The 72,089-nt window shown below is 40.1% G+C and overlaps 7 protein-coding genes across 7 annotated transcripts; 3 read left to right on the top strand and 4 right to left on the bottom strand.

Moving 5' to 3' along the window:
* Positions 1 to 12,224: 12,224 nt before the first annotated feature.
* LOC311181677 (olfactory receptor 6K3-like) lies at positions 12,225 to 13,175 on the top strand (the record flags this gene model as incomplete). Its single annotated transcript, XM_084250119.1, has 1 exon — positions 12,225 to 13,175. The coding sequence occupies one exon, from the start codon at positions 12,225 to 12,227 to the stop codon at positions 13,173 to 13,175; it is 951 nt and encodes a 316-aa protein (XP_084106245.1).
* A 7,482-nt stretch (positions 13,176 to 20,657) lies between these two features.
* On the top strand, positions 20,658 to 21,608 carry OR6K3 (olfactory receptor family 6 subfamily K member 3; the record flags this gene model as incomplete). The annotated part of the gene is made up of 1 exon (XM_084248475.1): positions 20,658 to 21,608. The coding sequence occupies one exon, from the start codon at positions 20,658 to 20,660 to the stop codon at positions 21,606 to 21,608; it is 951 nt and encodes a 316-aa protein (XP_084104601.1).
* A 9,591-nt stretch (positions 21,609 to 31,199) lies between these two features.
* Positions 31,200 to 32,159, top strand: OR6K6 (olfactory receptor family 6 subfamily K member 6; the record flags this gene model as incomplete). The annotated part of the gene is made up of 1 exon (XM_084248466.1): positions 31,200 to 32,159. The coding sequence occupies one exon, from the start codon at positions 31,200 to 31,202 to the stop codon at positions 32,157 to 32,159; it is 960 nt and encodes a 319-aa protein (XP_084104592.1).
* A 5,493-nt stretch (positions 32,160 to 37,652) lies between these two features.
* Positions 37,653 to 38,661, bottom strand: LOC311180554 (olfactory receptor 6N1; the record flags this gene model as incomplete). Its single annotated transcript, XM_084248483.1, has 1 exon — positions 37,653 to 38,661. Exon 1 carries the CDS (start codon positions 38,589 to 38,591, stop codon positions 37,653 to 37,655), a length of 939 nt encoding a protein of 312 aa, XP_084104609.1. The 5' UTR covers positions 38,592 to 38,661.
* Positions 38,662 to 47,016: 8,355 nt separating this feature from the next.
* On the bottom strand, positions 47,017 to 47,970 carry LOC311180542 (olfactory receptor 6N2-like; the record flags this gene model as incomplete). The annotated part of the gene is made up of 1 exon (XM_084248470.1): positions 47,017 to 47,970. The coding sequence occupies one exon, from the start codon at positions 47,968 to 47,970 to the stop codon at positions 47,017 to 47,019; it is 954 nt and encodes a 317-aa protein (XP_084104596.1).
* Positions 47,971 to 59,355: 11,385 nt separating this feature from the next.
* Positions 59,356 to 60,309, bottom strand: LOC311180541 (olfactory receptor 6N2-like; the record flags this gene model as incomplete). The annotated part of the gene is made up of 1 exon (XM_084248469.1): positions 59,356 to 60,309. The coding sequence occupies one exon, from the start codon at positions 60,307 to 60,309 to the stop codon at positions 59,356 to 59,358; it is 954 nt and encodes a 317-aa protein (XP_084104595.1).
* A 9,135-nt stretch (positions 60,310 to 69,444) lies between these two features.
* LOC311180544 (olfactory receptor 6N2-like) lies at positions 69,445 to 70,398 on the bottom strand (the record flags this gene model as incomplete). The annotated part of the gene is made up of 1 exon (XM_084248472.1): positions 69,445 to 70,398. The coding sequence occupies one exon, from the start codon at positions 70,396 to 70,398 to the stop codon at positions 69,445 to 69,447; it is 954 nt and encodes a 317-aa protein (XP_084104598.1).
* Between the last annotated feature and the right edge of the window lie 1,691 nt (positions 70,399 to 72,089).

Genomic DNA, 72,089 nt, shown 5'->3' with positions numbered 1-72,089 from the left:
TTCAAACTACAGAAAGACAATTTAGATATCCAAATAATCGAGGAATTGAAGAATCCACAGAAGCAGGAACCTAGGGTGACCTGAATGTAAAACTGAGACGTCATGACTGTAGGGTTGCAGAGGGGGCTGACACAATGATGATCTGGCAAACTTTTTAGAATGAAAGTGGAAGAAGTACATTTGCAGGAGGCAAACAGCCAGCATGATGGTCTTTTGTTCACTGACCAGGCCAGAGAGCATCTTGGGGATGGTGGTGGTGGTGTACCAGATCTCCAAATACACATCGCATATTCTTTTTCTCCTGGAAATATTTGGCCAATATCATTTTTCACCTCCTCCATGTATTTTGGATCCTCTCCCATACAGATGAAGCTACAGTTGGAGAGAAATGTTTTCTTCAGTTCATAGAGGCTCTGGAGCTCTGACATCAGGCCCAAACTCATTCAGCCAGAACCATTTGCCATGTCTTCTGGCAAATGGGAGAGAATACACACCACTACAGGTATCTTGGAAATTATTAACAACTTGACTTTCCCGAGTAGTTTCTTCAAGGGTATTTGAATACTTCTAGTACCAAAAACAAAACAAAGCAATCCATCCTTTTAAGATTAGTGCAGGAAATGAATTTGGCATGCAATTAGAGATGCTATTCCAGAGCTTGGCTGCCACCTCACTCACTAGTCTCTAGATCACAGGCAGATTTTGAAAAGGCAGGAAAGAGTCAAGAGGGAAATGTGTGAGAGAAAAGTGGAAAGTGAAAAAATGAAGAGAAGTTTGGGAAGAAGGGTAAGAACAAAGAAAGGAACAACCTTCTGCCTTGGTCTTTGTTTACCTTGTAGACTAGTAAATGCTTAATCTTTCTACTTTACCCCACCCAGATTCTTTATACATCCATTCCCATCTTCCTCTGGCTGTAATCTAACTAAACTGGACTTGGTCATCCTGCTCCTTTGTAATCTATGGCCTCAGTGCATATCTGGAGAATGTGTGCAGTGAGAGCAAACTGAGGGATGGAAAGCAAGAGTTGAGAATCACACCCAATATTGGGATTATTTAGTTGTAGAAGCCAAATGCCACTGATAATTTTTGCTTCATATGCTCTTTTAACATCATGTGTAGTGTACAAAAGAATACAGTGGTGGTCTTGTACTTATTATTGTTTGCATACAAAAAACACTTTGCATGCAAGTTGATGCAAGTACCATTTGATTTTTTCTCATGAAAATAACAATTTCTATGTAAATATGTAAGAATATTTCATTATTGCAAATTACATCCTTTGAACCAGAAACTTTGGAAACCAGTCCCTTTAAAATGAATTTCACATATCTACCTAAAAGATTCACATAATTATGTCAGCTTTCCCTCTATAAAAAAATGGCATTGTGATCTATCAAGGGCATAGGACTCAGAGGAATTTCAGTTCCCATTATGTGTGAAATCTTTTGTGTATTTAACATATCTTTATTGCTTTCTTGATCTCTTTATATCTCAGATTAGAAATAACAAAATTAAAAGGCAAGATAAAAATGCATCTGCTAAACTGATAGTTGTTTCCAGAAAAAAATGACTATTTGAAGATACACAAACCAAAAATAAAGTAAAATATAATAAGCAGGTTAATGTATAGAAAGCAGAGGAAGAAGTCATTGCTCAGTGCACAGTGAAGTGGATTCAAAGCCCCCGCAGGTCAGCACAATAACCGTCCCCTGACCACAGGTATTCAAGCAAGCTGGATTCAAGTTTGGAGCAAAACTCTAGGAGATATTTTCTACTTCATTTGGGCCATAATAGGAGAGGTTGCTTGATGATTGTGTGTAAATCTGTAGCAGTGTGATATCCATTGAAAAGGAAGGTTCCAGATTCCCTGGCCCATCCTAAGGAAGGGGAGAGCTGAGCTGGGAGAAGAAGCTAGAGAGGGCAGGAAGAAGGAAGCAGGATGGAGATCCAGAAAAGGACCTGGAGGAGGCACATGGAGCAGAGAGAGAGAGACAAGTGAAGAAGCTGCACTTGCTTCTCAGCCTTGGCCTTGAACCAGGGTCTTGGGAGACATGGAAGGAGACACTTGAGATAGAGATGTGGGTGGGAGTCCTGAGGGGAGGCTGACCATGGCAGCCTTTATCATGACTTGTATTTTGATTTTGCTCCACTCCTTCCAGACTTCTGCCCCTTTCCTATGGGTCTCTGCTAGAAGGTTGCTTAGATGCATGACCAGCTTTTGGGCTTTAGCAGTTATGCTTTGGAACAGTTCTATTTGGGTGGGCATTTACCCATGAAAGGATTGGTGATTTGGGGTGTTTGATTTGGAAACTATTGTTTACCTTCTCTCTGTCACCCACTAATTGTATTCAAGTTCTTTTCTGCACTAGAGTATGTTTTATCTTGATGGCAGAACCCAATTAGAGTAGGCAAGTTTGTGGGTGTCTTTCACCCTGCCCTGTAATAGTTAAACCAACTTTACAGATGAGTGTAGTGTGATATAGAGAGTTAGAGAGCTTGCCTAGCATCATACAACTAGTAGGTAAGTGTTAGAGTTGGATTTTAACCCAGAAGTTTGAAGTCAGAGTCTCTGCAACACTTTCCTGCCCAGGTTACTTGAAGTTTCTTTTTTGGCAAAGTGGTTCCTGGATTGGTACTGTTCCTTCAGTTCTGTGCTTGGTCTCATGAATTTGTGTGAAATAACCAAAATGTGAGACTGAGGATGGGAGATACAAATGGACAGCGGCCAGACCACATATAAAAATGGAACTCTCACTCTCAATCTGCAGCAAGCAGCAGAAAAAGCAACCTATTATCACCAGTTAATGTTGTCTACAAGTGAGATATGTAGGTAGGAAGTCAGACCGTGATTTTGACAAAGCAGTCTAAGAAGCTAAACAATATCTTCTGTAACAATCAGCCACAAATGTCCAGAACTTGATCAACAACTGAGAGTGTCCCTAATATTTGCCCCCACTTCCATCTTAGAACCAGCATAAAGCAAATATGTACCTTAAGGCAAATAAGGATGCCCCTCTCCTAAAGAGTCTGCCCTTAGTTTCTTTATGACAACAAACTCTGATTAGGGGATGCCTGAAACCTTTCCTTTTACCTCTAAAAATCTTAGATCTGAAACAGGAGGAGGAACAAGGAAGGGGGAGAGTAGAAAACAAAAGAGGGGGAGGGGAGCTCAGTGGGTGGTGGTCAAGGACAATGGGCACTTTGGTGGTGAGAAAACTATGGTGACCACACCTTAAGGGAGGAATCCTATATATCTTTTTATATATTAATATTTTTGTAAATTGTTTTACATTATTGTTCATATTTAAACAATATTTGCTTCCCCCCACTCCCTCAGGCGTGGTCTCCATAGAGTTTCCTTCCCCAATGCACAATGCACCTGTGCACCATCACCTCAGTCCCCTGTGCTCCTCCCTCCCTCCCTCTGATCCCTCTCCCTCCTCCTGCCCTGCAGTACGTCTCTGATTTATAATTGCCCATTTTTGCTTTGTTCTGTTTTGTACTGTTATTATTTTTTTACACTGATGTCTTATTTGGTTCCCCTATATTCTATATTGTGAAAAAAGAAACAAGGATGTTTAAAAACAAAAGTAGAAAACAAAACAAAAAATAAAAAGCTAACCTTCTTCTCTGCCCGCCTTTGAGTCTCTGGCCAAACATAAGTGATGGTGGCTGACTCCCATACTTCAGTAAGAAATCAATAATCACCTTAATTCATAAAAACAACAACTACAAAATGCTGATCTCACCCCAGCTCTTAGGGCTGATATGGCAATGAAGATGCAATTGCATAACAAAGCCCTTAAATGCTTGCACAATTAAGAATGGAAATAAGTATAGAACTGGAGGGAATTATGCTAAGCAAAATCAGTCAGAAGGAGAAAGACTAATACTGGATGGTGTCACTTATGTGTGCACAATCAAGTGCAAAATAAGACCATAAACCGCAAAATGTTGAAGAAAATGGTGCAGAAAGATAAATCACTTTCCCAAAAGGACTCATTTGTTTCACTTCACCTCCCACTATTTAGTTTCAGGTCTGTAGCATCTGGTGTATTTCTAAATGATCTCAAATCCTTGCAATGTGCAAAAAGTCCTTAACATACAAAAGAACGGACAGCATGGTTAAATAACTACACATTCGATAGATAGAGGTAATCTTCCTGAAAATAAAAGGATTATTTGAAAAGAATAATTAACAAGACAATTCTAAAATACTTACAACCCAAAATATCTCAAGATTCAGATAATGAGCATAAGTGATTAGATATCTTCAGTCTCAGGATGGTTCAATGCCAAAGTCCCACAAAGTAGAGTACAGAAATTTATTGTTTTAACACATGGATATTAAAACAACAATCATTTAGCCTCATAATCATGAGTCCGTTCAATTGCAGAGGCTGAGTTAGGTCCCCAGGCCCTTGGCTCTGGGTTATCAGTTCCAATTCTTCCATTCTCTGAACCAGGGTGTGCAAGGATAAGACATCTTGTGGAGTCTATGCTGAAGGGGAGGAGGTTGCTAAATACCCTTCCCTTTCTCTGGGTCTCTGCATTCCCGGTTATTCTTTTAAGCTCTTTAGAAGTACTAAAGGGGAAATGAGTTCCATTGAGGCCAAATCCCAGGTTAATCAATAGCAAGTGTTCTTTTCTCTCATAGGGTCAATTAGCAGAGCATTATGCACTCTCTTTCCATTAGATCTCTAAGTCAAAGGGGAATTAGACATGCAGGGAAAGTTTGTGGGTTCTGGTGAGCCTCACTACCATTGTTATTGTCACCATCAGGATTTAGCCAGATTCCATGTAGGCATGCAATGGGAAGGTACCATAAAAAGAAAAGCTTCAATAGGGCCCACTTAAACAAACAAACAAACAAACACAAGAATTGGAACAATATTGGAGATGATTTTAACATGTTGAGTATTGTGAATAAATTAATAGAAAAGAGAAAAATTGCCAGAAATTTGTCACTTGGAAAAGTGTATCAGTACTGAATAAAAGATGGGAAAAGGATTTTTTCTCCCAAACATATACAAAGTTGTTGTTTAAATTACTCTACTTGATTCTATTGAGCTCTTTATATTTCTCATTTTTGTATCAAAATTTGCTATGTATTTCCTTTTACTTTCTTCCACTCATTCTTTCTTGATTTTTAATAATTTTCTTCTCTCCTCTCTGACATAAAAAATAACTGAAAATTTTATGACCATAACAATTTATTGTCATAAATAGAATTCTTCTCCTTATGTTTTATTACCATAAAACAATATTTGTTCCAATGTAATAATAGATACCTTGCCATTCAAAAGCAATTCAATAAATCTTGGCCATGATATCACAGTAACTATGCAAAATAATTGAAATTTCATGAGACAGAATAAATACCTGAGAACAGCCATGAAATCTGGAAAATGAAGACTACTGATAGAGATTTATGATTGCTTTATAATAAACATCATGCAGTTATAATTCTCCAATTAATATATTTTTAAAGACATGCATAGGAAAATAAATTAGAAGATCAGATAGTCTAGAGATAGGGAAACAATGAAAGATTCGTTGCATGAAAAAGTGGTGTTTTATCAATGGGAAATATGATTTATTTAATATGAAATCCAAGAACAGTATATCCATCAAACCCCAACTGGTATTAGGTCCTTACTTTACACATAACCAAAAATTATTTCAAAAAGATTAAAAAACAAACAGAAGCAACAAAAATATAATTAAACAAAAAAAATTAAAACCACAAAGACAAAGATAGATCATTGACTATCAAAATTTAAAAGACAGCAACATTCCAACCCCCCTCACCACAATGGAAATATTATTGTAGTTTTTGTTTCCAGAAAAAAATTTTTTAAAAGATTTATTTACTTATGCATACAAGAGCTGGGGCACAGGCCAGAGATGTGGAGGATGAGAGGATTCACCAGAGACAGAGTGGGGAACAGAACAGGCAGACTGACTGAAATACACTGCTGAGGGGAGCAGCGTGTGAAACAGGAGAGGTCTGCTGCGCCATGTGGGTATCTCTCTGGCTGGCCTGGGATCGAACTTGTGCTGCAGATGCTGCAGATTGCTTCATTGTGCGGTGCTTAACCCCTTGCGCCACCAGGGAGGCCCTCCAGAAAAAATTTTTTAATGAAACATAACTTACGTACAAAAAGTACACTTATATTTATATCAGTGATTATATATGTGAACTTTCACACTGTGAACATGCCTGTCTAACCTCTACACAGAGTATTTTATTACCTATGTTCTGTTTTTAACCTGTTTTCAAACCTTCATTGTGATATAGATTTCTTATTGCTCATTTTAATCCCCTCCATTCCATTTGGCCCTATAAGTCTTAAGTGTTTAAAAGGCACAGATTTAGAACTGTAGGTCTCTTTGGTGAATTGAGACCTGAATCATTATGAACCATTGCTTTGCTTCCAGTAACACTTGGTTTAAATATACTTTATCCTGACATGAAAATAATTATGTTTATTTAATATTTGCCTAGCATGTTTAATGTTTTTATCTTTTCTTTTCTTTTTTTTTTAAATTTTTTTTTTAGAGGCATGCTTTATTTATTTGTTTGTTTTGTTTATACATGCACTGGGTACAGTCAGAAGTGCGGGAGGGTGAGAGAATTCACCAGAGCCAGAGCGGGGAGCAGAGCAGGCAGAAGGACCGAAGTACACCGCTGAGGGGAGCAGCGGGCGGCAGGAGAGGTCTGCGCGCCATGTGGGACCCTCCTCCGGTGGCCGGGGAGCAGCCGGGGATCGAACGGGCGCCGCAGAGGCCGCGGGCAGCTTCGCAACCCAGCGCTCAACCACTGTGCCATCGGGGAGGCCCTATCTTTTATTTTCAACATCTCTGTGATCACATATTTAAAGTATAAATTATGAGCATCAAGCCTGACAATCTGTTTTTTAATTGGAATATTTGGTTTACTTCCTTTACATGTAACAAATGTAAATATATAACATACATTACATTATATATAAATGCTCATGACTATATTACATTTAAAGTAAATATTTAGGGCCTCCCCGGTGGCGCAGCGGTTGAGCGCTGGGTTGCGAAGCTGCCCTCGGCCTCTGCGACGCCGGTTCGATCCCCGGCTGCTCCTTGGCCACCGGAGGAGGGTCCCACATGGCGCGCAGACCTCTCCTGCCGCCCGCTGCTCCCCTCAGCAGTGTCCTTCGGTCCTTCTGCCTGCTCTGCTCCCGGCTCTGGCTCTGGTGAATTCTCTCACCCTCCCGTGCTTCTGACTGTACCCAGTGCATGTATAAACAAGCAAAACAAACAAACAAATAAATAAATAAAACATGCCTCTATTAAAAAAAAATAAAGTAAATATTTAGTTACATTAAAGTAAAGTATATGCTCCACTACTATCTACTGTGTGTACTATTTTTGTCTTCTTATGGCATTTTAGGGATTGCTTGTGTTTTTATTTTTAACATTATGCTTCCCTATAGCATATTATTATGCATACATTACATTTTTTATAACATTAGTAGTTTCCTTAGATATTAAAAATACATTCCTTGATTTTTCTGAAAGTAATATAAATTGATACTTTTATCAAATTTCTGGCAATGTAAAAACCTTGGAACACTCTAACTCAATTTACGTCCTCACATATTTATGTTACCATTGTCAGTTAGTTCTCTCTATATTTCATTTCTCAGAATATATTATTATTTCTATTATTTTGTCGATTGTTACTTACATATATGCTACTTTTATATATACCCCACATATTTGTAATTCCTGATGCTTTTTTCTTTTCTCCATTTCTATTTACCATTTGGGGATAAAATTCCTACTGCTTGGAAAAATAACTTTAGTCACCCACGGACATAGACTTGATGACAAAATGCCTACAATGTTTTTACTTCATCAGTATTTTCAAAGGATATTAGTAGGAATCTCTACTCAGAATTTTTTCCTTCAGTGCTTTGAAAAGTCATACCACTAACTTCTGACTTTCACTATTTCTGTGTGAAGGTCCTTTGAGGACAATATATGTCCTAAACTCTTGAATACCAATTTTTAAGATCTTTTCTTTGTCTTTGATTTCTCAGCAGTGTAACATGTAATATACTTTTATTTGTATGCTGCCTGGGTTTCTTAATGCTACTAAGTCTATTGCTTGATGCCAATTTTGGAAAATTCTCTGCCCGGCAGCTTCAGTTATGTCTCTGTTTCATCCTCTCTCCTTTCGTTCTGCTACTACAGTAATAAATTCGGCTATCCTACTATTCCATTTACTAAATGGTACCAAAAGTAAATAAAAAAGATAATATATATAGTAAGAGTCTGTATTTGTAACATATATAACTGGCAATGGTTATTATTTGGAATATATAAAAGCTCCAACAAATTAATAAATAAATAATAAAAAGACTAGTGAGTATATACACAACAGTTCATTATATTACAGTAACTAAACCGTAGCAAAATGTTACAAAAGTTGCAAGAATGAAAATGTATTTGTTGTTGATGGGACACAGATTTTTTTAAAAATAAGTCTTTTTTTTAAGATTTATTTATTTATACAAGAACTGGGGTACAGGTCAGACACGTGGAATGGTGAGAGAATTTACCAGAGACAGAGCAGAGAGCAGAACAGGCAGACGGACTAAAGATACTGCTGAGGGGAGCAGTGGGCGAGGCAAGAGAGGTCTGCTGCGCCATGTGGGGTTCTCCCTGGCCGGCTGGGAATTGAACCCGCACTGCAGAGACTGTGGACAGCTTCAAAGCGCTGTGCTCAACCTGCAGGGCCACCTGGGAGGCCTAGAACACAGATTTTGAAACAATTTAGGAGTTTTACTCCATTTCTGATTCCTCTGGCTCTGACCCTTCCTCTCTCTCAGAGGACACTTTGTATATAAACATTTGTGTAGAAGACACTTGAAAGTAAACATTTCTGTCACTCTTGGCAGAAAGGAGAACCAAGTGTCTCCTGGCATCTGATTTCTAGCCTGACTCTAAGACCTGGCTTCCCACAGGGGTCGCAACCCAAGAAAGGGGTGCACAACAGCAGTGCTCCCTAATTAACCACAGGGGCCTGGAGTTGCCTCCCCTGGCACTGGGGGAGATCCCGCAGAAGGTAGACTGTCTCCCATCTGACTCTTCCCCCAGACACCTCGTGGCTGTGGCTATAGCCTACTGCTCACAGGGCTGCAAAGCAGGAAGATGAAGATGTTTGGGAGGCAGAAGCTGGCCCTCTAGGATTCTGGAAGAGGCAGGCATGGGATGAGAGGCGAGCTCTGTGCTTTGGGCTATGGGTGAGTGGCTTTGTTTGCTATAACTTGGGAAAGATTCTCACAGAACCAGATTTCTGTCAGAGCCATCCCCTATCAGAGCTTGCCAGGCCACCGGCTTTAGACTCCTTTCACCTCCACTGAGTTCTGGCTTAGATTCTAATCTAGGAAGCTTGTGGTTCATTTAGTGTAATCAGGAAAGGGCTTTAAGAATCAAGGACTCCAGGACAACCAGCACAGCTCGCTAGCTGAGACCCAGGGTCTCCATTCTTCCAGAAAATGCAGGAGCCCTGTTAGATCAAAGTTGTAGCCTAGAATCTGCTTTAAGTTGTCTTCCCGTGTGTATTGTCTTTCCTTCCTGAAGACTCAAGTTCCTAAAGACATGCCACTTTTTCCAAGTTTCAATTTTCTCTTCCCTCCATAATGTACAGTCCATGGAGCATAAAGTTAGTTTCCTGCTTGTCTCCCCATCACCTCTGAAGTGAGAATTTTCTGTCCTAATAGGAAAGTATGTTGGGGAAAATAAAACCAAAAGATGTTAAAATGATTTAAAAGCCTCATATATCTTCATATTATATCTCAGGTTTATAAGTTCAGATTATATATGGAATCCTACAACAGTCACAGAAAGGTCTTTTTCAATAAGAGAATTGACAATTTTACTTTACAGAAAGATTATTTCAGTAACTTTAATAGCGGGTGATTGGAGTAAAACAAGTCTGAGTACAAAAAGAAAATTAAGGCAAGAAATTATTAGAGCATGAAATATTTTTCTTGTGAATATCTGTTTTATAAGGTAGATTTTTTTAAAGGAAAACAAAGAAATTTTGTCTTTCTTATGGCTCCTGCTTCAAGATAGATTTAATATTCTGATGTATCTATGAAAAGCAAGGTCAAAAAGACATTAAAAAATCTTGGTCACTATATACCAAGTGGACTTTCTGGCTATTTAAAGTCTCTGGAATTCTAGTTTCTAAATAATTTTATCTCTTTACTAAATCTTTGATCAATTAAAAATTGTGTGATTCATTCAGGTAATGTCACTTACTTTCTCCATGTGTGTATTTAAATTAAAATTTGACAAATAATTCAATTTAGCATTACATAAAATTTTTTTTAAAGATTTTATTTATTTGTACAAGCACTGGGTACAGTCAGAAGTGCGGGAGGGTGAGAGAATTCACCAGAGCCAGAGTGGGGAGCAGAACAGGCAGACTGAGGAAGTACACTGCTGAGGGGAGCAGTGGGCGGTAGGAGAGATCTGCACGCCATGTGGGACCCTCGCCTGGTGGCCGGGGATCGAACTGGCATTGCAGAGGCTGCGGGCAGCTTCGCAAACCAGCGCTCAACCCCTGCGCCACCGGGGAGGCCCGCATTATATAAATTTAAGATGGACAACATGTTGATGTGATGGATTATTATACTGCGATATGACCACCATGACAATGCCAGCTAACTCTATCTTGTCACATATTATAGAGGTGCCATCTCCAGCAAACTCAGACAGCAAAGATACCAACGTTTATTAGCAAGTAGGCACATCAGCCACACCAAACCTGTCCTTCGAGCTCATGTAAGTCCCCACTGTGCTCTGTACGTTGGGCTGCCTGGTTAGTGGAATGAATGAACATTTCTATCAAAGACAAAATGTAACACTGGTGGAAAAACTAATCTTATGGTGAAATCACATGATGTTTTCTCTCTTAGGGAAGAAACACAGGTGAGAACAAATCATGGGATCATATTACCCTCCATGCTTTATGGGCTCTGTAGTTCATTCTGTTCTTCCATTCCTCCAACAAGTGCATTGGTATAATTCTAGCCAATTCATAATCTTGATAGCCTAATTTTTGCCAAAAATAATAATACTAATAATAATTTCAACTTTTTGTATGCCAGTGGGACATTTTTCTCAGTTGGTGATATGCTGCTCCTTCTGTTCTTTTGCAGGGACATGGTGAATTCTGGACACATCTGGTAATCATGAGTGGGATGCAGTCTGGCAGGTAGAGGCCAGAGGTGCTGCTGACATCCATGAAGCATAGGAAAACTTCCCATCTCACTCAGTACAGAATTATCTGGTCCAAAGTGCCATCAGTGTGAATACTGAGAAAACCTGCTATGTCCTATTAATAAAACCCATGGTGTAGCTAGAGATTATGGCTATTTGGAGCCCTGGCCAAACCTCCCTCTGGATGTAGACTGCTAATTGAAGTCTTTCAAATGTTGTAAAACCATTCCTTGGGTGTGATTTCTTGAACAGTATATTTTGGGTATTAACTAACCCATTTTGTGATGTAAATTAAGACAAACTTGAACACAGGTAAGTCTAACTTGTATTTAAAAGTAAATTAAATTCAGTATCACATTTGATTTTTTCTTTTTACTTTATTTTTAATAACAAGGTTGATCAAAAGGCGATTGTATCTACCCTTTAGTTTTAAGATACCAATTTAAAAGGCTTTATTCTTATCCTCAGAAGGAATCATTTTGTTACAACAAAGTCTCCAAAAGTTCATCACAAAAATTGCCTATCTACTTAAGATATTTTCAATTTTCTAGTATAATAAATATTCCAAAGAATATTCTAATATATACTATTTAATATGTTTTCCTATATATAAATATATTCCTTAGGCTACATGGTAAAAAACTAAACAATCTCCATGTTCATGATTAATGAAACAAATTGCCATTCAGAAGAATTTATGAAATTCAAATGTTGGAAGAGCAAAATTATTTGCTTACTTTATGGACAATTGTATTATAATCACTAAAGAGTTTTTGCCAATCAGGCAGGAACACTTTATAATTTGCAGAGCAACTCACATACTATAGTCTTCTAAATCAACTTAACTTCAAGACAATTAGCTATGTAAGAAGTTTGTGTATGTTATTGAATGTGCGTAGATTCCTGACTCTGCAATTGATTCCATCAGCAACAAGTGAACAGGTGAAAGCATGGATCTGAGGAATCAGACAATGGTCGCTGAGTTCTACTTTTCTGATTTCCCTCATTTTGAGAGTGGCAGCCTCCTATTCTTCATTCCTTTGCTTTTTATTTACATGTTCATTATTGCTGGAAATTTCATGATCTTCTTTGCTGTTCGGCTGGATACCCGTCTCCACAACCCCATGTACAATTTCATCAGCATCTTTTCCTTCCTGGAGATCTGGTATACCACAGTGACCATCCCCAAGATGCTCTCCAACCTGATTAGTGAGAAGAAGACCATCTCCTTCATTGGCTGCCTCCTGCAGATGTACTTCTTCCACTCACTAGGGGTAGCAGAAGGCCTGATCCTCATGGTGATGGCCATTGACAGGTATGTTGCCATTTGCAACCCCCTCCGCTACCCAACCATCATGACCCCCCGGCTGTGTGTTCAGCTCTCTGCTGGCTCCTGCATCTTTGGCTTTCTTGAGTTGCTGCCAGAGATTGTGTGGATTTCCACACTGCCCTTCTGCGGTCCCAACCAAATCCATCAACTGTTCTGTGACTTTGAGCCCGTGCTGCGTCTGGCCTGCACAGACACGTCCATGATCCTGGTGGAAGATGTCATCCATGCCATTTCCATCCTGATTTCTGTCTCTGTCATCACCCTTTCCTATCTCAGAATCATCATCGTAATCCTGAAGTTTCCCTCGGGGGAAAGTCGTCAGAAGGCCTTCTCCACCTGTGCTGCCCACATCACCATTTTCCTGCTGTTCTTTGGCAGTGTGACACTTATGTACCTGCGCTTCTCTGCCACCTTCCCCCCACTGCTGGACAAGGCCATTGCACTCATGTTTACTGTCCTGGCCCCATTTTTCAACCCCATAATCTACAGTCTGAGGAACAAGGACATGAAAGATGCCATCAAGAAAGTCTTTTGCTCCCAAACACTGCCCAATGTCTCTGGAAGCCACTGAGAGGGCACACACTCTGTTCAAAGAAATAGCTCTCTAAGTTTAAAACCCTGCAATTGGTGTCCAAAATGATTGTGCGTGCTGTATTTAATGATGGTGACTGGGTGTTCTCTCTGCCTACCTTAAGAACTAGCACTTAATCTGAGAAAGGAAACTTTCTGCGATTAACCTATCTTATATCATTTATCAATCTTAATGAATATTGACTTTACTTTGTAACTCAAAATAGAGTTTATTATCGTGTCTGAATAGATAGAGGTTACTGGTCTAAGAATTCCCCTTACCTGCTCTTTCATCCATATTCAGGATTCCCTCATATCAGGTATTGTAGGTTTTCACCTACGAAGTTGTGCTGCATGAGGTGGTTTGCTCCTAAGCCAGAGCCTGGCTTCCTCATCAGTTTGAGAGGCCTGGACCTTCTGTCCCTCATCCTTGTCGGGGGCAGTGACCATGGGGCACACAAAACCGTGGACTTCATCATGTGTGTCATGCTGTGTTATCAGCTCCTTCCTGGGTTATCTTTCACATTGTTTTAAAATTCCAGAGCAACACTTGGAAGCTTGAAGATTAGAAGATAAAATACATAGTCTTGGGCCCAAAAATCAATATCTAAATTACATAGATAAAAGCTATGCCTTGATGTGTTCACTTGTAAAAGAACTGTCACTGCTCTTACAAATGTTCTTATGATGTGTTGAAACACACCCAGGGGCCTGTTCTGAGTGGTCCTCTGCTCTGGGGTGCCCCACCTCTCCTTTCTTGAAGCTGACAAGTACCCTTCAGAAGCTTGCACACACTTTAGATGGCCCTGCCATCTTTCACAAAACCACAGTGGGAGTAAACTGCCCCCAGAAAAGGAATGCTGCCTGCTCCTTTAGAAAGTAAAAGAGGAACAGGACAACAGGCAGTGGTGTCAGGGGAGCAGAAGCCAGGAGGTGAGGCAGAGAGTGGGATGTTCTGAGCAGAAATAGCAGTGGCACAGGACCCAAGACAGGTCCCATTCAATCCCAGGCAGGCTTCAGGATTTTTGGCTGACCCCCTGGGGGAGTGAATGTGGAAGAGGAGCACCCTCAACTCCAGGCAGCCAGACCCCACCCCTCCCAGCTCAGGGGTCCAGTTCTGTTAAACTCAAATCCTCTCCCATACCGATTCAGCTTTTAAAACCCACGGGAAGATGTTTGCATAAAGGAGATTATGTGGAGGAGCCTTTGGTTATAAAATTAAATTATTTGAGGTAAACATTCAGAAATATAGCCTCTTGATTTTTGAATTCCTGCTTAATATTCTGTTTATAATCTAATAAAAATTATCATTCACCTAAAAGGTTTTGACCAATCTTTTTGTCTGATTTTATCTACTTGACGATTATACCCTTTAAACTATATTAAAAAAAGATTTGCTTGTTTTTTAAATATGTTAATCCTGAGATTCAATAAACAAAGCCTCCATAGGTTTGAAATATATCTACTGTAATTGAAAAACACCCAAATTAGCAACTTATAAATACACTTAATTTTAAAATTCATATAAATGTTTCAGAACTGTTATAAAGTAGTAAGAGTTCTATTTTTCAAATTTATTTATTTGTTTGAGGTAATACTGGTTTATTTCACTGCTACAGTGAACACTGGAGTGAATATATAAGCAAATGGCTACCAGGATCATCCAGATTCCTGGGACCGGAGGTCATGGCCCATGGCTCCTAGCAGGGATCTGGGGTCCGTTAGTTGGCAACTGGAGGCTCGGTTTCTGCCACTGTGACTGGAAGCTGGATACTGTCTGGTATTGCTATTGCAGCTGGAGGCCAAATATGTGGAAACTTTGTAGGTTGTGTTATGAATTGTTTGAATGGCAGATGGAGAGGAGCAGACATGCAAGTGGACAAAGTGGTTTCAGAGACAATTTCAATCCTCTTTGGCTACAAAACAAACCACCCTCAAAATAATTAGATTAAAAATGCTATTTATTTATCTCAGAATTATGGGTCAATTTGGGCTAAAATCAGATTGGTGGTTCTTCTAGCTCTAGATCATCCTTTTGTCCAGAGTCCGCAGCTGGCCAGAGCTACGCCAAAAGGACAGCCTCAACCGAGACTTTTGTTCTTGCTTCGATGCTTTCCCTCTTCCAGCGGGCTGGTCTGTGGGGCTCACATATGACTGGTGAGTGTGTGAAATGCAGCCTAAGTGGCAGTGCTTCTTGAGGACTTGGCTCAGATTGGACACATGACTTCTGTTGCATTTTCTGTACATGTCAAATCACAAAGAGAATGCAGAGAAGGGAAAGAGAGTTCACTTCTTGGGGGTAGAGTTGCTAAATCACGGTGCAAGGGGCGTGGGAATAGTTTGTGAGGTTTTTTTTTCTAATAGAGATTACTGGCATCCTTACCCCATGCTAAACTCTTCATGGGAAACGCTACAGTTAATCATGTATATGTGGGCTCAATGACTAGGCCAACAGTGGTCAGTGTGGAGAAGTGTGGTAAAAGTGCATCTTCAGCAAAGCAACATAGAGTTGTTGTTTATCTCACAGTCAACAATGCCTCCTCCATAGTCAACAATGTTCTTGCAATGGAAACTGCATCTTCCTTAGGGAAACTCAAAAGACTATAACAAAAGCCACTCTTCTTTCAGTGGGGATGGAAGTTTAAAAATTTCCTAATTTTTTTTTGAAGATTTATTTATTTATTTATACAAGCACTGGGTACAGTCAGAAGCATGGGAGGTGAGAGAATTCACCAGAGCCAGAGCGGAGAGCAGAACAGGCAGACTGACGAAGTACACTGCTGAGGGGAGCAGCAGGCAGCAGGAGAGGTCTGTGTGCCATGTGGGACCCTCACCTGGTGGCCGGGGATCGAACCGGCACTGCAGAGACTGCGGGCAGCTTTGCAACCCAGTGCTCAAACTCTGTGCCACTGGGGAGGCCCCCAAAAAAGTTTCCTAATCTTATTGGAAGCAATAATTCTTCCTACAAGTGTAACTTCATGTGTATTTATTCTGAGCAAGTCTATCGAAGAGGTTTCCTTAGTTTAGAAAGATTTGGAGTTCCTGACCCTACAGAGAATTCATGAGGAAAGACCATGGCTGGATGTGAGTGGGGGGAGTCTTCTGCTAATTAACCCATGGGGAAAAGGAACTGATATTTTCTCTAGTTATCAGGGGAAATCCTCCAGTAGAGCACTCTCCCCAAGAAGGTTTTAGAAACAGGTAAAAGTCTCATTGGGAAGGAACCTAGACATTATAAACCCAGGAAGGAAAGGACCCCATTGTCTGCCTGAGGTAAGAGGAACATGCATGGGATAAAGGTGTAAGATTGTCCTTTGTCAAGGGACTGGAAATTGCCTACTGGGTTAAGGAAGGGCATGTATCCAGTGCACCTTCTGTTAATTTAGATAACAATATTTGGGGACACACTTGATTGCATAAGCAGCTTGATTTACTGGAAACAGCTGAGGGGGAGGAGAGGCAATGCTAGGATTACCTATCAGTGTTAATTTTGTGTTTTATTTGCAACATGATGGGTTGAATAATTAAGAATTTTTTGCTAGTAATGATATAGTTCTCTGCTTTCACATCTTCAGAGCTTTTCTAAATTAATTTCGATCTAAGAGGATACCATTTTACATACTGATCTCTGTTCTCAGACAAATGCACATAAAGCACCTGGGAAACCACAAATAAAGGAGGTCAGACGCAGCAGAGGGTCCTATCACTGATCAGCCTACCACAATGTATTGAGTCAAGCTGAAAACAGTACTTATCCTCAGATCAGGTTATACACCCCTTGCTTCCTCAAGAGAAATTGGATCAGTTCCTTTCTCTCCTCCCAGGCTCCAACAGATAAACTTGTGGGGGGTATATTACTTTCTGTAGAGTAGAAAATTGATTTTCCTAAACCCAAATTCTACTGAAAAATTAATGCCATTCACTTAAGAGAAATAGAGATTGCAGAAACACAAAAAGATAGTAACTGATTGATTCAGATTCTTTAGAACTGTCTCAGTTCTAAGGAATTAGTAGTTGGCATCTCTATACTGATTTGTAAATGGAGATGTATAAATCTTCTTTGCCCCTTAGTTTCCTCATATGCACATTTCAGGGACTCAGAGCTTCCAGGTATGAAAGCAACAGTAGCAGGTTAAAGCAACGACAAGCTTAAAGGAAAGAAAGAGTGAGACTTTTAATCATTTGCTCTGCCAACGTTGCTAGAGAGAGTGCTGACTCCTCAGCCCTCCTGTGCTGCTCCATATCTCCCAACTGAGCAGCTACTAAGAGTCAGGTGGATCAGGGAAGACATAAGATTCCTTTCACTGGTGAAGAAGTCCTGAATAAAAGGTTTCCATGATTTCATCTTACCTTGAGCTTGTGGGGAGGATATGGAGTGGCATAAGTCAGAGCGAGGAATGAGTCTTCAAGGTTTTTCGTCTTCCCACATAAAGGAGTTTCATCTGGGGCACTGGAAGAGGACCTTGGCTGAAGGATTCAGATAGAGAGCTGGAGATGTGGGGTGAGTGTGGGCATGCAAAGAGCAGGACTGATTGAAGGGGCCCGAGTCCTTGTCTGGGAGACCCGCCTGGGAAGATTTTGGGATTGCCTCTAGGCAGGCCTGGAATTTCACCCAGGTTCTCAGTCAAGATCCACATTCTTTGGTGTGTCTGTATGTTTGAGGTAGAAGGTAAAGCTTGTAGGAACTTCTGTGTCCTCATTATTTTATTCTTATGCATTGAACACTTAAATCTGCTTCCTCTATTCAAAACTTTCACATCACTGTATCTCTTCCCTTTCTCTTTTAATCACATGTCAGCCTTAGTGTGTTTCTTTCTCCTTGGGTTTTGACAAGTCTAATATTGTTGTGACTTTCAAATCAGCCCTTGTTCCTACATTCTTTCTGGGTTTTTCCAAGTTCTTCAATTCACTTCTCCTAAGCTCTGAAGAATTTGGAAAACCCAGAAGGACTAGTCCATTCTGATGGACATCCAGAGAAATGCTACAGCTCCCCTTCTCTACTGGGTGTTGGGTTTTGCAAAAGTGATCCATCAAAATAACTGCTAAAGAATTCCCCAAAGATTTGGGGTACTGAAACATTGCATTTGCTTGGAACTGAGCTCTTTAGGCTCAAAATACTTTGATACTGTTTTTGAAGGTTTCCGCAAAGACTTGTTAATTAACCTACTGTTGAGAAACATCATTGACAATGGGGGAGTATTCTGAAGCGATAGAGAGCAACGCTTCCCTTCCCTTCTTTCCTATAAATCCCCACCAGCCCTTTATCCTTGGCAAATGACACTCTGAACCTCCAATGTCTATTTACCTTCATCTTAACTGAATCAATCTCTCTTCTAAGGATTTTACTTTGTCCCAATGAACACTGCCTGTTTTTATTCTTCCCATGTGCCTCTTGAGAAAAGTTCCAGGGGATCGCTTTTAATATTCTCTTTTTCTTTACATTGCTGCTACCAAAAGGTTGTTCTTTGGTATTTAGCTTGATGAATTTCCCTGTCATTTAGTTGGGTCCTCAAGAGGGATTATGTTCCTAGGAATGACTCATCTAACTTATAATCTTTTACTAAATTACTTTGAATTCATACTGTCAGTTTCCTTCTATGTCTAGACTTCAGACAAATGCTAAGTATTCCATTTTTAGTGTTTTAAATATTAGTATATTGCACTGTAAAATTATAGTGTTCCATTTAGCTCACTTGCTGTGTACACTCTTTAATCCCCTTGAACTATTCAGTCTCTAAATTTCCATTTATTCCATAATTATCAGTGTACTATTGTCTTCACAATCTTATTCAACCATTTATTTATTTATTTATTTATTTATTTATTAAGATTTTATTTATTTATATAAGCACTGGGGTATAGGCCAGAGGCACAGGACGAGAGAATTCACCAGAGACAGGGCAGGGAGCAGAACAGGCAGAAGGACCGAACACATTGCTGAGGGGAGCAGCAGGTGCGACAGGAGAGGTCTGCTGCGCCATGTGGGTATCTCCTTGGCTGGCCAGGAATCAAACCAGCACTGCAGAGTCTGTGGACAGCTTCACATTGCTGCGCTCAACTTTCTGTGCCACCAGCAGAGAAGCCCTATTTATTTTTTTAAAAAGATTTGTTTATTTATGCATACAAGAACTGGTGTACAGGTCAGAGGTGTGGGGGGTGAGAGGATTCACCAGAGACAGAGTGGGGAACAGAACAGGCAGATGGACTGAAATACACTGCTGAGGGGAGCAGTAGGCTAGTCAGGAGAGGTCTGCTGTGCCATGTGGGTATTTTCCTGGCCTGGGATCGAACTCGTGCTGCAGTGGCTGGAGATAGCTTCAATGGTTGCATCTTAACCCCCTGTGCCACCAGGGAGGCCCTTGTTCTACCATTTTAAACTCTTTTTCATCTTTACCTTTTACTATTATCTATTAGATTTTTTTCTCGTACAAAAATCTACCTTGCTCTGTCAGATGCCTTGAGTCTATGCCATCATTCAACCTTTTAGACACTGCAACCAAATTCCTGAATACTACTACAGGGGAAAACAAAAACATGACCTCCAACCACAGGTAGATCATGAAGATATCATGGGGACCATTCAATATGTAATATGCATTTTTCCCATGAGACATTTCCCTCAGGGGTTTGGTGCATGCTTCAACCCCCTCTACTCTTTGTATTTGTTTGGATTTTCTCCTTTGTATTGATTCTTCCCCTTGAATATACAGATATTCATTTGATAAAAATTAAAATAAGCACATAACCCAAATCTTCTTCCTTTTCCTCATATCCCCAGTACCTCCTTTTTTTTCTCTTTCTCTCTCTGCTTTCACATCCAAATCTATTAAAAATAAACAGGTTTGCAGTCATTGTGCCTGATAAGTCATTCACTCAGCTATTAAAATAAAAATTAGTTATCATATATATCATGATTGGGGATGCAATCATATATAATTGGTCATATTTATAAGCTGCAAATACCTATCCATGTACCAGATGTTGTATAAAGAGCATAAAAACCATTGACAATTGATACCTCTAGGACAATAACATTTATAATAATCTTATTTTATGAAGACCTGAGAGACTTTCATGTATAAGAAAAATAAACATGTTCTAATTTTCTGTGGGCTTTTGATTTTCTAGAAGCTGCCAAAATAATGTTTGTCAAATTTACTCTATTTTAGCCAATATAGGCTAATACATAGGATTATTACTATCTTATTTGCTTATTGTCTCTTTCATTAGAATATACACTTCATGAAAGTAGAAACTGTTTACTACTAAATTCAACAAAACTATGTATTTGCTTGACATGTAGTAGGTACTAAATATTTATTTAATGATAAAGGTAAATGATAAAAATGACAAAGGTAAGCTATCTGACTAAAGTATTGCTTTATTTGAATCCTGTATGTGCCTACATTTCTGATTGTTTATATTTCATCTAGGGAGTGAGCTGTGTGTCTTTCTACCCACTGTAATTAAGGCTGCCAAAACCATGGTGAGAAGTAACCAAACTTCTATGGTGACGGAGTTTCTCTTCTCTGGATTTCCCCAGTTTGGAGAGAGAAGCCTACTCATCTTCTTCCCTTTGTTAATCATCTACCTGTTTATTGTTGTTGGGAATCTCATTGTCTTTTTTGCAGTAAGAGTGGACACTCGTCTCCACAATCCCATGTATAATTTCATCAGCATTTTCTCCTTCCTGGAGATATGGTATACCACAGCCACCATTCCCAAAATGCTTTCCAATCTCATCAGTAAGAAGAGGACCATCTCCATAATTGGTTGCCTTTTGCAGATGTACTTCTTCCACTCACTAGGAAATTCAGAGGGGATTTTGTTGACTACTATGGCCATCGACAGGTATGTTGCCATCTGTAACCCCCTCCGCTACCCAACAATCATGACCCCCCGGTTGTGTGCTCAGCTCTCCGCTGGCTCCTGCATATTTGGCTTTCTTGTGTTGCTCCCAGAGATTGCATGGATTTCCACTCTACCCTTCTGTGGCTCTAACCAAATCCATCAGATCTTCTGTGACTTTGGGCCTGTGCTGCGTCTGGCCTGCACAGACACATCCATGATCCTGGTGGAAGATGTGATCCATGCCATTGCCATCATCTTCTCTGTCCTGGTTATCACCCTCTCTTATGTTAGAATCATTGCTGTGATCCTGAGGATTCCCTCTGCTGAAGGTCGCCAGAAAGCTTTTTCCACCTGTGCCTCTCACCTGGGTGTCTTTGTGATGTTCTATGGCAGTGTCTCCCTCATGTACCTACGCTTCTCTGCCCCATTTCCACCAATTTTGGACACAGTCATTGCACTGATGTTTGCAGTTCTTGCTCCCTTTTTCAACCCCATCATTTACAGCTTAAGAAATAAGGACATGAAGATTGCAATTAAGAAACTCCTCTGCTTTGAGAAGGCGTTTAATGCATCGACAAGTTAATGCTAACTTGTAGGCCCCTCTCACATTGGATTCTACTCTAATATGAAACCATTGATAAACATATAACTCATCTACTGTCACAATGACATTTCCTGTCTATTTATCCCAGGTCTTCTTTTCATGTACATGCTTATTATATTTATGTGAGATAATTAAGTTATCATGTGTTACCAGTTTAGACTTGCAGAGACAAACAAGTAAAAGGAAATGTGATGTCTAAACCATTAAAAAATATATTGTCTAACCACAAACATTAATCTTTTATTATTATACAAGTTGAGCGCTGGGTTGAGCACTGGGTTGCGAAGCTGCCCGCAGCCTCTGCAGCGCCCGTTCAATCCCCAGCCACTGGGTGAGGGTCCCACATGGCGCGCAGACCTCTCCTGCCACCTGCTGCTCCCCTCAGCAGTGTTATTTCATCAGTCTGTCTGTTCTGCTCCCTGCTCTGGCTCTGGTGAATTCTCTCACCCTCCCGCGCTTCTGACTGTAACCAGTGCTTGTAAAAATAAATAAATAAATCTTTAAAAAAAAAAAAAGAATTAGTAACGGCTACAAACTATAAAACACAGTGATCAGTAGCATATTATCTGAAGAAGAGGTTAAGGTTCATATTTCACTGGTACCACATATTAGCCTTGTGACCTTGAAAAAGTTATTAATTTATCTTTCTGTGTCTTAGTTTCATTATCTAATAAATGGGTGAAAAAATAATGTATTTTAAAAATAAATGTTCATGTGGTTAATATGAAAATTAAATGAGTTACTCTAAGCAAAAATTAGTGCTAGCTGTTAATATCATTTGTCATTAATTTACAGGAGGTAAAGAGCTCAATAAATGAGATCAAGAACTAGAGAGAAAGCTATGGAAATAGGATAGATCAAATGGAGGACTGAATCAGTGACCTCAAAGATAGTAATACAGTAGGACACAGATGGAAGAAGAGAGAGAACCCACATATAAAAACAAACAAACAAACAAAAAAAACATGAAGAGGCAATTCAAGAAATAACTTGACACCATTAAGAAAATCAATATAAGAATAATGGGTATCCCAGAAAGGGAAGGAAGGTGTTGCAGAGAATCTATTAAGGAAATAATAGAGGAAAACTTCCCTCACTTAGGGGAGAAATTAAATATTGATTGATATAAGTTAAGGACGAAGGTAAATAGACATTGTAGGTACAGAGAAGGTCATGTGCCAAAGAGAAGAACTGTTGGGGATTCTCAGGAAGGATAGGAAGAATAGCATTGGCGAGAGTGGTAAAAGCAGAGTTATATTGGAATAATCTAAAAAATGTAACCATATTGCATACGAATATATAAATGTATGTATGTACATGTGTCCTGTAATATAATATAAAATATATACATTCTTGTGAATATAGTTGAGTATTTTAGTAATTCTACCTGTTGTTTATCACCACATTGCTCTGCTCTCATCAGTAATAATAAAATTCCATGAGAATTGTCTACTGTTCTTTGATTCTTTACTATTAAATTATCAAGTTAGGCTTTTGTATACCCTTTGGTGCATATTTCCCTTACTGAGTTTAATAATGACCTCCAGATTGCTAAATACAGTGATTAATTTTCAGTCCTTACTCTACTTGACTATCTTCAGGATTAGACAAAGTCAATCAGTCTTCCTCCTTGACATAGGTCATTCTCTCGGCTTTCAAGACATGTGATTTTTCGTCTATATGTTTGATTACCCCTTTGGAATCACATTTTTGGATTCTTTCTATTTTTCCCATGTCTGTAATATTGTGGTAGTGGATAACTCAAACGCTGGTGGCTTCACCATGGCTTTAAATACATAATATATTCTAATGATGCTCAAATATATCTTCATCCTAACCTTCACTGCTCTCTATCTGACTTGTGTTTTTAGACTATTCAATATTTGGTAAACTGTTAATTAATGTCCAGAATTCACCATGTCCCTGCAGGAGAACAGAGGGAGCAGAATATCCCCAATTAAGAAAAATGCCCCACTGGCATACAGAAGGTTGAAATTATCAAAGTTACTGTTAGTGCAAAACCAGTTAACTACTAGTGTAGATTGGCTGGAAATATACCAAAACTCTTCTTAAAGGTATAGAAGAATTGATGAACCAACAGCATATAGAGCTTCAAGGGGGGCAAAAAGCCCACAATCCATTCATGCCTATGTTTCTTCCTTTACTGGGAACACACCATCTGACCCTTCCAGATGGTTAACTTCTGTACCAATGAGAATTTGGCTACATTTTGTCTTTGATAGAAATGTTCATTCATTCTACTAACATATAGAGTGGGGACTTCCATGTGCTCCAAGGACAGGTTTGGTGTGGTTGAGGTGCCTGCTTGCTAATAAGTGTCAGTTATCAATGCAGAATCTAGCCTGCCTTCTTTGTGTTAAAACATATGGCAGTGAGTTTACTGGAGATAACACCTCTATAATATGTAACAAGATAGAGGTATTAGGCCTCCCTCATGGCACAAGGGGTTAAGCACAGCATTGTGAAGCTATCTGCAGCCTCTGCAGCACAAGTTTGATCCCTGGCCAGGCAGGGAGCTACCCACGTGGTGCGGCAGACCTCTCCTGTCTCACCCGCTGCTCCCCTCAACTGTGTATTTCAATCACTCTGCCTGTTCTGTTCCCCACTGTGTTTCTGGTGAATCCTCTTATCCCCTGCACCTCTGGCCTGTACCCCAGTTCTTGTATGCATAAATAAATAATCTTAAAAAAAAAAGATAGAGGTGTTACCTGACACTGTCATGGTGATCATATTGCAGTATATAAATCCATCACATCAGCATGCTGAGCATCTTAAATATATATCATGCTATAGTCAATTATATGTCAATTGTTTTTGTTTGTTTGTTTGTTTATTTATTTATACAAGCACTGGGTACAGTCACAAGCACGGGAGGGTGAGAGAATTCACCAGAGCCAGAGCGGGGAGCAGAGCAGGCAGAAGGACCGAAGTACACTGCTGAGGGGAGCAGTGGGCGGCAGGAGAGGTCTGTGCACCATGTGGGACCCTCCTCTGGTGGCCGGGGAGCAGCCGGGGATCAAACCGGCGCAGCAGAGGCTGCGGGCAGCTTCGCAACAGAGCACTCAACAGCTGCACCACCGGGGAGGCCCTATGTCAATTGTTTAAATTAAATAAGTAAGTGGAAAAACTACCAACATATGCTTAAAAGAGTCAGATAATTTTTAATTGGTCAAAGATTTACTGAATAAAATTATTTTGAAACTAGAATACTGGAGACCTCAAACAGTTAGAAAGTCAGCAGATAGCAACCGTTTTTAAAAAATCTTTTTTTTTTTGCCCTTACTTTTGATAGATGTAGCATTATTATTAGATTTTTAAATTAATTTTTTTCTACTGTAGAGATTCAGCGCCATATTAAATCTACTTTGAGGCTGGAGCAATATGAAGGACAAAATTTCTCTTTGTTTTTCTCTAAGAAAAATCTGCCTAAAAAAAAAAGAGAGATTTACAAAAAAAAGGAATTTATGCTCTAATCCTCAATTACCATTCTCTGGACTCATTTTCAGACTTGTTCCACTCCAATCACCCTCCACTGAGCTACTGGAATAATCTTTCTCAAATACAAAATTTTCAGTCCTCTGCCTGAAAACAAACCTTTAAGTGGTTCCTAGAGGCTTCAAATAAAAAGCTGAACTTGTAAGTCTGAGAAATTATATGAACAGATATTAGGCTTTTAATTCATTTTGACATTGTTTGGTTTTATTATCCCCAACATGCTTTCCTCTTAGCACAGAAAATAACTCCCTCCAGAGTCCTCATTTCAGATGTGATGGGGAGACAAGCAGGAAACTAACTTTATGCTTCATGGACTGTACATTATGGAGGGAAGAAAAAATTGAAACTTGGAAAAAGTGGCGTGTCTTTAGGAACTTGAGTCTTCAGGAAGGAAAGACAATGCACATGGGAAGACAACTTAAAGCAGATTCTAGGCTCCAACTTTGATCTAAAAGGGCTCCTGCATTTTCTGGAAGAATGGAGACCCTGGGTCTCAGCTAGTGAGCTGTGCTGGTTGTCCTGGAGTCCTTTATTCTTAAAACCCTTTCCTGATTACACTAAATGAACCACAAGCTTCCTAGATTAGAATCTAAGCCAGAACTCAGTGGAGGTGAAAGGAGTCTAGAGCCAGTGGCCTGGCAAGCTCTGATAAGGGATGGCTCTGACAGAAATCTGGTTCTGTGAGAATCTTTCCCAATTTGCAGCATACGAAGCCACTCACCCATAGCCCAAAGCACAGAGCTCACCCCTCATCCCACGCCCGCCTCTTCCAGAATCCTAGAGGGCCAGCTTCTGCCTCCCAAACATCTTCATCTTCCTGCTCTGCAGCCCTGTGAGCAGTAGGCTATAGCCACACCACGAGGTGTCTCGGAGAATAGTCGGATGGGAGCCAGGCTTCCTTCTGCGGGATCTCCCCCAGTGCCAGGGGAGGTGACTCCAGGCCCCTGTGGTTAATTAGGGAGCCCTGCTGTTGTGCATCCCTTTCTTGGGTTGCGACCTCTGTGGGAAGCCAGGTTTTAGAGTTAGGCTAGAAATCAGATGCCAAGAGACACTTGGTTCTCCTTTCTGCCAAGAGTGACAGAAATGTTTACTTTCAAGTGTCTTCTACACAATGTTTATATACAAAGTGTCCTCTGAGAGAGAGGAAGGGTCAGAGCCAGAGGAATCAGAAATGGAGTGTGGCTCAAAAGCAGAAAGCTTTCTCCAGCTTTCACTGATGCTTTTTCAGATCAGCAATAATTCTGAGGTTCATCACAGAACACTGGGCAGCTGCCTGAAGCTCAGCAGGACTTCAGGAGCATGCAGGGGGTTCCAGGGCCACCAGCAGTGGTGCAGGAAAGAGGGGCTCCCATCAGGTGTCATTGCTTTGTGGTCCTGGCAGCTGATGTCCCCAGTAGCTACAGTCAGAAGAGGATTTGAGGACAGTTTTTCCCCTAGAGGAAAACTTTACTAATAAACTAGCCTTTGTGGAGATCTTGGATGCAAAATTCCTCTAACTATGAGTAACCCGAAGGTTACTTATCTTTCTTTCAATTTCATTTTTGTTTTTAATTAAGTTATAGTTGACATAGCATAGTATATTAGTTTCAGATACAACATAATGATCCAATATTTGTATATATTGTGAAATGATCATCATAAAAGTCTAGTTAACATCTGATAACTTACAGTTATTTTTTTTCCATTTTTCTTTCTTTCAAACGAAATCGGTGCCCAACTTTACCTCCAGGTGGGTAATACCAGGGAAAAAAAGAAATATACAACACAATAAAGGTAGTTTTTCTCTCTCATTTGTAAGAGACAAAACACAGACATGAAGTGTCAAATATATCTTACGGAATGGTAGAAGTGAATATGATAAGGAAATTGAATTTGAAAACAGATTTGAGTTTAAGAAAGCTTGATAAAACATGGTTTAGAGGTGCAGGGTCATACCCTTCAGGTGTAAGTCATCACCCCACACCCACCATTGTACTAAATGTACCAGCATCACCTACTATGTCCTCTCCCCTCATCGCTCTTTCTCCTCTATCCCCCTTCACCTCCAGCCTCAATTCTACTATCATACTTCCAGATGTGTTATTAGTTTGGTTTTATCTGACCATTTGTTTTGTTTCTCTAATTTTCACATAAATAACAACACCATCTGGTCTTTGTCTTTCTTGGTCTGATTTACTTCTCTTAGCATAATCCACAACACTTCTTCCTCTGTTGTCACAAAAGTCATGAGTTTATGTTTTTATAGCCAATTGTGCATATATATCACATCTTCCTAATCCACTCATGTGTCTTTGGGCCCTTAGGTTACTAAATGCCTAAAGCATTATTTCTATCGCTTGGCTATTGTAAAAAATGCTGCAATGAACACAAGAGGGCATATATCCATTCATATTAATGTTTTTGCAATCTTCAGGCAGATACCTAGGAACAGAATTGCTGTATCATATGATAAATCTACTTTTAATATTTTGAGAAATCTATGCTGTCTCCCACAGGGGCTGTAACCAGTATATATTTCCACCAACAATGTGCAAAGTTTCCCTTTTAGATTTGTACAATAAATTAGGTTATTGTCAAATAAATTATTTTAAGCAAAAAACCAAGATATATTTTTTGGGTCAATCCACATGATAGATCCTCTCATAATTTGTTTTTATATTCATTTGGAAGTTTCTGCATAAAATTTCTTATAATCTCTAATATCAGTTTTCTCTTTCTTATTGATCTTCATGCATATATCTTATTTCTAAACAAAGTATTATTTATCTATTAGCACCCATGTTATTTTTTATTTTGAAGATAATACTTTTAATATCTTTATTTTCTAATTTGCTATTCACTCCTCTCAAACATGCAGGCATTTACGACTATATAGCATCTCAGATACTGTATATTTACTTAAAGAAAGTTAAGCTCAATAACATAACCAACTCTAGTTCTCATCCTTCATTGCCAAACTTCTCAAAAGTGATCTACAGTGACTAATAAATTTTTGTATTTGTATTTTCTTTCATCTTCTGCAAATCTTGCAGAAGCTAAAATTGTATTAACTCCACATTTGTCAATGATCCTCTAATTATAGGATTTATTTGTTCCATTTTCCCTGAAACCTTATTATTAATTCAACAAAAGTATCTAAGATGGCCGCATGATGTCAAGTATTGGGAATAATAATAATAATCAATGAGGCTATTTCCAAATTTCATTCATTGAAATTTTTTAAAATGTCACTCATTTTTTGTTCTTCTAATTCTCTTCTTTTAATTGTGTTGCAGCATTGTCCTTGTTCTCTGTGAGTTCCCTCAACGGTTTGGAATAACAGAAAAAGATAATCCCACATGTAGATTCTGACTTTGCCACTTACTTAGCCACATGCCTTTGGAAATATACATATCATTTAAACTTCTGTTTCTTCATCATTAAAGTGGTTAATTATTTTAATATTGAAAATATGAAATGAGATTAAATATATAAATGTCATAGTTAGAAATGAGTGAAGGACTGAGAAGTCATGTGTACAGATCGTGTGTTCCAGAAAAACCCCTTCTGATACCACAGCTCTTCTGGGTCTCAGTGCTGGGCGGTGGCCCCTGGTGAGAGATAAGGGTAGGTAGCCCCAGGAAAGCTCTCGAGACCCCACTGAGGAAAGTGTAATTACGTGTGATGCTTTCCCTTAATTTGTCCCTGAGAGGGAGAGTGAGATGCTCCATTTGCCTTTACATCCTGCATCATCTGAGGAGAAACTCCCAGGAAAGACAATTTTCCATGCTAGCTATTCCCTGAGGAGCCTTCAGACATATCTATCCCTGCTCAGGAACTAGCAGAGGAGGCCCGTGTCTGCGGGACTGAGGAACGCTGTGTCTCGGGCGGGGTGAGTGCTCCCGCCTGCCACTGCAGGGCTTCCTGCAGTTGAGACTGCTAATGCCCTTCTCATTCCTAAGGTGCCCACTTTGCCTCGATCCTTCAATCTTCAGGTCCCAGATTTTCCCTAACATTTCATCATAAACTTTTCTTAATATATGGGGTATAATTTTATATTTTTAGAACTTTGCTATATGACTGAAGAAATTAGAATAACGAGACATAAAATCTAGAAGGAATATAGTCCAGCTGTGTGTGTTTGTTTGTATGTGTGTGTATTATGTGATGAAGATACAGATAATACCTAAGGTCTTTCCAACAGTAAAACTTTGCTGAAGTTCAAAGATTTGTGGATTCCTGAGGAGTGAAAAGCTTAAGCATTTTAAGCTAAACTGTGTCTTGTTCCTTTCTAAAATCTATTGCTTATCTTTCTTCCTCAAGGCTTGAGACACAAGGCAATCCTTGCAAATTAATTTTCCTGGTCTGCGATGCATTAATTTCCACTATTTTTGACCTCCTGAAAAAAGAAAAACCATCAGCTCTCTTATCTCACACTGAAGACAATTCTAAATATACATAGGTACTTAGAGTAGGAGCAAACAGTAAAAAATGCCTGCCCTAACTTTCCTCTATCTTATAAGATAAAATAATGGACTTCTTTTTTTTGTTTGTCCAACTGCATTTGGGCTTCCAGGCATTATTATTTTATTTTCTACAGATAATTATTTTTTTAAATTTATTTAAAAAAATTTTAATTTTGGGGTTCTATTTTTCTTCTTCCATACTGCAGTGTTGCACTTGCCCTCCACCAAACCACCCATGCCAATATCCCCTTGGCCTTTCCTCTCCCCTCAAATTTCCTCTAATAACCATTAAATTCTACATAGGCAAAAAAGCAGTAGGAATAAATTTTGAGCTCCGTGAAATAATAGCAGACTTCTAAGATACACAGTCTAGGCTTCCAGAGATTGCTGTAAATTGTAGTTATGTTATATAGACAAATTATTTTTCCCTCTGTTTCTCAATATTTCTACCTATAAAATAATACTTATCTCTATACCCTCATTATCATAGGTAGAAATAAATGAACAAGAACACATAAAATGCCTGACGTCATGACAATGACATGGCTCATCAGTGCCACGTTTATCCTTTATGATTCCTCCCGGGGTGCTTTCACTCTGCTTGAGGAAGAGACTGTTGATCTCAAGTATTTAAAATGCTAGAAACATTCAAATATTCGAAGACATGAAAGAAGGAAATATGAAACCCTCTTCGGAGACAGAGAGCGAGATTACTGTTGTCAGGAAGGATTGCTGAGACTTCTGAGACAATAGTGACAATATTTATTGGACAATAGCAACTAGGATTCTATTAAGAAAAGACCAAGAAAAGGAAAGGGAGGAAAGACATGAGCAAAGATAGAAATGGGGGAAATGGGCCCTATTTGGTTTATCTGATGAGTGTACAGAAAAATATTTGGCTCTAAAATTTTGAGCCAGGAAGACAGTGGGTATGGGGTTTGAGGTTTTGTGCTCATGCTGAATTCAATGGGCACTAATCAGATGGGTCTGCAGAGACTCCTGGTCTTGGCGGCTATCAGTCAGCCTTCGAAAGAGGAGACAGAGAAGGGGAGTTACAGAGAATGAGGGGGGACTAATTCCTGACATCTGGGTAGTTACTACCTAATGAAAATGAGACATGCTATTATAAAACCAACAGGAAAAGACAGGAGGATCAAAGCACTATTTTAACCAGAGTCAGGTTAGAGATCAGGGCTGGAAGAAATGCAAAGAACTACATGAGAATTACTGGGAGAAAGGCTTCTGAGAGTGTCCTTATAATCTTACTTTATTTTTTTATTAATACACAGAAGTAGAGAATAGTTAGAAAGAGAGGGGCCAATTTGAAAGCTAAACACAGAGCGGCAGAGAGTGAAGAGAAGATGAACTCAGAAAATAAAGTGATTGAACCTGCAGAAAATATTCCCGAGAATTAAATTTGGGTGTTGCTCTGTATGTTCTTTGCTTCCACCGAAGAGGTGACAAAGGTCATTTGGAATCCAAAAGCAAACATTTCAGCTGAGAGACACTTCTAACTGTCCTGTTTCCATCCTAGAGAGGAAGGAGGGAATTTGCAATGTAGTCACTACCGATTCCAGGAGTTTCTTTGTTTCTTTTTGCCTCCTCACAGATGTCACAGTTGATGACCAGAGGGAATCGGACCATGGTAACTGAATTCCTCTTCTCCATGTTCCCGCGTCTGCATGAAGGTGGCCTCTTTTTCTTTATCCCCTTGCTTCTCGTCTATGGGTTTATCATCACTGGGAACCTAATAATATTCGTTGTCATCCAACTGGACAAGGCCCTGCACACGCCCATGTATTTCTTCATCAGCATCCTCTCCTTCCTGGAGATCTGGTACACCACCACCACCATCCCCAAGATGCTCTCCAGCCTGGTCAGTGAACAGAAGACCATCTCTCTGGCTGGGTGCCTCCTGCAGATGTATTTCTTCCACTCCCTTGGTATCACAGAAGGCTGTGTGCTGACAGCAATGGCCATCGACAGGTACATAGCTATCTGCAATCCTCTCCGCTATCCAACCATCATGACTCCCAAACTCTGCATCCAGCTGACAGCTGCCTCCTGCCTCTGTGGCTTCCTCCTAGTGCTCCCTGAGATCGCCTGGATCTCCACCCTGCCTTTCTGTGGCTCCAACCAGATCCAGCAGATCTTTTGTGACTTCACACCTGTGCTGAGTTTGGCCTGCACAGATACCTCCCTAGTGGTCATCGTGGATGCTGTCCATGCAGTGGAGATCCTGGCCTCCTTCCTGGTCATCGCCCTGTCCTACATCCGAATCATTGTGGTGATTCTGGGGATGCCCTCCCCTGAAGGCCGTCGCAAGGCCTTTTCCACCTGCGCCGCCCACCTGGCTGTGTTCCTGCTATTCTTTGGCAGTGTGGCTGTCATGTATTTGCGGTTCTCAGCCACCTACTCAGTGTTTTGGGACACAGTGATTGCTGTCACTTTTGTTATCCTTGCACCCTTTCTCAACCCCATTATCTATAGCCTGAGAAACAAAGACATGAAATATGCGATTGGGAGACTTTTCTGTGCTCAGAAGAGGGCTGATGGGGTTGGGAGATAGTTAGCTAGATCCTAGAGACTGAGAAACCACCTGTGAGTTCAGCATTTCATTGTTCTTGTCTTGTTCATGAATCTGCTCTTTTTCTCTTGCTGTGGCTACTTGTTCTGTTATTAAAAACAAGAATGAAACCCTGGGGGGTCCAGGTCATTGGTGGCAATTTCACAGTCTGCTTGCATGAGTGCCCCTTCTATATGTATGCTATGCTGCAGCCGTGTACAAGCATCTTCCTGCTTTATGGATCAGGCTGGTTTTTCACACTTCACCTGGTGGGCTCCTGCCTTTCTTTTCTGTCATCCCCCACACTCGCAGACCAGGAGGAAGGATCGAAAGGTGTGAAGGACATCATAGTTCTGAAAATTGCTTCTGTTAACTTTCCCCCAATTCCCTTTTAGCAGGAAGCCTCCTGTTATGCAGACTTCCACATTAATCAACAATTTCCTGACATTTAGAGTTTTCTGTATTTTTAGCTTAATTTACAAACACAATTTAATAGCAATGGACTGACCATGCGCAATAGACGTCATAAAATTAATAACAATAATGGTTCATGATATTAATCTAATGATTTACTACTTAAAATATTTTAAGTGTATGAATCCTTTTGAAATTTAAATCATCTGAAGTAATGAGGCCAGACCCCTTCATTATTTAATTGTTGTTATTAATGTAATTATTTAAGTGGTTGAACTAAACTCAAAGAGGTCTACTGATTTGTGGAAGGTCACAGAGAGAGTTGGTAACAGAGCTGGGGCTTGCCCTTGACTCTCTCCAATAAAAGCACACTTTCATTTAATCTATTTGATGTTAAAGAAATGAAATTATACAAACCTCTTTCCCCAAAAGTTTCTAGAACTGTGCCAGTCTGTAATGAGTTATGATTCCTCCCTCTGAGAGCTTCTCAGTCTTCAAGTGACTGGGAAAGACTGCTGGACTATAGGGCCCAGGGACCAGATTGTGCACTTATTTCTACCACTAAGTTGTGCCATTTCCTTGTCTATAAAATTACATGGTTGGATTTGATCAGTGTTTCCCCAAACTGGCATATCACCAGAACTTACAATTCAGAAAATGCAAAAGTAAAGTCCATGCATTTGCATCCTTAAGCTCCCAAGAATATTCTGATGATGGCTCAGATTTGTGAACAGCTGCATTAAATGGTCACTGAGGTCATTTCTAGCCTTAGAGTCCTTTGATTTTTCATAAAAAGTAGCATTTTGAACAATATCCGAGCTAATGTAAAGACTTCACATGCATTACTTCACATATCCTCACTACAGTCCTATGACACAAGGATTAACCCTTATTTTTCAAATGGGAAATATGAAGCCCAGAGCTTAAATAATTAGGTTAAAGGTACAGAGTTAAACACTAGAAGTCCAGGTCAGAAACTCAATTATATCTGATCCAGAGGCAGGTCCTTATTCCCCAGGATTTTGTGCCCACTTCATATAACTTCATCCTAGACCAACCACCAACCTAACAAGAGCTGCAAAGGAGATAATGGTTCTCAGTGAGTAAATGTGATCACTGATTACTGTACAGAAAGTATGGAAAGATTTTATGCGTCATATTCCAAGATTTTCTGATTCTAAAAGGTTTGAGTATTGATTCTACCTAGGTATAGAAGATTCACCTAGCAACTAGCATGCCTGTGGTTGTAGTCTTTGGAGGCCTCAGAGTCTACAGAATCATCACTGCTACTTTTACTGGGAATACCATTATCCAACAAGTTCATTGTTTTTCTTGGCATCAGAGCCTGTGAGGTCTCTAGACTCATTGTTCCCAGTCACTAAACTATTTTTTTGAACTTTCCAAAGCTTGGTGTTATGTTCCAAACCTCTCTGAATGAGCACCCTTTTCCATTCTTCCTTCTCTCTAAACCCCATGTATTACTCCTTGTCATAAAGAGATCTTTAATCTTTGGGATTAAATCTTAGAAATGATTTTTTTTTCCACTGTTGTCCCCTATCTCTCAATATCACTTCAAGTCACTGCAGTCTCTAATAAGATTCTTCAGCCTGGTGTCCCAGATATGGATGTCAGGCCCAGTATGGTTCCTTATTTTGCTGTGACTTAGTTACTTCTTTTTGCCATTTCTTGTATCCTGTGTCTCTCATTAAACAAAGCATCCATGGACAGAAGGAATCCTTCTCAAGGTCAGATCATTCAGCATTGGATTCTGCAGACTGTCAGCTTGCTCTCGTAGAGTCCCTGATTGAGAGTCTGGGCTGGCTGGGAGGACAGATCAATACCTGTGAGGGAAAACAAAAGACAGAGAAAAGAGACAGCCGTGGTGACAACAGTGACGTGCAGTGCTCAGATCAGTCTAAGGTAGCAAAGGGAAGAAGAACAAAGGCAGGCAGAGAGCCACCATTAGGTGGAGGCAGAATTCAAATGATCCAGGCTTATGTGATAATTCCACATTCTTCATGATTTATCTCCTTGGCCTCTTCCATATCCTAGCCTTCATTCAATTATGGGAGTATCTCCCATGCATAATAAATGGTGTCCTTGCTTTTTGCTGAAGGTCATCAGTGTAAACTAATATTTAATTTCTCATTTGCTCCACACTTTAAGTTCCTTGAGAGACATCTAGTTCTTTCTACACCTGATATAGGAATCTTGCCAGCAGATAGCAAAATAGGTCACCCAGCCTCTGCTTGCGCATGTACCCAAGATGGGCTCTACAATGGTAGATGGTTGAGATTATCAGACATCTTGTCCTCATTAGAGTAAATTTAAGGTAGTCAGTAAGGCTGAGGACTTTGAGGTCACAAGTTCAAACATGAGTCTTGGTTTTTCCCCTTTTTAGCTACACAACGTTGGAGAACTAACATGGGAGGTCTTGTGCCTCAGTGTACCTGTGATAATATGGGATCGTTGGGGATTTTGAAGATTGCGTGCTTTAATGTATACAAAATGCTGAGCACATGGCCTATAATGCTCATAAATAATCATAACTTGATTATTATTAATTAATTCTTTTGTTCCTTTCATTATTTTTTGCACTAAGAATTATTTCCAGGCCCCTCCAGATGTACAACTATGGGGAGTGCCATTCAATCTTCAGTTTTTTTCTTTTTGGAGTCCACGTAGCAAATGCAAAATCTCCCAAATTCCACAGTAGAAGTTTTACAGAGCCAGGAATTAAAGTTGTTGGCATACAAAGAATATCTTGCCGGCTGCACAGGTTGGTAGTACTTCTCCATGTTGGAAATTTACTGTCTCTCATAGGTCATGGTTCTGATTATTTTGGATCTGTAAAATGATCTGTTTTTTATCTAATCCCTTTTTCTAAAGAATGAGAGTGAGGGATTAAATAACGCTCCTGTAAAACTGGGAGATCCTTGTTCTTTCAGTTTAAAACTTATTTTCCTTAAATAGGGATTTAAGACAAAGGACACAAAGCTCCAGTCTGCACAGGCATGTGCATTGGCCATGCAAAGCCTTTGCTTTCACCAGGATATCACCTTTAGGATATAAATGTTTTATTGTTTGTTATACTAAATCACCTTCCATGTATCTTGTATCTTTGGACTAATCAATTCCTATGTTGGGTAAATTAAAAAATCAAGGAGACAAAATATGTTTTTGATGCATATCTCTCCTTTCAATAATCTCTTCCCAAACCATTCCTTTCATCCTCCTAAAATCACTATGTTCAGAGAAATAAGTCAGTAAGTCCTGTATTTTAAAATAGAATTTTCTTATAAATTTTATCAACTTTATAAATGCCTCATTCATAATAGGAATCATATATTTTGTCCCTCCCTCAATTCGTCCTCACCCCCGTTCCTCCTTATTATTGCAATTATTGCTTTCATAACAGTGGTTCATTCTGATTTATCTTTTAGTTTTCAGCTTATATGTGACTTCCTCAGAAGAGTGCATGTGTTTTTCATTCCTAATTTCTGTACATTTCATTAATTGTAACTAACTATAAATAAATTACAATTGTTAATTTCTATTGCCTCAACTCTTAAAACACTCTAAGGTCAGGGATTGAGCAATACCTGTTTTGTTCATTGCTTATGTAGGGCTTACCAAAGCATCTGATACAGTGAGAGCTAACTAAACACGTGCTGAATTGACTGCATGGATGGATGGATGGGTGATAATATTGCAATGTAGGAGTATAAATACTTCAGGATCTTATTAGAAACTTTTAACGTTTGAAAGTTTTCTTATAGCCAACATTTGATTCTCTATTCATGGTGAATATTCACATGAATAAATAACCCTTAATGCCAGCTAATAATTAAAGCCCCATATTTCTCATACATTAAGTTATAGGATCATTTAAACATATTTTCGTATATTTAAGGAAATAATTAGCTTAAAAAGAAATAAATGTAATGTAATTACATTAATAATTATTATAAATATTTATATTTATAATAATATATAAATAATAATTATAAATAACTATACATATTAATTACATTAATAATAATAAATGTAATGTAATGTAAAAGTAATTCTAGTATTTCCCTACACTCAGTTTCTATACTTTTTTGTTAAGTTTATGCCTTTATTAAAGCCCTTCTTTCTATAATTTTTTTTAAAGATTTATTTATTTATTTATACAAGCACTGCATACAGTCAGAAGCGTGGGAGGGTGAGAGAATTCACCAGAGCCAGAGCGGGGAACAGAACAGGGAGACTGATGAAATACACTGCTAAGGGGAGCAGCGGACCTGGCAGGAGAGGTCTGGTGCACCATGTGGGACCCTTGCCGGTGGCCAGGGATCGAACTGGCGCTGCAGAGGCTGCGGGCAGCTTTGCAGCCCAGCGCTCAACCGCTGCGCCACCAGGGGAGGCCCAGTTTCTATACTTTCAAGCTTTGCACTGGGTAAGGTTTTAGTATCACTAAACAGCAGACACACCCTTTAATTTTTTGCTATCAACTGTATGCACGTCAGGGCATACTGTGTTTACTGACTCATTTAATTTTCAAAACAGCTTTCAGAAATACTTAAACAATGAAATTAAGACTCAGGGAGTTTGAGTTACTTTCTAAAGATCATATAATTAATAAGTGACTGAATGAACCAGGATTAAAGTCTGGATATATATGATAAAAACAAAAAACCCAACATGATTTTCTCTAATAGACCAACATTTTCCATTTTAATACATAAGCGATCAGTATACACAAAGTGATTATAAACGATGTACAAAAAAGCCATTTGTTTTTTCTAAATTTATTTAACAACTATTATCTAGAAGACGATAAGTGCATTATCGTGCATTATTTATTACATTAAATAAAGCAAATTCAAAATGCATATGTATATTATACATAAGACACAGATTTGACAATCCTAGGTATGGTGTACACATGTCTGGGGTTTGGAACCCGACACCTCTTGCGCCTCTCCAGCCCCGCCTGGAGCTGGCAGGGACACAGAGCCAGCAATACCTCTCAGGGTCCCCAAAAAGTAAAACCCAGAAGGCTCCATCTTCCATCCACAGCCAGTGCAGTCCAGCCCCTCACCTCAGCGCTCCTGCTCTCCCCAGCTGCCGCCTCACAGCCTCTTTGAGCTCCTTGTTGCGCAGGCTGTAGATGAAGGGGTTGAGGAAGGGAGTGAGCACGGAGTAGACCACTGCCAGGGCGCGGTCATAGTCCAGTGAGTAGCTCTTCTTCAAGCGCACATACATGAAGAGAATGCTCCCGTAGAAGATGACCACCACCGTGAGGTGCGAGGCGCAGGTGGAGAAGGCCTTTTTCTTGCCCTCGGCTGATGGCACCCGCAGCACTGAGCGCAGGATCAGCATGTAGGAGCTGAGGATCAACAAGAAGGTGGCCAGGATCTTGCAGGAGTTGATGACAAAGTCCACGAACACATTGATGGATGTGTCAGTACAGGCCAAGCTCAACACAGGAGGGAAATCACAGAAGATGTGGTGAATGCGATTGGGGCCACAGAACGGGAGGCGGGAGACCAAGGAAATTTCCACCACTGGGCCAGCCAGGCCTCCCAGCCAGCAGCACACAGTGATCCTGACACAGCGGGCCGAGGTCATGAGGGTGGGGTAATGCAGGGGTCGGCAGATGGCCAGATACCTGTCATAGGCCATGGCTGTGAGCAGGTAGCACTCGGTAGCACCAAGAGAGTGAAAAAAATAGATCTGCAGGAGGCACCCAGAGAAAGAAATGGTCTTCTTCTCACTTAGCAAGTTGGACAGCATCTTGGGGATGGTGGCGGCTGTGTAGCCAAGCTCCAGTAAGGACAGGATGCTGACAAACTGGTACATGGGTGTGTGCAGCTTGGAGTCCAGGCGGACCACCAGGAATATCAGCAGGTTGCCCAGGATGGTGGTGAGGTAGATGAGCAGTAAGAGGAGGAAGAAGTAAATCTGGACGCCCTGGAGCTGGGGAAAGCCCAAGATGATGAACTCTGTCACCCGGCTCCAATTCCCGGTGTCCATTGCTCATCACTCATGTCCCTGGAATGTGGAATATGTGAGGGCGAGAAAGGAAGTTGAGCCACAGAAGTCCTAACAAGAAGGTGACACTTGCACTACATGCCCCATCTCAAGTAAAGCATGACCAGTAGTTGCTTTAATAAGTCAGAGGACCAACCATCATTAACAGCCCCTCCACAACACCCAGTGTGATCATCAGATTTCAGGGCCTTCTCTGATTGCACAGCCCCACATAGTCCTCTCTGTAACACACTTGCCTTGCATAATGGAACCTAAGTAGACTTAGAAATGTGATTATTCCTCATCCAAGGCTTATATGATCATTTATAAATATTCCTTATCTAAGACATAAATGATCATCACTGATAAAATATTGCTAGAGTTCTGCACTGAGATTACATTATTTGAATTATATATTTTTATTCCTAATTTCAGTTTATTTTCTTCAGCTTTCTGGCTACTGAAGAATCAATCCTTTCATCACTGCCACCTCCTTCTCATGTCCTGAGCAGCCAGATCTAACAGCATCTTTCAGGGGCATTTCAGGTCAGCATTTTGATGTCCTTTGGACACTGGTGAGAATTCCAGTCACAGGTAATAGAGTTTGAGTAGATAAGAGTGACAGAAAACCAGGAGGACGAGCTCTCGCTTTGCATTCCTGCTCCTTCCGTGGTCATTTCATCAATCTTTCCTATCACTTTCCCCCTCCACCAAACTCAGATGCACCTCTCTGATTTATTGATTTGCAGATGGTAAATATTTGTGTTCCACTGTATTAGGATCAATGTAATGGAAATTTATCAAGTATTTTCTGCATTCTCAGAATTATACTTAGAACAGAGGATAACCAGGTTATCCTCAGGTTAATAAAATATGGCACCTGAACTTAAGAAACTACTATTCCAAAAGAGAAAACAGAGAACCAGTTAGTTTTTTACTGGAACATTTCATCCGCCTGGAAACATGCCATTATTCTCATACATTAAACAAATGACAGCAAGCTCCCAAGAAGTTCTTTCTCTTGATGCACTTCTCTCACAGCCACAGCTCCATTTCTTTCTCTGCCCCCCAAACACAACTCCCCCAGAGCACTGCCTCCACTCATTGTCTCTAGTTCCATTCTCTCAATTCCCTCCTATACCCAGCCATAATCCTTTGTTCTGAGCTATCAAGAAATCTCTAAACTATTCTAATTAGATGCTCCTCACTGCTTCATCAACACTTCCCTCCTCAGAGCCACCAGTGATCTGAGATTTATTCAATCCAGTCTGTGTCTCAGACCTTTGTTTACTTGGACATCAGCAGTCCCTGCTTCCTGCCATACTTTCTTCACTGGATGCTCAGGCTGCTACACTCCCTCCGACTTAGTGGACCCCATTCTCAGACTCTTCATTGAATTTTTTTTTTTAATATCAGAGTTCACTGATGTCAGAGTTTGTTCTTCTTTTCTCTTCTCTATGTAAACTCACTCCTTTGTTAAACCATTCAATGCCATGGCTTAAAACTGCCTGTCTTCTACATGTTGAAGACCTCTAAATCAACCTCTCAGTCAACATTCCTGTCCCCTACTCCATATTACTCTTGCCTCTTCTTCTTCTTCTTTTTTTTTTGTTTTTTAATTTATACAAGCACTGGGTACAGTCAGAAGTGCGGGAGGGTGAGAGAATTCACCAGAGCCAGAGGGGGGAAACAGAACAGGCAGAAGGACCCAAGTATACTGCTGAGGGGAGCGGCAGGTGTGGCAGGAGTGGTCTGCGCGCCATGTGGGACCCTCACTGGTAGCCGGGGATCGAACCGGCACTGCAGAGGCTGCGGGCAGCTTCGCAGCCCAACGCTCCACCGCTGGGGAGGCCCAGTTTCCTGTTGGTTTTATAATAATGCGCATGTCTCTTTCTCACCAGGTAGTAAATTCCCAGATATTAGTAAATAGTACCCCCCTCATTCTCTGCAACTCCCTTTCCATTTCTCCTCCCTCACAGGTTGGCTGATAGCTGTTAAGACCAGGAGTCTCTGCAGACCCACCTGATTAATGCCCAGTGAATTCAGGATGAGCACGCAACCCCAAACCCCACATCCCAGCCCTCCTATGAGGGCACTACTAAAAAAATCAGTGGAAAGTCATTCTGAATAAAAATCACTTCTAGCATAACAATGTGTTTTTAAAAATTATTTTCTTCATCATAGAAATGTATGTCTCTTTTCTTGCAGTGTACCATGGAATATGCTTATCCTAAGCCAGTCTATTATCTAAACCATGATCTGGTTTGAGCTCCGACTTCCTTTCCTTGACCATCCAGGTGAACATGAATCTTCCTGCCTCTAAATCCCCACTTTTCCTCTATCTGTGTGTGCTGCAATTATTTTTATGCATGTGTCTTATCGTCCCAAAGCAATGATCCATGAGAATTTTGAAATTAATGCCCTCTCATGCTGTACCTTATCTCCCAGAGTGCTTGGCACCTTGCCTTGGTGTAGCACGCTTGTGGCCGCTAATGGAAAAGGCAATGGAAATCCAGACCCCCCCCCCCCATAGCTCCTCAGTCTGTTTCTTATTCCTGCCCTCGCACCCTGAACGCTGGAGTCAGGGCTCTGAAAACACACACCAATTGTGTATATTTGTGTTGATCTTACTTTAGTCTTTTGCAATCATACTTTGCTCCCTTACTCCAAAAATGCTTTTGGAAGAAATTCTTTGCATTCCACATTCTAGATCCCACAGTTTCATTACCCCTAGCCTTGGAGAATTTAGGCATAGGTTCAAAGAATGGGGGCAGAGGAGGGGCTGCCATTACGGAGATCATCTTGTCCTAAGTCTTCATTTTGCAAAAGAGGAAACTGGAATCTAGAAAGGGAGGGTGACCCGATCAAGGTTATACTAATTAAAATAGCCAATTGGCTAATTCTGAACCCAGATTCCTTATGACAGTATTTGGAAAGCATAATAGATCCTTATTTTAAAAGTTTTTGTGTTCTTAATGGTGTGTCCTATAGATCCTAATTATTCCACACTTCTCCCAATTTTGGAATACTGCTAAGACTGAGGCTCAGACTAGGACATAACATGATGATGAAGATGCCCCACTTACAAAGTCCTTACCCAGATCTGATGGTGGGGACAGTGCTGTGGCCTGACTTTGGCAGCCCAGCCTCTGTGCAGAGACTGGAGTTGGAAGAAAATTCTCTGCTCACTCCCTTTCTCTCATTTACAATCTTACATCCAACACTCCAGGGACCTGAAGGAGTTGAGGTTAGCACTTTAATAGAACCTGCGGGAGTAAGACAGCCATAAAAATTCCCCTCCCATAGCCTATATTGTAGACAGGATCCTAGAGAGACAGAAGCCTTGGGAGTAGGCCTCCTGAGGGCCTGAGTACTCTCTTAGGAGAGAACAGACTGGAGAAAGTTCATTATCTGGCTGTCCTTCCTCAGTGCACCCTCAGTCCACATTAAGTTGAGATGGAGTCTCTCAAGGAAGTGCTTTTTCTGAAAGACAATGATGTGGGTGTTCCAGGGTCACATGGGTTCCAGCTGTGTGGTCTGCAGAGCACAGGTCTCTGTTGTGATGACTTCCTAGCTGTAGCTGGCATTCTAGAGGTGAGAGGAGATCAGGGACAGCTGAACACATGGACCCTGTGGGCTCCTAAGCCTGCTTGTGGTCACACACGGTCCTTCCTCTCTCCTGTCCTCTCGCTCTGAGGTCGGCCCTGCCTCCAGGCTTGGGTTCAGTCCTAGCTCTTCTTCCCACCATTTCTGGGACATTGGCCACCATAGTCATGTTTGATTTGTCATATATCATTTGAAGGAGTTACTGCTTTCCTCACACGAAAGCAGTAATGACAAAATGTGATCATGAATGTGACATATGTATCTACCAATTATAATATATTCTGTGACATGATTTAAATAATTTTTTTATTTTTCCAGTCACAAACATAGTTTCAAGAATTTTCATCTAAATTTTTCCTTCTTTGCCTGCTAATCTACTCCTTGAAGATTTTTTTAAACTTAGCTGCAAGGGTTATTTGACTTTTGTCTATTATGGCTAAACAAGCATCATATAAATTACTATTAATTATTCTGGTGATAATTTATATTTATAATAAACATCGTATTTAATTATTAATCAGGAACTCTTTTATTAATTTTCAATATTTAATGTTTTATTGATTAAAAAAGTAATTTAATATTTGAGTGAAAGTGTTATTTTGACTCAAAACAAATACTTTTATCTATTCACTCATTGTTACAAATAATAACTTAATGATTAGTCATAGCTTTATTCAAGTTTCCTAAGTCTCCTAAAGTCAATTATGGGCCAAATTACCACTAATTTTAACTAAATTTTCCATTCTTCTCTATTTAATTTTCAATAGCTTCTTTTCTGTGAAGCTATAGAAATATATTCTATCCTTGAAAGGCCTCCACTTACTCTACCACCTCCCCTCCAATTGTCCTAACTCTACAGATGTGTGAGTGAGCATGGAACTACAGATTTCCCATGACAAAGACCCTCTCCTTGATCATAATGTAGAGCATCACCATCTACAGACAAAGCCTAACTGTATCTACACTAACCAACCCTTTGTAATTTTTTTACTGCCTGATCACTGAACCAGCTGAAGCGAGCAGAATTAGCCAACCCAAAATAACTGCTTTATTATAAGGACTATTTTGGCCTGATTATTTTTAAGAAAGTGCAGACATAGGAGAAGTTCTGGAAACCAGGTAATTATAGGAGAAATTTAAATTTCTAAGGGAAATCTTTTCTAGGTTGTAGTCTCTTTGTACCAGGAAGAGAAAGATGATGAAACCCCAGAAATTCCTGCTCATGGAGAAGGCACTAATATCTGCCTAGCAGACACACATTTTGCTTTACCTGATAATTTTTCACAACTTTTCCTGATAACTATAACCATTTGATAAAGTATTTAAGCAAACTGAAAGTAACTCATGTGTGTCTCAGTTAGGGAGTTGATAAAGAAATTGTGGCAGTCCATGTAATTGAATATTACTTAGCAATAAGAAGGAAAAAACACTGATGCATGCAAAAGTACAGATGAGTCCCAAATGCATTAGGCTACAGAAAGTCACCAGATTCATTAATTCCATTAACAGCAATGTGAAGATTATGTTTTTTAGATATTTTGGAAAAAGCAAACATAGGAACTAAATATGGGCTGATGGTTGCCAGGGGCTGCAAGTGTGTAGAGGTATAGTGATCTGGAGGGATTTGTAGCATATAGAATGTTTCTCTTTCATGCATATAGGATTCACGCGAATCCTATGTGTTTGCCAAAACTCATAAAGATTTGTACTAAAAAAGTGGTTATCCTGCATAAAAGTGGTTTATATCTTAATTTTAAAAGGAAAAATAACAAGGAAATAAATTTAAGGCATACTACTAAGTGCTCCTTAAGTGCTTATTTTCTTACCTCTGCGCCTTTGCTAATGCTGTTTATTAAACATTAAGTCATTTTACCTAATTACAGTAATATATATAATTTTAACATTAAATTTACTTAAAATTTTTACTTTTTAATCTGTGTCATAAAGCATCTATCACAATTCTTAACAAAATTCCTGCCTCTTTCTGGAAAATTCTTTAGTAATGATTCTACTGGATTTTTTCCTGATATTTTGATGTGTCCTGCTGATGCAATATCTACTAAAGATGATTGTGTAAGTATCCAATGTCCTGGTGAGTCTACTCCCAGACATGCACCAGACATATGGAGATAATATATCGACTATATCGCTGGTATGGCTATATTCGTAGTAGTGTTCCAATAATAGACGAAAATTGGAAATCACTGCAATTTTCATCAAAACAGCATTAAATGATGGCATATTCACACAATTGAATTCTACACAGAGTGAGAATGGAAGACTCACACTAGGTAAGACAACAGGAGTGCATCTCATAAGATCGTGTGGTAATGGACAGAAACTAGTCATTTGGTGGTATTCCTATAGCAAGCTTACAGATGTGCAATTAAATTGCTATGCTTCTGAAACTGATATAATGTTAAAGCTAAAGTTACCTTAATGAAATTATTCTTTTAAAAAAGAGAGAAATCAGACACAGAAGAGCATAGACTATATGAATCAATTTATGTAAAATACCAAAATATTACATCTACAATATTAGGAGTTGTTTGGTTACTGATTATAGCTGAGGGAGGAAGAGGAGGGCATCACTGACTGTCTAGGAGCATGGGAAAACTTTGGAGATGCTTCCTATGATCCTCCTATAATCTGAAAGCTCACCACATAAAAGAGTTCAATCTGGGAACTCATCTAGTTCATTCAACTCATTGAGTCGTACATCTGTCCCGCAGTATAGTTTACCATATGTATATTTCATTAATATTTTAATTGGTAACCTATAATTTATCTTACACATTTTGTATCTATCTTACACATTCTGCCTAGCAATAGGTTCTGCATAATAAAAGGGTTATAGTGTGATCCATTTTAATAATGTAAGATAGTAGGAGTAAAACAAACTAGGAAGGAGGCAGAAACAAGTTGAATTCTTTAGAAATTTAGGTTCCACAACATTAAAAGTGAGGAACGGAGAAGATGTAATAGAGAGCAGGAAGATGCTACATTTATTGACAATTAAGTCTTTCTCAGCATTAGTAATTAACATTAAGATGGTGCTCCAGTACTGATTAGAATCAGGAATGGATCGTTAAAGACAAAAAATGCTAGTTAAAAAAGTGGGAAATTTATTGCATTCTTAATTCATTACATTTTTATTGAATACTCATTATGTTTATATAATTGCTAGATTTTGGACATATGGCAATAAGTCTGGACATAGACTTATTGGAAAGAGTGACAAATTATATCTATATATATTGATATATATACAAATGTGCCTATACATATAGCTTACAATGCAAATTTTGAAGAAGACAAAAAATACTTCAAAGGAAAAAAATAAAGAGACAAACTAGGCTGGGTCTTCAAAAGTTCTTAAAGAAAATGAACTTTGAAGGAGACAGTTGAACAATGGAGAATAAGTCCACTGAAGATTTTCAGGGTTGAGGGATAGTTCCTGAAGGGAAAGTTCCTGAAGCCATATAGGTCTTAATATATTTGAAGGACTCAGTGATAATGTGGTGAGATAAGAGGGGAGTGATGAGAAGAGCCAGGAGCCAGTGCTGGGGAAGGCAGGCCAAATCTGTTGAGCCTTACAAGGTATTATGAGGTTTTAGATTTTCACCTTAAGTACAACTGGGAATCTTTCATGGTTTTAGAAAATGCATATCCAATTTAGGTTTAAAACATGTCACTTTAGCTTAATGTATAAAATATATATCAATAGAATGAAGCAAGAGTAGGAGCATGAAGAATAGACAGAAAATTATTGTATTAATGCAATGTTGGAGAGTAATACTACAGAGAGAGAAAAACAGATTTCATGAATATTTTGAGGGAAGTTCACCATATATTAAAAATGTATTTGAACTAGAGGTGGAAGAATGAAATAGTTATTTGAAATTTTCTGGCCCAAGCACAGGGACAAAAGCATAACTTTCAGATTGGGAATTTGAAGATTTACCTGTGATGTTACTAAACATTCAATGAATGAAAAATGCTAATCTTGTAAGGACTCTTGCAGAGCCTAGAAGAAAGGAAGACTTCCTATTTGACATGAGTTTTAAATTCTGATATCTATCCAGATAGGGTTTTTAAGTAAGTAGTTGGTTAGATAAGTCTAAGGCTCAGAAGAGAGTTCTGGGCTAGAGATAAAAATTCTTGGCAGAGATAAGGATGGAATTGAGAGTCTCAGGGAGAATTCTCAGCACCTTGGAAGACAGTGCTCTTAGACAAAGGGGACTGTGTTTAAGACCCATTAGATAAATAGGAAGAAAAATATGAGATATATGACAAATGAGAACTAAGAAACCAGTGTTTTTTATTAAATAAGAACCTGTCATGAGTCACATAGATCAAGAATTCAAGAAAGCAAAAAGACAAGAAGGATCAATGGGTTTTGTAGGATGGTCATTACTGACTTTGGCTAAATATTGGCTTAAAGTTCTAAGCCAAAGTCAGATTGGAGAATAATGAAAATTGAACAGGAAGAATGAACAGGAGGTAGCTGTGCCATCAGTTATCTGAGAGGGTGGATTGGAAAGGGAGCACAGAAATAGACTTAGGTGGCTGGTAATGTGTATCCAACAAAATACGTTTGAGACAGTAAAGTATTGTTCAATGTTGAAAGTGTGGATCAAGTGAAAAAAATGGAAAGAATTAAGATGGAGAAAATAGAAGAAACACGTGCAGAAGCAAAATGTTTGAGGAGATGAAATCCATTGTGTGGAAGATAATGGGAAGACACTTCAAAGTCAGGACAGAGGCATGCAGAAATTTTATCAGCTGGACTTTGAAGCATAAGAAGGACCCTGAGAGAAAATCAATGGTGAGAGGGACTCGTTTTGTCCTCTTTGCGCAAGATGGTCCTCTTAATGGCCCTAATGAGTTCCTTGTTACGAAGGCTGTAGATGATGGGGTTGGCCAGGGGTGTTACTACCGAGTAGACCACTGCAAATGTCCTGTCAAGGGTGGGTGAGTAGCTCTTCTTTAGCCGTACATACATGAAGATGATGCTCCCAAAGAAGATGAGAACTACAACGAGATGGGAAGCACAAGTGGAGAAGGCCTTCTTCCTCCCTGCTGTTGTCTTTATCTTCAGTACAGCCGCAATGATTCTTCCATAAGAAGACATAATAAAGAAGAAGGTGATAAGGATGATGAAGGCATTGATGGCAAAGTCAACCACAACATTAATGGATGTGTCTTTGCAGGCCAGGCTAAGCAGCGGTGGGAAGTCACAGAAGATGTGTGGAATTTCATTGTCACCACAGAAGGGGAGCTGGGAGACCAGGATGACTTCAGAAATGGGACACAGAAAGCCTGTAGTCCAACAGCAAGCGGCCATCTTGAAACAAAGTGTTGAGGTCATAATTGCAGGGTAGTGGAGGGGCCGACAGATGGCCAGATATCGGTCATAGGACATTGCGGTAAGGAGGTAGCATTCAGAGGCCCCTAAGGAGTGGAAGAAGTAGGTCTGAAGGAGGCAACCTGCAAAAGAAATGGTCTTTTTCTCACTGAGAAGATTGGCTAGCATCTTGGGGATGGTAGTGGCTGTATACCACAGTTCCAGGAAGGAGAGAATACTGACAAAGTTATACATAGGTGTGTGCAAAGATGAATTCAGTCGTATGACTAGGAAGATGAGCAAGTTGCCACAGATAGTGAACAGGTATGCCATCAGCAGCAGGAGAAAAAGCCAGCCCTTGATGGGCCCCACATTGGGGAAACCAAGAAGAACAAATTCAGACAGCCTGGAGGAGTTGTGGTTCTCCATGGGAGGCTGTGTGGGGAGGAAAGGAGAGAATGTGGGGTTGAGGTGACTGTCCCAGCCAATGTAGAATTTCATTTCTCCCTATCATTCTTTTATTTAAAGGAAACACTTTAATTACTACTGCTCTATTATTACTTTAAGATTAATAACTCACTCTTATTAGCACTCATTCAGCATCATACAATGTACAAGCATTTGACATTCAATATTTATTTAATTTGTACATATCCAGTGAGTGTTGTGGTTATACCTCTTTTCTAGAAGATAAAATTCAGGGATAGAGAGATTATGAATCTTTTGTATTTCGTATAGACCTCATGTCACAGAAACAGATTTTGAATAGATGTACTATATCTCTATCCTGGCTCCCTCTATACCATGCAGTCATCCCCAAAATGCTGTACCCCTCCCTAGACATTTTGCCCCCCTCCCCAAATATTCTGTTCCCTCCCTAAACTTCCTGTTCTCTTCCCAAAACGTTCTGGCCCCCGCCACAATATGCTTTCTCCATCCCCAGGCCGTAATTTTTACCTTGAAATTTTGCACGGTGCTTTTGTGAATGAGGATAATGCAAGGGAAAGTCTCTTCTTGTTGCTCAATTCTCCTCTGTAAACCTTTATGGGGTACAGATGTTCAGGTACAAAGGGTGCTGAATCTGCATTCAGCAAGGTAAGACTCCTGGCTCCAGAGCTCAAGTTGTCAGCCAGGTTTACACACCCCATGGTTAAGTCCATGAGGAACACTCAGGAGAATATAGTTCTGACCCCAAGGTTATAGAGAAAAGCTTCTCTCAGGAGGAAGCACTTGAGCTGAATTCTCCAGAAAAAGTAACAATTGGTTGTAAGAGGAGAAGATAAATTTTGAGAAGGACACATGTAGACAGGGAAGCCCATCCCTGTGCTCTAAGAAACTGGGATGGCACGCCCTGCCATCTGTGTCTTTGTCCCAAAGATGCAGGGAGCCAGGAGCCAGGGAAGGATATTAGACAAATGACACCAGATGGAGTTTTAAACATTGTTAATAATTAATACTTTTAATACAACCTTAGAGTTGAAGATGTGAGCTTGCCTTGCGAGTTTTGCTGATGGAAAAGTCTCAGAGAGACCAATGCATGGTAAGAGAATGCAGACCAGCAACAAACACCATAAAGTGCTAATAGCATAAATCTAATAGCACAAATCCAGCATTTCAGAAACATACTTATAAAAATGTAGGCCAGGAATACATACAAGGCAAGTATTGGATGCTCTTAATTTTCTTTAGCACATTGTGACAAGATGCAAAAAGAAAATAAACATAAATGAAAAAATCGCAAGAAACACAAACCATGAGATTTTAAGAGCATGAACATATCAGCCACCCACAGTACACTCTGTATCAAGAGGCCATCCAATTCTAGCCACGCTGACAATTGGCTCTCTCTTGTTCATTTCTGTAACCCTAAAACCAGGTATAATGACATCACATGTCAGGCATTCAATAAAATCTGTTTAATCAAATAAATGAATTCAACAACTTATTTGATAATCGGTACAGCCCCCAAAACCTTCCTTCCGACTCACACCACTCATCCAACCCAAACATTGCTCCCAACCCATCTTCCTGATGCAAGAAAAATTCCTGGTTATGGTGTTTTTAAAGGCTAAGTTGATTTAAAGCAGTTAACATTGAAGATTCTCTTCGTGGATCTACTCTGCTGAAATGGGGCCACACACTCACCTCTGCAATTACAGGACACAGTCGTGTGGAAATAAATCTTTGCTGGATCACAATTCTGCCACCTGCCTCTCCTCACTTTGGATCTGCTTTGCCTCTTGTCCTCTTTTCTCCTTTGGCCAACTGCTTGCCATCCTTCAAAATTTGTTCAAACATTAACTCTTTGGGGAAGCCTTCCCTGACACCCCAGAAAAAGTGACCTTTTTCTTGCTCTATGTCCTGATGACATTTGCAGCTTCCATGTAGCAGCTGTGCTGCCTTTGTAGTGAGTCTGTCTTTCCTGGATGTTGGTAGGCTCTTTGATGGTACATGCAACACCTCCTTAATCATTGTATATTCCCCTACCAATACCCGGAACAATGAGCATACCAGTAACACAGTGAATGTGTCCTGAGTGTGTTTAAATTTTTGTGGCCTGAATGTAAGTTATATTTTTCGATTGCACTTGAACATGTCCTGTCCTCTCAATATCTCCAGCTCCATCTACCTAAAAGAAAGCCTCTCCAACAGTTTTGCCTCCCACCTCCTAATCCTGTTGAAGAAACCCCAGTACTTTGACCTACCCAGAAAAATGTAATTGAAAACATATTTTTGATCATCCTTTGGTTGTAGGTACCCATACTGATATTTTGTCTTTCTGCAAATTAGCTTTTCTGAAGCAACTATATTTGCAGGTCAAGTAAGGACTTGAAACAAGGAAGAGTTTCAGGAATACTCTGAAGACGTCTCCATCTCAAATTTCCCACATCGCCAAGTGACTTTAGCCTCCTAGCGACTGTCTGTGTGACCCTCTCTGGCCACCCAATTTTTCAAATACAGCTGCTGCTGAGACACACAAGTCTCTTGCCTTGTCACAGCTGCCTCAGCATGAATGATTTTCTCAGAACCTCCACCTCTGCCCAGGCAGGGCAGGATGCATCTACCCATGTCTCAGCATTTTTAAGCAGGCACTAACCAATCTCTGGTTGTAGAATAGATTTAAGTGTTGGCTAGGGAGGATAACAGTCATGAAGGCTTTTAAAGTCCCCTCTAAATCTGCTACTTTATGATTCTGAAAAATGAGCACTCCAAATCTGAATCATTTAAGTCATCTTCCCACTGAACCAATATGAATCTCAAAATATTGTCTCTTTCAGATCTCTTATTATGGGACCCACCTCTCAGCCCCCAATTGCTCCAGCTAGTGTGCCCCCATCACCTACCAATCATGGAGCATGATGCAGTATCTACTCTCTTGTACCTGCCTCTGATATATGTAGAGACCAAGACAGGATCCAGGCACGTTTCCTCCTCCTGAGTCCCATCCCCATGGGAAGAGTCCCCAGAGTCACCTCAAGTGCTTCAGGCCACAAGGGAGGGACCCCAGCCCCAGAGGCAGGCAAGACTCAGGCTGGGCTCCCAGGAGGGCACTGGAGAGAAGGGCCAGTCTGTCTTCTGCAGGAGGGCCCAGAGGGCCTTCCCGGTGGATGCTACCTCGCCCTCCCATCCTCCATACCACCCCTGTGACTTCTGCATGAAGACTCTCGGTCTCTGGCTCAGAGAGATGACCCCGCTCCCCCATCACAACTCCCATTAACACATGTTCTCTGACAGCTCCGTGTCTTAGCTCTAGGCCAGGAATACTTATATTTCACCATCATTTCCATCAATTATTTCCACAGTTTTGTGCCTGATGCAGTCCCACGCTGCTCTTTTCTTGAGAAGCCTCTCCTGTAGGAGCTGCCTGTTCTAGGAGTGGGTGCAGGGGTGGGGGCTCCTGTGAGAAGATCACAAGTGAAATGAAGTTGTGCTTGGCATGGGTTGGATCCTGTCTGCTACTAGAACTTGAGTGTTTTAATGAATCTTATCTAGAAGGAAGACTAAGCCTATGTTTGATAAAGAAAGAGCAGTCACTCATTAGCTAGGACACATGCTTTTCCATGTGATTTCTAAATTGATCTCACCTACATGTTTGCTTATACATGAATTTTAAGAGGTCTTTTCCCTCCTCACTTCTTCATGGTCAGAGTGATCAGGTCTGATGTTGGCTTTCTGTGAGAACACCACGACTAGCTTTGAATGTCTCCCTCTCAGATAAAAAAGTTAATGGGCAGAAAACAAAGTCTAGTACAGGCTAGGCGACCCCCACATTTCTTTCCCTTGCAGCCACTACACCATTTCCTTTTCAGTGTTTCCAAGATTGTTATAATTTTCCTAATAAGGAGTCATTACATTAAAAGCCTCCAGGATAAAGGTACACGTGAATTGTTTGAAATTCAGTTTTTATGAACTAAAATTCACTCTTTGTCATTTACACACCTTCTTTCTAAAACAGTCTTCTGGATCCAACACAACCCCAAATCCCATGAGTTAGGGGCACAGTAGAAATGTCCTGCCTCCAGGATCCTTCCTTCCATTGAAGAATCTTCCGTTACCCTCAATACAATGTTCAACCTTTCTCAGACTGGCTTCAGTTTGTCTCTCTGGAAAGAGCAACAACACTATGAAGTATTCATGTAAAAATAAAAATCAAGGAAATTCCCTATGGTTTTATATCATAGTCCCCCCAACCAGGAATACTTTAAAACAAAGTTACATTTTTGCATATGTCTATCTGGGACCTCCAACAAAGTATCACCTCATTATTGTTTAGAGATACTCATCTACTTAACAAATTTGATTTAATACTCATTTTAAATATCAGCAAGCTGAATGTCAGTTGAGAAGCGCAAGTCTTTTATAATTTGATGACATTTTCCCTTAGTAAAAAGATGTCACTCAGGGCCTCCCCGGTGGCACACCAGTTGAGCGCTGGGTTGCGAAGCTGCCCAAAGCCTCCGCAGCACTGGTTCGATCCCTGGCTGCTCCCCGGCCACCAGAGGAGGGTCCCGCATGGCACACAGACCTCTCCTGCCGCCCGCTGCTCCCCTCAGCAGTGTACTTTGGTCCTTCTGCCTGCTCTGCTCCCCACTCTGGCTCTGGTGAATTCTCTCACCCTCCCGCGCTTCTGACTGTACCCAGTGCTTGTATAAATAAATAAATAAATCTTTAAAAACAAAAAAAGATGTCACTCAGTGTTTTGAAGCTTGTTTTATTTCACTTGAACAGATTTTAGAGCCTCCACTATCCACCACCCCTTTTTAAACACTCAGTCTCACTAGGAAATTTTCTGATTGCAAAGAGTAAGATTATTTTGGTTGACTTTGCTGTCCTGTAGTAAAAACCTTTTAAGGAAATATTTAACCTTAAAATAAGGATTCAAAATAAGGGGGTTGCAATTGTATGGGAATATAAAAATAAAATAAAAAAAAAAGAACCCATAGGTTTCGGCACCAACCCTATCTCTAAATACCTTATTTTCCAACGTTCTTTATGTTCACTATCCACTGGTATTTCATAACACACATTTCAATATATTTGTGTGTGTGTTTTTCTCTTTTCACCAGTAAATTATAAGATCAGTTAAGACAGATAGCAACTTTGACTCACACTGTAATTCAGCTCCTAGTATTTTTTCCTGTACAATGTACATATCGAGTAATTATTTGTTGAAAGAATTAGTTCATTTGTTTGCAGTGTGTCATTGAATGCACTTATCCTAAGCCAGACTATTATCCAAACCCTGATCTGGTTTGAGCTCCGACTTCCTTTCCTTGACCATCCAGGTGAACATGAATCTTTCCTGCCTCTATATCCCCAGCTGTTCTTCACTTTTCCTCTATCCTGTGTGTGCTGCAATTATTTTTATGCATGTGTCTTATCGTCCCAAAGCAATGATCCATGAGAATTTTGAAATTAATTCCCTCTCATGCTGTACCTTATCTCCCAGAGTGCTTGGCACCTTGCCTTGGTGTAGCACGCTTGTGGCCGCTAATGGAAAAAGCAATGGAAATCCAGAAATCCAGACCCCTCCTATAGCTCTTCAGTCTGTTTCTTATTCCTCCCCTCGCACCCCAAATGCTGGAGTCAGGACTCTGAAAACACACACCAATTGTGTATATTTGTATTGATCTTACTTTGGTCCTTTGCAATAATACTTTGCTCCCTTACTCCAAAAATGCTTTTGGAAGAAATCCTTTGCACTCCACATTCTAGATCCCACAGTTTCATTACCCATAGCCTTGGAGAATTTAAGCATAGGTTCAAAGAATGGGGGCAGAGGAGGGCCTGCTATTATGGAGATCATCTTGTCCTAAGTCTTCATTTTGCAAAAGAGGAAACTGGAATCTAGAAAGGGAGGGTGACCTGATCAAGGTTATACTAATTAAAACAGCCAATTGGCATTTTGTTCATCATTTTGTGGTTCTATTCATTACCACGTTCAGTTCTTCCTGTTCATTCCTCTCTTGGTTTCTATTATAAGGCTTCTTGTAATATTTCTTGGAGTGGGGTTTTAGAAGTAGCAAATTTCTGAAGATTTTGTTCATCTGAAAATGTCCTTATCTTTACCTCATATAGGAAAGGAGAGTTTTGCAGGATAAAGTATTCTTGTTTGGCATATTTTGTCTTGGAGTTTTTTGAGAATGTTACTCCATTCTCTTCTTGCCTCTAGTGTTTCTTCAGAGAAGTCTGACATCAGCCTAATCGGTTTTCCTTTGTAAGGCTATCTGTTTGTTAACCCTCATCAGCTTCATTATTTTTCCTTTGTATTGGATTCTTGGAAGCTTTACGATTGTGTGGCTTGTTGTAGTTTTCCTTTTTGTTGCAGTAATTGTGTTCTAGCTTCCTGTATGTCTATTTTCATTCCTTTGTCATGTCTGGAAACTTATTTTCAATTATTTCCTTGAATATTTTCTCAATTCCTTTGTCTTTCTCTTCACCTTGTGGGATTCCTATGACTCAGACTCCCTTTACTCATGATGTTGGATAGTTCTCAAAGTTTTTTTTCTTTCTTTTTCCTTTGTAACTCTCCTTCTAGTTTATAGTTCTTTTTATATCTGTGTCTTTGAAAGTATTGCTTCATTCTTCCAGTTCATCTGTTCTAATTTAGTGGCTTTTCCCGGAATTCTTTAGCTCCTTCATTGATGTTTTCATATCCTGCAGTTCCTTTATTTTCTCATTTAAAGATTCATTCTCATTCTTTGGTTGTTTGATTTTATTTCTCATATCATTCTTTTCCTTTTACTCATATTTAAGTTTTTTAATTATGGTGATTCTGAATTCTTTGTCAGGCAGAGAAATTCTTCTGTGTCACGTTTGTGGGTATTAGGGCCACTTTCCTTTTACCTGTCCCAAGAGGTCTTGCTTGACCATTTGTAATGTTCATTATCCTGATTGTAAGCTTTTGGATTTGTTCTATGCATGGGGCCACCGGCCACTGGGCCCAGCGGGCATGACTTCTGGGTGCTCCTGTTAGGGTGCTGGGGACTGTTGGGGTTGAGGCCCCTGGGGGTCTGGAAGGGCAGATCTCTGTGTACCTTTTGTCCCTCTCTGAGATGCACCCTACCTCTCATCAGGCTGGGATATATCTGGCATACTCTTACCAGGGTGTGCACTAACTCTGTTGACACAGGTGGGTTATGGGATCTCTGTGTTTTATTTGTCTCTCCTCAAGGTGCACCATATCACCAATAATTTAATTTTGAGTCAAAATTATTTTGACTGAAAATATATATTTGTATATATTCACTCATTGTTACAAATAATAACTTATGATTTTATGATTATATCTTTATTCAAGTTTTCTGAATCTCTACAAGTCAACTATGGGCCAAATTACTAAGTTTAGATTAAATTTTTATTCTTTTCTCTTTCCCTTTTTATAGCTTCTTTTCTGTGACGCTATTAGAATATGCTCTATCCTTGAAAAGCCTCTGTTAATACTACCAACTCCCTTCCAATTTCCCTAGCTCTATAGGTGTGTGAGCAAATGTTGAACTACAGATTTTCCCATGATAAAGATACTCTCCTTGATCATTATACAGATCATCACCACCTACAGATAAAGCCTAACTACATCTACACTGACCAACCCTTTGTAATTTTTTACTGCCTGACGACTGAACCAGCTGAAGGGAGCAGAATTTTCCACCCCAAAATATGCTTCTTTAGCATGAGGACTGTTTTAGGCTAATTATTTTTAAGAAAGAACAGTCATAGGAGAAGCTCTGAAAACCAGGTCAATATAGGAGACATTTAAATTTCTAAGGGAAATCTTTTCTAGGGTGTCTCTTCTTGTACCAGGAAGAGAAAAATAACAAAATTCCAGAAATTCCTACCCCTGGAGAAGGCACTAAAATCTGCCTAATGGCCATACCCTTTGCTTTTCCTGATAACTTTTCACAACTGCAAATGTTTATAGCAAATTGGAAATAACTCATGTGTGTCTCAGCTAGGGATTTGATAAAGAAATTGTGGTAGTCCACTTAAGTGAATATTACTCAACAACAGAAGGAAAAAAAAAAAAAACTTATGCATGCAAAAATACAGGCACGCTCCAAATGCATTATGCTAAGGAAAGACACCAGATTCCTTAATTCCATTGACAGCAATGTAAAGACTATACATTTTAGATATTCTGGAAAAGGCAAACATAGGAACTAAATATGAATTGATGGTTGCCAGGGACTGCAAGTGTGTAGAGGCTGACTACAAAGGATCATGTCCTGGAGGGATTTGGAGCTAATAGAATCGTTCTGTTTCTGGAGTGTAGTGGTGGTTATATCATATGTATTTGTCAAAATTCATAGAGATTTGCACTAAAAAAGTGTCTTTTTCTGCATGTGTGTATATATCTTATTTATTTATTTATTTATTTTTTGTGGGACCCTCGCCAGCGGCCGGTGAAATGAACCGGCTCTGCAGAGGCTGCAGGCAGCCCCGCAGCCCAGCACTTAACCGCTGAGCCACCAGGGGAGGCCCTATATATCTTAATTTTAAAAAGGAAAAATAAGGCCTCCCTGGTGGTGCAAGGGGTTAAGGCACAGCACTATAAGATGCAGACACTGCAGCATGTGTTCGATCCCCTGCCAGGGAAGTGACCCATACCGTGCAGCAGACCTCTCCTGACTTGCCTGCTGCTCCCTCAGCAGTGTATTTCAGTCGATCTACCTGCTCTGTTCCCCCACTCTGCTCTGGTGAATCCTCTCACCCCTCACACCTCTGGCCAGTACCCCAGTTCTTGTATGCATAAATAAATGAATCTTTAAAAAAATAAAAAGGAAAAATAATGGGCCTCCCTGGTGGTGCAAGGGGTTAAGACCAGCACTATGAAGCTGTCTGTAGCCACTGCAGCACGAGTTCGATCCCAGGGCAGGGAGCTGACCCATGTGGTGCAGCAGACCTCTCTTGTCTCGCCCACTGTTCTCCTTAGTACATCTGCCTGTTCTGCTCCCCACTTTGTCTCTGGTGAATACTCTCACCTCCCACATCTCTGGCCTGCACCCCAGCTCTGTATGCATAAATAAATAAATAAATAAATCTTTTTTTAAAAAAGGAAAAATAGGGCCTCCCCTGGTGGTGCAGTGGTTGAGTGCTGGATTGCGAAGCTGCCCACAGCCTCTGTAGTGCCGGTTAGATCCCTGGCTGCTGGTGAGGGTCCCACATGGTGTGCAGACCTCTCCTGCCACCTGCTGCTCCCCTCAGCAGTGTACTTTGTCAGTCTGCCTGTTCTGCTCTCCGCTTTGGCTCTGGTGAATTCTCTCACCCTCCCGCGCTTCTGACTGTACCCAGTGCTTGTATAAATAAATAAATCTTAAAAAAAAAAAGGAAAAATAAGAGAAAAAGAAATTCAAGGCATACTACTTAATTCTCCCTGAGTTCCTTCCTCTCCTTGTTTCTGTGCCTTTGCTAATGTTGTTTATTAAACATTAAGTCATCTTACCTAATTACAAGAAATTTATTTAATTTTAGCACTAAATTTACTTAAATTTTTTACTTTCAAATGTCTGTCACAAAGCATCACAACCCTTAACAAACTTCCTGCCTCTCTCTTGAAAATTCCCTATCTAGTAATGATTCTGCTGGATTTTTTCCTGATATTTTGATGAGTCCTGCTGATGCAATATCCACTAAAGATAAATGGGTGTATATCCAACATCACCGTGAGTCTACTCCCTGACATGCACAAGCCACAAGGAGAACATATGAGCACTACAATGCTTGTATTCATAGTAGTGTTAATAGGGGAAAATTGGAAATCAATGAAATGTTCATCAATGGTGGCAGAGTCACAAAATAGAATTCCACACAGTGAGAATGAAATTCTTGCAACTATCTAAGACAAAAGGGGTGAATCTCCTAGACATAAGATTGTGTGATAATGGACAGAAAGTGGTCATTTGGTGGTTTTCAATAGTCAGTGCTTACAAACAGATAATTAAAATGCTATGCATCTGAAACTGATATGTTATAAAGCAATGTTACCTCAACCAGGTTATTCTTCAAAAAAGAAAGGAATTGGGCCTCCCTAGTGGTGCAAGAGGTTAAGACAGAACCTATGAAGCTATCTGCAGCCACGCAGCATGAGTTAGATCCTCTGCCAGGGAGCTACACACATGGCACAGCAGACCTCTTCTGTCTCACCTGCTGCTCCCCTCAGCAGTGTATTTCAGTCAGTCTGCCTGTTCTGTTCCCCACTCTGTCTCTGGTGAATCTCCTCACACCCCACACCTCTGGCCTGTATCCCAGTTCTTGTATGCATAAATAAATAAACTTTAAAAAAGAAAGAAATCACATACAAAAGAGCATAGATTATTTAATCAATTTATGTAAAATACCAAAGCAGGTAAAATCTATCTACAGTATTAATACTTGTTCACTTACTGACTCTACTTGAGGGAGGGTGAGGAAAGGAGGGTTAACTATGTAGGAACATGGGAAATTTCTGGAGATGCTTCCTATCATCAGAAAACTCACTACATAAGAGTTCAATCTGTGAACACATTGAGTTCATTCAACTCACCGAGTCGCACATTTGTGTTCTATAGTATAGTTTGCTGTACATATGCCATACTTCAATAATATTTTAATTAGTAACCTACTGTTTATCTTACACATTTTGTATTTCTCTGCCTAGCTATAGATTTATCATAATAAAAGGGTTATAGTGTGGCCATTTAAAAAAAAATAAGACTAGGAGTAAAACAAACTGGGAAGTGGACAGAAGCGAGTTGAGTTCTGTAGATATTTAGGTTCTGCTACACTAAGACTGGAGGAGATGGAAGAGAGCAGGAAGATGCTACATGCATTAGCAATTCTTTCTCAGCATAAGTAATTAACATGGGAGTGGACTCCAGTAGTGATTAGAATCCTTACTGACCTTGGCTAAAGATTGGTTTAAAGGTCTAAGCCAAAATCAGATTGGAATGAAATGCAAAATGAACAGGAAGAATGAGCAGGAGGTAGCTGTGCCATCAGTTAACCTGAGAGGGTGGATTGGAAAGGGAGCAGAGAAATAGACTGAGCCGGCTGGAAATGTGTATCCAGGGAAAGGTGTGTGCCTTTTTGTTAGAATAGAGACACTAAAGCATGTTTAAATGTTGAAGGTATGATTAAGTAAAAAATAGAATGAGTAAAGGTGTAGAAAATAGAAAAAAAAAACAAACAAACACAGAAACAAAGCATTGGAGGAGGTAAGAGGAGATGGAATCCATTTTGTGGATGATGAGGGGAAGATTCTTGAAGGTCAGTACAGAAGCACACAGAACTTTTATCAGCTGGACTTTGAAGCACAGGAAGGACCCTGGCAGAAAGTCAGTGGTGAGAGGGACTCGTTTTGTCCTCTTTGCAAAAGATGGTCCTCTTGATGGCCCTAATGAGTTCCTTGTTACGAAGGCTGTAGATGATGGGGTTGGCCATGGGTGTTACTACAGAGTAGACCACCGCAAATGTCCTGTCAAGGGTGGGTGAGTAGCTCTTCTTTAGCCGTACATACATGAAGATGACACTCCCAAAGAAGAGGAAGACCACAATAAGATGGGAGGCACAAGTGGAGAAGGCCTTCTTCCTCCCTGCTGTTGACTTTATTTTCAGTACAGCCCCAATGATTCTTCCATAAGAAGTCATAATAAGGGAAAAGGGTACAAGGACGACGAAGCAATTAACAGCAAAGTCGACTAGGACATTAACAGATGTTTCTTTGCAGGCCAGGCTAAGCAGAGGTGGCAAGTCACAGAAAATATGTGGAATTTTATTGTCCCCACAGTAGGGGAGCTGGGAAACCAGGCTGATTTCAGAAATGGGACACAGGAAGCCTGTAGTCCAACAGCAAGCAGCTATCTTGAAACAGAGTGCTGAGGTCATAATTGCAGGGTAGTGGAGGGGCCGGCAGATGGCCAGGTATCGGTCATAGGACATGGCAGTAAGAAGAAAGCATTCAGAGGACCCTAAGGCATGGAAGAAGTAGATCTGAAGGATGCAACCTGTGAAAGAAATGGTCTTTTTCTCACTGAGAAGATTAGCCAGCATCTTGGGGATGGTAGTGGCTGTATACCACAGCTCCAGGAAGGAGAGGATACTGATAAAGTGGTACATAGGTTTGTGTAGAGCTGCATTCAGTCTTATGACTAAGAAGATGAGCAAGTTGCCACAGATAGTAAACAGGTATGCCAGCAGCAGCAGGAGAAAAAGCCAGCCCCGGATAGGCCCCACTTGGGGGAAACCTTGAAGCACAAATTCAGATACCCTGGAGGAGTTGTGGTTCTCCATGGGAGGCTGGGTGGGGGGAAAGGAATAAAGTGGGTTTGAGATGACTGCTCAGAAACTTCATTTCTCTTTATTGTTCTTTTATTTAAGGCAACACTAATTACTACTGCTGCTACTACCCATATTACTCTTATATTAATAGTAGCAAACTCTTAGCACTCACTCAGCATCATGCATTGCATGAGTATTTGGCATTCAATATTTTACTTAATCTGCACATCCAATGAGGGTTGTTGTTATACCTATTTTCAGATGATAAAATTCAGGAATAGAGAGATTATGAAACTTTTCTACTCCTTATCGATACCCTGTAATAGAAACAGACTTTAAATGGATGTACCATAACTCCACATCAGTGATCTCGATACCAAGTGTTTATCCCAAAAAGTCTGCTGCCCCTCTCTAAACATTCTACCCCCTCCTCATATATTCTGTCTCCACCCCAAATAGTCTATCCCCTCCACAAACATACTGTCCCCTCCCCAAATACCCTATATCCTTCCCAAACACTGCCCTCCTCCCCAAACATCTACCATCCAACCCGAACATTCTACCCATCTCCACAAACAACCTTTCAAATCCCAAAACATCCTGTCCCCTCTGCAAATCTCCTGGCCCCTCCCTAAATAACTTACATCCCCAAATGTTCTGTCCCCTCCGCAAAAATGCCCCTTCCCCAGGCCATAATTTTACCTTCCTTGGTGTTTCAGTGGGTGAATTTTGTAAATGAGGATAATGCAGGGAAAAGTCTCTTCTTATCACTCACTTCTCTTCTGTAAACCGTCATGGGATACATACAGATGTGCAGGTACAAGGAATGCAGATATAGCAAGGTAAGACTCCAGCCACCAGGGCCCACGTCGGTGTCAGGTAGACCCACCACTTGGTCCAATCCACAGGGAACACTCAGAACTTATTTTGACCCCAGGATGATGGAGAAAGGCTTCTCACAGGAGGAAGCCTAGGGCTGAATTTTCCTGAAAGTAACAATTGAACAAAAGAGAGAAGATATTTTGCACAGAAGGTCATGTGTGGGCAGGGAAGCCCAGTCCCTGTGTGGTAAGGAGCTGCGATGGTTCGCTCTGGGATCCAGGCCCTTGTGCCATAGGTGCAGAGAAGCAGGCAGGGAGAGTGGACAAATTACATAACCAGATAGGGAGTTTAAAACATCGCTGATATTTAATACTTTCACTCCAAGCTCAGAGATGAAGATGTGAGCTTGCCTTGCAGTATTGCTGAGGGAAAGTATTCCTGAGTGGAGAGAGTGAACATTGGTGAGAGAAGCTGACCAGAAAACAAACACCATAAAGTGGCCATAAACATAAGTCCTGTATTTCAGAAACCTACTTATAAAAATATAGGACTGGAATACATGGCAAACAAGTGTTGAATTCTCAAATTGTTCTTAGGCACAATGTAAAGAGGAGGCAAAAAGTAAATTAACATAAAAGCAAAAATGAACAAGAAACATCAACAATATGACTTTAAATTCATGATCATGATAACCAGCGTCAGTCACCCACAGTTCACTCTGCATCAAAAAGCTGTCAAAGCTCTAGCCACGCTGATAAGTGGCTCTCTCTTGTTCATTTTTGTGACCTAATACCAGGCATACGGACATCACATTGTTTGATTAAATAGATTTTAATCAAACAAATTAATTTAACAACTCATTTGCTAAATAGATTAACTCCCCCAAACTTTCCCTCCAACTCACACCACTCATCCAAACACAAACATTGCCTCTAAACCCATGTGTCTTGTTTTTAAAATAAATACCTGGGCATGGTATTTTTAAAGGCTAAATTTATTCAAAGCAGTTAGCATTGAAGGTTCTCTTCGTGGATCTCCTCTGCTGAAATGGGGCCGTGCACTCACCTCTGCAATTGCAGGACACAGTCGTGTAGAAATAAATCTTTGCTGGATCACAATTCTGCCACCTGCCACTCCTCACTTTGCATCTGCTTTGCTCTTGTCCTCTTTCCTCCTTTGGCCAACTGCTTGCCATCCTTCAAAATTTGTTCAAACATTAACTCTTTAGGGAAGCCTTCCCTGACACCCCAGAAAAAGTACCTTTTTCTTGGTCTATGTCCTGCACATTTGCAGCTTCCACGTAGCAGCTGTGCTGCCTCTGTAGTGAGTCTGTCTTTCCTGGAAGTTAGTAGGCTCTTTGAGGGTACATGCAACACCTCCTTACTCGTTGTCTATTCCCCTACCAACGCCTGGAACAATGAACATACCATAAAGACAGTGAATGTGTCTAAATTTTTGTGGCCTGAATGTAAGTTATGTTTTTCAATTGCACCTGAACATGCCCTGTCCTCTCAATATCTCAAGCTCCATATATCTAAACAAAAGCCTCTCTGACAGTTTTACCTCCCACCTCCTAATCCTGTTGAAGAACCCCCAGTACTTTTACCCACCCAGAAAAATGTAACTGAAAACATATTTTTTGTTCATCCTTTGGCTGTAGGTGACCATACTGATATTTTGTCTTTCTGCAAATTAGCTTTTCTGAAGCAACTGTATTTGCAGGTCAAGTGAGGACTTGGAACAAGGAAGAGTTTCAGGAATACTCTGTAGTTGTCTCCATCTCAAATTTCACATCGCCAAGTGTCTTCAGCCTCCTAGAGACAGCCTGTGTGACCCTTTCTGGCCACCCAGTTTTTCAAATACAGCTGCTGCTGAGACACACAAGTCTCTTGCCTTGTCACAGCTGCCTCAGCATGAATGATTTTCTCAGAAACCTCCACCTCTGCCCAGGCAGGCAGGATGCATCTACCCATGTCTCAGCATTTTTTAAGCAGGCACAAGCCAATCTCTGGTTGTAGAATAGATTTAAGTGTTGACTAGGGAGGATAGTAGGCTTGATGGCTTTCAAAGTACACTTTAAATCTACTACGTTGTGACTCTGAAAACTGAACACTCCAAATCCGAGTCATTTAAGTCATCTTCCCACTAATCCACTATGAATCTCAAAATATTGTCTCTTTCAGGTCTCTTATTATGGGCCCCACCTCTCAGAACCCAATTGCTCCAGCTCGGGTGCCCCCATCACCTACCAGTCACAGAGCATGAAGGGCTCTCTTTCCTGCCTCCGATATATGCTTAGACTGAGACAGGGTCCAGGTTCCTCTCCTCCTATCAGCAAGTCCCACTCCATGGGAGGAGTCCCCAGAGTTACCTTGAGTGCTTCAGGCCATGACAGCCACAGGCATGGGAGACCCCAACCACAGAGGCAGGTGTGACTCTCGCTGGGCTCCCAGGAGGGCACTGGAGAAAGAAGTCAGTCTGTCTTCCACAGGAGGGCTCAGAAGGCCTTCCCTAGTGCATGCTACCTCCCCTCCCATCCTCAACACCACCTTTATGACTTCTACACAAAGATTCTTGGTCTCTGGCTCTGAAGAGATGGCCCCAAACCCCCATTACAACTCCCATAAACACATATTCTCTGATAATTCCATATTCCATCATCTTCAACCAATTACTTTCCCCATTCTTGTGCCTGAATCAGTCCCACACTGCTCTTCTCTTGAGAAGTCTCTCCTGTAGGAGCTGCCTGTTCTAGAGGAGGATGGGGGGTGGGGTCTCCTGTGAGAAGATTTGGGTGAGAGTGAAATGAAGCTGGGCTTGGCATGGGTTGGATCCTGTCTGCTACTAGAAATCAATCTATGATTGAGTGTCTTAATGAATTTTATCTAGAAGGAAGACTAAGCCTGTGTTTTATAAAGAATCAGCACTCATTAACTAGGAGAGATGCTTTTCCATGTAATTTCTAGATTGATCTCACTTTCAGGTTTGCTTATACATGAATATTAAGTGGTCTTCCCCCCTCCCCCGCTCTTCATGGTCAGAATAACCAGGCTGATGTTGGTTTTCAGTGAGGACATCATGGCTGGCTTTGACTATATCTTTCTCAGATAAAATACATAATGGGCAGAAAACAAAGTCTAGTACAAGCTAGCTGACCCATATATTTTTATTTCCTTCCCAGACACTACACCACTTTCTTTTTCAGTATTTCCAATAGTGTAATAATTTTCTTATTGAGGAGTTATTACATTACAAAGCCTCCATGATTGTGGTTCAACTGTGAATTATTTGAAATTCAGTTTTCATGAAATAAAATCCACTCCTTGTCCCCTCCACCAGATGATTCTAAAACAACCTTCTGGATCCAACATAACTCCAAGTCCCATGATTTCAGGGCACAGTGCAAATGTCCTACCTCCAGGATCTTTCCTTCCATTGAAGAACCTTCCTATTATCCTTAATATACTGGTCAACTTTTTCTCAGACTGGCTTCAGTTTGTCTCACTCCTTGGAAAGAGCAACAAGGCTATGAAGAGTTTATATGAAACTAGAAATCAGCAAGATTCCTAAGTTTTTATATCATAGTCTCCCCTACCAGGAATACTCTAAAATAAAATCTTGTTTTTGCATATGTCTATCCTGGAACTCCAGCAAGGTAACACCTCATATTGTTTGGAGATGCTCATCTAATTAACAAATTTCATTTAATACTTGTCTTAAATATCAACAAATAGAATGTCAGGTGAGAAACAGAAGTCTTTTATAAAGTGGTGATGTTTCCTTTTAGTAAAAATGATGCCACTCATATTTTGAAGCTTGTTTATTTCACCTGGATGGCCTAGCTGCTTCTACACTAAACAACTCTTTGTAATTTTTTACTGCCTAGCGACTTAAGGGTAACAGAATTTTCCACCCCAAAATATGTTTTTTAGCATATGGACTATTTTAGGCTGATTATTTTTAAGAAAGAGCAGACTGAGGAGTAGTTCTGAAAACCAGGCAGTTACAGGAGACATTTAAATTTCTAAGGGAAATCTTTTCTAGGGAAGATTTCCAGGAAGAGAAGGATGACAAAATCCCAGAAATTCCTACCTGTGGAGAAGGCACTAAAATCTGCCTAAAAGACATACCCTTTGCTTTTTCCTGATAATTTTTTACAACTTTTCCTGATAACTATAAATATTTGCTGATGGTTACAGAACATGAATAACTAGAAGTATTTATGAATAACTGGAAGTAATTCATGTGTTTCTTGGCTAGGGATTTGATAAAGAAATTGTGGTAGTCCATACAATTGAATATTATACTCAACATTAAGAAGGAATAAACCATGGATGCATGCAAAAATTCGGATGAGCTCCAAATGCATTATGCTAAGGAAAGATGACAGATTCATTAATTCCATTGACAACAATATTCAGTCTACACTTTTTATATATTCTGGAAAAGGCAAACATAGGAAGTAATGGCTGTGAGGGGCTGCAAGTTTGGGGGAGGTCTACTACAAAGGATCATGACCTGGAGGCATTTGGGGGTGAGAGAATGATTCTCTTTCATGTGTGTAGTAGTGGATAAGAACTCTGTATTTGGCAGTAAAAAGTGACTTTCCCTGAAAATAAAGAATTTAAGGCATATTACTTAATATTCCCTAAGTCCTTATTTTTTTTCTTGTTTCTGTATTTTGCTAATGCTGCACATTAAACAGCAAGTCACTTCATCTGATTATCTGAAATTTATTATTTATTTAATTTTTAAGATTAAATTTACTTAAAAAGTCTTACTTGTTAATCTGCATCATAAAACATCTATCACAATACTTAATAAAATTCCTGCCTTTTTTAGATAAACACATGCAATTTGCAGCAACATGGATGGTGCTGGAAGGGATCATGCTCAGCGAAATAAACCAGAAAGAAAAAGAAAAATACCGGATGGTCTCACTCATAGCAGGAATCTAGAAAACTTAAATAAGGGACCAGGAAAATGAGTAACTATAAGAAAGTGAAAATCAAAATCAACAAAAAACTATGAACCAGAGACACTTTATGGGGGGTGGGGGGTGGGGAGGGAAGGGATTGGGGTCAAAATAAGGGGCTTGCAATTATATGGGGAATATAAAAATAAAAGTTATTTAAAAAAATAAAAAAAAAATTCCTGCCTTTTTTGTGAAATTTCCAATCAGTAATGATCCTGCTGTATTTGCCCCCTAATATTTGGTGTGCCCTGCTGATGTAATATCCACTAAAGATGAATGTCCAATGTCACGGTGAATCTACTCCCAGACATGCACCAGCCACAAGGAGAACATATGAGCACTATATAGCTTGTGTGGCTAAATTCATAGTAGTGTTAATAAGGGAAAAATGAAAACAATTGAAATGTTCATCAGTGGTGGTATAGTCACATAATAGAATTCTACAGAAAAGAATAGAAGACGTACAACTAAGTAAGACAACAGGTGAATCTCATAGACAAAAGATTGTGTGGTAATGGAGAGAAACAACTCATTTGCTGGTGTTCATAGTCAGTGCTTACAAATGTAGAATTAAAATACTATGCATCTCACACTGATATGATGTTATAAAATAATGCTACCTCAACCAAATTATTCTTTAAAAAGGAAAGAAATCAGACACAAAAGAGCATAGAATGTTTAAATCAATTTATATAAAATAACAAAGCTGGTAAAATCCATCTACAGTATTAGCAGGTGTTAGGTTATTGTTTCTAATTGAGGTAAACTGAGAAAGGGAGAGGGTGAACATATTTAGGTGCATGGGAAAATTCTGGAGATGCTTCCTATGATCTTTTTATGATCTGAAAACTCACTGCATAAAAGAGTTCAATCTGTAAAAACTCATTGAGTTGCACATTTGTGTTCTATAGTATACTTTGCTGTATGTATGTTATATTTCAATAATTTTTTAATTGGTAGCCTACTTACTCTCTATCTTACACATTTTGTATCTCTCTGCCTAGCTTTAGGTTCTGCATAATAAAAGGGTTATAGTCTGGTCCATTAAAAAAATAAGATAGTAGCAGTAAAAAAAAAAAATAGGAAGCAGGCAGAAGAAAGTTGAGTTCTATGGAAATTTAGGTTCTGCTACACTAAAACTAAGAATGGAGGAGATGTGAGAGAGCAGGGAGATGCTACAGACATCAGCATTTAATTCTTTCTCAGTATTAGTAATTAACAAGGGAGTGTACTACAGTAGTGATTAGAATCAGGATAGGATCAGGATTATTGTTAGACCATATTATTTAGTTTAATGAAAAATATGGCAGTTAAAAGAGTGGATAACTTATTACATTTTTCATTCATTACATTTTTATTAAATACACATTATGTTTACATATTTGCTATACTGGACATATAGCACTTAACAATAGTGGCATGATTACAGACAAAATGCAGTTCATAGGCTTATTGGAAAGAGTGACAAACCATATATATATACATACATACATACATATATACAAATGTGCCTAAACATATAAATGGTGACGTTTATTTTTAAAGATTTATTTATATAAGACCTGGGGTATAGGCCAGATGCATGGGAGGGTGAGAGGATTCACCAGAGACAGAGAAGGGAACAGAACAGGTAGACTGACAAAATACACTGCTGAGGGGAGCAGTGGGCAAGACACCATGTGGGTTTCTCCCCGACCGGCCAGGATCGAACCGGCACTACAGAGGCTGCGGACATCTTCACAGTGCGGCGCTCAACTGCCTGGGCCATGAGGCAGGCCCTGGTGATGTTAATTTTGAAGAACACAAAATATAATTCAAAAGAAAAAATAAAGAGAACAAATTAAGATGAATGTTGAAAGTTCTCCAAAGAAAATGTCCTTTAAAGGAGACATTTCAGTAATGAAAAATGAGTCCATGAAGTGCTCAGCGGTGAGGAGACAGTGCAAAGCTCCTGAACCATACACATCTTAATCTGAAGGTATTTGCAGGACTCAGTGATGATGTGGCTAGCTAAGAGGGACTGATGGAGAAGAGCCGGGAGCAAGTGCTGGAGAAGGCAGAAGGAATCTGTTGAGCCTTACAAGGTATAATGAGGCTTTAGATTTTATCTTAAATGCAACTGGGAATCTTTCATGGTATTAGTAAATGCATATCCAATTTAGGTTTCAAACATGTTACTTTAGTTTAATGTGGAAGATATATAGAATGAAGCAAGAGTAGGAACATAAAGAGTAGACAGAATATTGTATTGATGCAGTTGAGCAACGTTGGAGATTTACATCAGGAGAGAAAGAAAAACAAAAAAGAAACCAAAACATTTTAGGATATATTTTAAGGAAAGCTCACCATATATTAATAATGTATTAGAACTAGAGGTGGAAGAATGAAATAGTTATCTGAAATTTTTTGGCCCCAGTACAGGGACAAAAGCATAACTTTCAGGTTGGAAATTTGAAGACTTACCTGTGATGTTACTAAACATTCAATGAATGAAAAATGTTAATCTTGTGAGAGCTCTTGCAGAGCCTAGGAAGAAAGGAAGACTTCCTATTTGACATGAGTTTTAAATTTCCAGATAGGATTGTTAAGTAGGTGCTTGGATGCATAAATCTAAAGCTCACAAGAGAGTTCTGGGCTAGAGACGTAAATTCAAGAGTTATTGGCAGGGATAAGGATGGAGTTGAAAGCACAGGAATAGGTCTGGGCACCTTGAAAGACAGTGCTCTAGGGAAAAGGAGACTGCATTTAAGACCCATTAGAGAGATAGGAAGAAAAACATGATATGAATGATAGCATAAGAAATTATAAATGATTTTTTTATTAAATAAGAAGCAGTCATTTGTCATGTGCATCAAGAATTCAAGATAGAGAAAGGACAAGAAGGATCAGTGGGCTTGGCAGTATGAAGGTCATTACTGACCTTGGCTGATATTGGTTTAAAGGTCTAAGCCAAAGTCAGATTGGAATGGAATGCAAAGTAAGCAGGAAGAATGAGCAGGAGGTAGCTGTGCCATCAGTTACTTGAGAGGGTGGATTGGAAAGGGAGCAGAGAAATAGACTGAGCTGGCTGGAAATGTGTATTGAGGGAAATGTGTGTGCCTTTTTGTTAGAATAGAGACACTAAGGCATCGTTAAATGTTGAAGATATGATTAAGTAAAAAATAGAATGGGTGACGGTGTAGAAAACTGACAAAAAAAAAAAAACACAGAAATAAAACCTTGGAGGAGGTAAGAGGAGATGGAATCCATTTTGTGCATGATGAGGGGAAGATTCTTGAAGGTCAGGACAGAAACACACAGGACTTTTTATCAGCTGGACTTTGAAGCAAAAGAAGGACCGTGGCAGAAACTCAATGGTGAGAGGGACTTGTTTTGTCCTCTTTGCAGAAAACGGTCTTCTTGATGGCCTTAATGAGTTCCTTGTTACGAAGACTGTAGATGATGGGGTTGGCCATGGGTGTTACTACAGAGTAGACCACAGCAAATGTCCTGTCAAGGGTGGGTGAGTAGCTCTTCTTTAGCCGAATATACATGAATATGATGCTCCCAAAGAAGAGGAAGACCACAATGAGGTGGGAGGCACAAGTGGAGAAGGCCTTCTTCCTCCCTGCTGTTGACTTTATCTTAAATACGGCCACAATGATTCTTCCATAAGAAGACATAATAAAGAGGAAGGTAAGAAGCATGTAGAAGGAATTGATGGCAAAGTTGACTAACACATTAATGGATGTGTCTTTGCAGGCCAGGCCGAGTAGAGGTGGGAAGTCACAGAAGATGTGTGGAATTTTATTGTTGCCACAAAAGGGGAGCTGGGAGACAAGGCTGATTTCAGTAATGGGAGTCAGGAAGCCTATAGTCCAACAGCAAGCAGCCATCTTGAAACAGAGTGCTGGGGTCATAATTGCAGGGTAGTGGAGGGGCTGGCAGATAGCTAGATATCGGTCATAAGCCATGGCAGTAAGAAGGTAGCATTCAGAGATTCCTAGAGCGTGGAAGAAGTAGGTCTGAAGGAGACAACCTGCGAAAGAAATGGTCTTTTTCTCACTGAGAAGATTAGCCAGCATCTTGGGGATGGTTGCGGCTGTATACCACAGCTCCAGGAAGGAGAGGATACTGATAAAGTGGTACATAGGTTTGTGTAGAGCTGCATTCAGTCTTATGACTAGGAAGATGAGCAAGTTGCCACAGACTGTGAACAGGTATGCCAGCAGCAGCAGGAGAAAAAGCCAGCCCTTGATGGGCCCCACATTGGGGAAACCAAGAAGCACAAATTCAGACAGCCTGGAGGAGTTGTGGTTCTCCATGGGAGACTGGGTGGGAGGAAAGGAGAGAAAGTAGATTTGAGGTGACTGCCCTGTCCAGTTCAGAACTTCATTTCTCTTTATCATTTTTATTTAAAGGCAACACTTTCATTACCAGTGCTGCTACTACTCATACTACTCTAAAATTAATAATAACTAACTCTTATTAGCACTCATTCAGCATCATGCATTTTTATGAGTGTTTGGCATTCCGTATCTTAATCAATTTTCACAAACCCAATGAGTGTGGTTGTTATACCTATTTTCCAGATGATAAAACTCAGGAATAGCAAGATTATGAGACTTTTCATTCCATGTAGATACCATTTAACAAAAATCAGACTTTGAATGGATATACTATAACTGCATTCCGGCTATCTCTATACCATATGTTCACCCCAAACATGCTGTTCCCTCCCCAAACATGCTGTCCCCTCCTGAAAAATGCTGTCCCTCCCCACCGGCCATAGTTTTACCTTCAGTGGAGTTTTACACATTGAATTTTGTGATGAGGATAAGGGCCAAGTCTCTTATGTTGCTCAGGTCTCCTCTATAAACCTTATGGGACACAGTCGTGCAGGTACAAGGGATGCAGATTCCTCAGAGTAAGACTCCTGGCTCCAGAGCTCACGTTGGCAGCTGGGCTGACCCACTCTTGGTGAAGTTCACAGGGAACACAGGAGAAAGTTCAGGCCCCAGTGTGACTGAGAAATATTTCTCACACGAGAAAGACCTAGAGCAAAATTTTCCAGAAACAACAATTGTATAAAAGAGGACAGAAAATTTTCATGCAGAAGGGCACATGTGATCTCGGAAGCCCAGTCACTGCACGGTAAGGAAACAGGAATGGCTCATCCTGGAATCTGGGCCCTTGTCCCAAAGGTGCAGGGAGCTTGGAGGGATAGTAAACAGAAGACATGACAGAGAGTTTTAGAAAATCGCTAATACTTAAAACTTTCACCTCAAGTTCAGAAATGAAGCAGTGAGCTTGCTTGTGGGTGTTGCTAAAGGAAAACTGAGAAGAAAGATTAAATGTTGTTAAAGAATGCAGACTAGAAAACAAACACCATGAGGTGACCATAAACATAAATCCTGCATTTTCAGGTACCTGCTTTTAAAACTGTAGGCCAGAAATACATAGAAAAAGTATTGGACATTCAAATTATTCTCAAGCACAATGTGAAGAGACGCAAAAAGAAAATAAACATAAAAGAAAAAAATCACAACAAACAACAACAACATGACCTTAAATTCAAGAACATGATAGCCAGTGTCAGCCACCCACAGCGCCCGAGCATCTGGAGAGGGACAACCAAGTTCCAGCCATGCTGACATTCGGTCTTCCCTTGTTTCACTTTTGTAATCCTAACACCAGGCATAATGACATCACATGACAGGCATTCAATAAAATCTGTTTAATCATACAGATTAATTCAACAACTTATTTGATAATTAGTACAGACCCCTAAAACCTTCCCTCTAACTCACAGCACTCATCCAAACACAAACATTGCTCCCAATCCATCTTCCTTGCTGTGAGAACAAATACCTGGGTATGGTATTTTTAAAGACTAAATGGATTTAATGCAGTTAGAGTTGAAGGTTATTTTTTGTGGAACTCCTCTGCAATTACAGGACACAATTGTGTGGCAATAAATCTTTGCTGGATCATGATTCTGCCACCTGCCTCTCCT

This window comes from Talpa europaea, assembly GCF_964194135.1.
Source record: "Talpa europaea genome assembly, chromosome: 12".
Lineage (NCBI taxonomy): Eukaryota > Metazoa > Chordata > Mammalia > Eulipotyphla > Talpidae > Talpa > Talpa europaea.
This window is presented reverse-complemented; position numbering and strand designations above follow the sequence as displayed.